At 44.6% G+C, this 72,089-nt stretch overlaps 2 protein-coding genes across 2 annotated transcripts in view; both read right to left on the bottom strand.

Moving 5' to 3' along the window:
* whrna (whirlin a) overlaps positions 1-26,874 on the bottom strand; it is a gene marked incomplete at both ends in the record, with an annotated part of 163,313 nt that extends 136,439 nt beyond the window's left edge. The window contains one exon of the mRNA XM_080017523.1: positions 26,074-26,874. Coding sequence (XP_079873649.1) covers positions 26,074-26,874 — 801 coding nt within the window. The remainder of the gene's footprint in view (positions 1-26,073) is intronic.
* Positions 26,875-44,168: 17,294 nt separating this feature from the next.
* man1b1a (mannosidase, alpha, class 1B, member 1a) lies at positions 44,169-63,388 on the bottom strand. Its single transcript, XM_080017713.1, has 14 exons — positions 63,375-63,388; positions 62,137-62,280; positions 58,908-59,016; positions 57,767-58,026; positions 56,510-56,646; positions 55,503-55,606; positions 53,457-53,648; positions 52,603-52,751; positions 51,433-51,621; positions 50,212-50,402; positions 48,739-48,859; positions 47,083-47,277; positions 45,295-45,426; positions 44,169-44,528 (listed from the first exon to the last, which is right to left on the bottom strand). Exons 2-14 carry the CDS (start codon positions 62,236-62,238, stop codon positions 44,319-44,321), a joined length of 2,091 nt encoding a protein of 696 aa, XP_079873839.1. The 5' UTR covers positions 62,239-62,280; positions 63,375-63,388; the 3' UTR covers positions 44,169-44,318.
* Positions 63,389-72,089: the final 8,701 nt, after the last annotated feature.

The following is a 72,089-nucleotide window of genomic DNA, read 5'->3' as shown; positions in this document are numbered from 1 at the left end:
GTCACCCAGCCCCAGTCACGTCTTTCTCAAAACCTGCCGCGAAGAGAAAGGCTGGCTGCGAGCACAGACAATTTCAGGAAACGTGGGAGACAGAATGTTTTTTTGTTGGGCACAGGGGCACCCAGACATGTCTAATATGCACAGAGAAAGTTGCGGTTCACAGGGAATACAGCATCAGACGTCATTGCTCGGCTCGACGTGCTGAGGAGCACGCAAAGTACTGGGGAGATGAGAGAGAGGGCAGGGTCGCCAATCTGAAAACATGTCTACCGAGGCGACAAGATTTAGCTGCGTGCTGAGCGAGATGATTGCTAAGGCGGGAAAGCCACTCAAAGACGGCGAGTTCATCAAAAAGTGCATGTTACAGGCTGCAAGTATGGTCTGTCCGGAAAAGAAGGGTCAGTTTGATGCCATCGGCCTTTCAGCCACCGCCAGCGGCAGAGTGCATTTCTGACTTGTTAGGTAACGTGTACGATCAACGGCGCGAGAAAGCCAAACATTTCCGTGCATGCTCAGTCGCTCTTGATGAGAGCGCAGACACGGCTGACGCCGCGCGGCTCGCAATGTATGGTCCCGCGGTGTTGCCGGCAACTTTGAAGGGACGGAGGAGTTGCTCGCAGTGATTGCGATGCATGGCCAGACCACCGCTCAGGAGACATTCCGCCAGCTGTGTGATGCCATTGTGGATGCCGGGTTACAATGGAAGAGGTTTGCTGGAATAACAACCGACGGGGCGCCATCAATGACAGGGAGGAGAAATGGACTGGTGGCACTTCTTCAAAGAAAACTGGAAGAGGAGGGTGTGGAGGGGGCCATTGCTCTGCACTGCATTATCCATCAGCAGGCCCTTTGCAGCAAATGCCTGAAGTTTGACAATGTGACGTCTGCCGTTGTGAAATGCATCAACCATATCAGATCCAGGGCCTTAAAGCACCGGCAGTTCCAGCGTTTTTTGGAGGAAATAGAGTCAGCACGAGGATGCGCTCTACTTCACCTAGGTACGTTGCCTCAGCGGGGGAAACGTCTTGAAGAGGTCTTTTGAGTTGAGAGCAGAAGTGAAAGCCTTCATGGAGAAGGATGGGATGGTTGTTTCTGTGCAAAGTGATCCCAAATGGCTCATAGACTTAGCTTTTCTTGTTCTTCTTTCTTTCTCACGCAGGAGCTGAACGTACTTGACAAGAATTTACAAGGTCAGGGGCAGCTTGTCAGTGCTGCCTATGACAACCTCAGAGCATTCTCCACAAAACTTGTGTTATGGAAAGCCCAGCTCTCTCAGACAAACCTCTGCCATTTCCCAGCATGCAAGGCCCTCATGGATGCGGGCACGCCATTCAGTGGTGAGAAGTACGCTGATGCCACTGTAAAGCTACCGGAGGAATTTGATCACAGGTTTGCAGACTTCAAGACACATGGAGCCACTTTTTTTAATTTTTTCTGAGCCCTTCTCCTTCGATGTGCAAGATGCCCCCTCCTGTGCTTCAAATGGAGCTAATTGACCTGCAGTGCAATACTGAACCCAAAGCCAAGCTCAGGGAGGTGAGTGGAAAAGCAGACAAGCTTGGACAATTCTTGAGAGAAGTGCACTTCACCTTCCCCGAGCTTTCCAGGATGTTCAAGCGGACCATGTGCCTTTTTGGGAGCACATATCTGTGTGAAAAGCTCTTCTCCACCATGAACTTTAATAAGTCAAAGTACAGGTCCAAACTTAGTGATGAGCATCTTCAAGCCGTACTGAGGGTCTCAATTGCTTCCTTCCTCAAGCCAAAGGTGGCTCAGCTGTGTAAGAGGAAGCGCTGCCAGGTCTCTGGCAGCAAGGAGTGGGTAAGAGAAGCCTGTGTTCTGAAGAACCCTTCTTGTTCTGAACTGTCATTAATAACGATTGAGAAGATCGGATCAGTTGTACTTTTTTTTGGAATACTTGAAACCCTTTTTTTCTGAAATACTTGATGCGGCCCAGCCTCACCCAGACTCTACCTCCAGCAGCCCCCAGGTAAGTTGAGTTTGAGACCCCTGCTATAGATAAAGGCCTGGTCGAGTTGTGAACATGCTATATTGCTATATTATACTGAATTACATTATGTTATATCACTATATTCTTACATATTACTTTATTATATATCGTCATACATTATATTATTATATATTATATTATTGTGTTTATTTATTATATATCATATATGTATTATATCATAGTATATTAATGTCACATTATATTATGATGAATCATGTTTTATTAGTGTGATATTATGAAGAAAGGACAAATCACCCGTCCCTATAGTATGCATGTGATTTTCTAATTTATATATGATGAATATTTAAAACTTCCCGCCCATACGTGAGGTTTTCAAATATTTAACGCGGCCCTGCAGATGGAGGGACAGGGTGATGCCCAGTCGATTGCCAGCGCGCACCTCCCAGCCAACCCCCATCCCTCCGTCCACCCATCCTCCTCTCATCTCTCAGCCCCCTCGCTTTCTTTTATCAGCACTGTCACTCATGCTTCCTTCTCCCCCTCTCTTTCTCCCTCCCTCCCTCCCTCCCTCCCTCCCTACCTCTCTATCTCTCTACCTCTCACACACCTCTTCACTAGACGTGTCAGTGGCAGCTCTCCATCTCAATTTCACCTTTTTTCATCCAACCTTCCCCCCTTTTCTTCTTACCCTTCCTTTACCTTCTTTGGTGCTTATCTAACCCTACCTGAGCCACTGTTGTGTGTGTGTGTGTGTGTGTGTGTGTGTGTGTGTGTGTGTGTGTGTGTGTGTGTGTGTGTGTGTGTGTGTGTGTGTGTGTGTGTGTGTGTGTGTGTGTGTGTGTGTGTGTGTGTGTGTGTGAAAAGAGAGAAGGGAAGACAGGTACATGTAAAAAGAGAGTGATAATGAGAAAGATGTGATGTGAAAAAGAGAAATTGGCTGGAGTAAAGAGGAGACAGACAGATCGAGAGACAGAAAGATAGAGAGAGAGACACACAGAGAGACACAGAATAAGCTACGGACGGACAGACAGACAGACAGAAAGAAAGAGATGGATAGACAGACAGTCTATCCATCCATCCAGGAGAATCGGTGTCTCCTCTCTCCCTCCCTCCTTCATCTCCTCCAAGACCCTCCCTCTCCTTCCCGCCTTCATTCCTCCGTCCTTCTCTCCTTCATGTCCTCCCTCCTCCCTCTCTTCTCTCCTCCATCTCCTCTATCCTCCTCCTTCATCCCTCCCTCCATCCCTCCTGGCACAGATGGCTTCATTTGGGATTGGAAAGGCGTGGTCCAGCACTAATAGCAGCTTCACCGACACCTTCGATCAGCTCACTGTTTATTTTGTACACAACCGTGGGGTCCTAGCGTCTGTGTGTGTAGTATGTGTGTACTATGTCCAGTCGAGCATACTTCTATTATAGGCTTGTGTGTAGCTCTGTTTGTGAATCCAGTGTACGTCTGTGTCTAGCAACAGGCATCAGTGTGTGTGCAGGTGTATCATCGTGTAATTAGCGGGTAAACGGTGAAATTGCTCCATTGGGAGCGCCACCGATCTGAGGCCCCAATCAAGCCGCTATCCGAGCCCCGGTACGAGCGATTACTCCCCTGGAGCCGGCTCTGCTGCCTCAGGCACAGAATGAGAAGAAACAGAGTGTTCCGGCCCCGCAGTGGGTTCCGGCTCGGCGGAGGGTTCCAGCCTCGCAGAAGGTTCCAGCCACGCATGAGGCGGGTTCCACCCTCGCAGAGGGTTCTGGCCCCACAGAGGGCTCCAGCCTCACAGACGGTTCCAGCCTCGTAGAAGGTTCCGGCCCCGCAGAGTGTTCCGGCCCCGCAGAGGGTTCCAGCCCCACAGAGGGTTCCAGCCTCACAGAGGGTTCCCGCCCCGAAGAGGGTTTCAGCCTCGCAGAATTTTCCGGCCCCGCAGAGGGTTCCAGCCTTGCAGAGGGTTCCAGCCCTGCATGAGGCGGGTTCCAGCATCACAGAGAGGCAGACGCTCAAGGCGGACAACAACAATAGGGAGGCCCAAAGCTAAGATAGGTCAACGCTAATCAGCAGGTCCTAATGTGCTGAAGCCACAGGACCATGGAAACACCCAGGGACATCTTGAGGGATTGCACGGGATAAAAACTAAAGAAAACAACTGATCAAGTTAAAGACAAAATGAGCAAAAATGGCAAATGCTGAAGTTATTGCAGGAGAATTATTTTAGATTAGTATAGTCTTTGGGGATTTTTTGCTAGATCCCCTCAGGGAGGGTTCTGAGACTGTTGACAGGTACCCCTATGTTTACAGGTACCCCCCTACTGGTACAGCTACCCCCCTAGAGTTTACAGGTACCGCTCTAGAGGTCCAGGTACTCCCCAAGAGTTTACAGGTATCCCCTTGAGGTACAGGTAGCTCTGAGAGAAACAGGTACCCCCAAGAGGTACAGGTACTCCCTAGAGTTTACAAGTACACCCCTACAGGTATAGCTACCCCCCTAGAGTTTACAGGTACCCCCTAGAGTCACAGGTACCACTCTAGAGGTCCAGATACTCCCCAAGAGTTTACAGGTACCCCTGAGAGAAACAGGTACCCTCGAGAGGTACAAGTACCCCACTAGAGTTTACAGGTACCCCCCTCGAGGTACAGGTACCGCCTAGAGTTTCAAGTTATCCCCCATACAGTTTACAGTTATCCCCCCTAGTGTTTACTGGTAGCCCCCTAGAGGTGCAGGTACCCCCCAAGAGTTGACAGGTACCCCCTAGATGTACAGGTACCATCTAGAGTTTACAGATACCCCCTAGTGGTCCAGGTAGCCCCCAAGAGTTTACAGGTACCCCCTAGAGGTACAGGTACCTGTAACTTAGGGGGAACAAGAAGGTAGAACACAGGGAACCCAGGGATGTTGCAGTTAATGCAGAGTTCAGACCACATGATTCTGGCCTGATTTTCCACTCCCTGACAGATTGCAAAGCACCAGATCGGAGGAAAATCACAGTGTACTCCAGTGAGCAACAAGCGTGTGGTGGCACTGCTCACGACGCGATGCGCCTGCTCGCCGATCATTCAGCGAGATACAAGCAGGTTTAATATCTGGTCGAGTCGGGATCGAGATATCAAGCAGGTTTAATATCTGGTCGAGTCGAGTCGAGAAGGAGAGATGGGGAGACGGGAGTGCACGGAGCAGCAGCCAAAAACACACAACATACCTATATTACTTTTCTTCTCTAGGCTTTTAATATAGTTCTTATTAAAATTCAGCTTTTATTAGTTGCTTTTTTTTAACCCGAGGTGCAGCATGGTATCGCGGGCATCACTTGTCGCGTGTGTTTTCGTGACGAAACGTCGTTTGGTCCCGAAGGACCCGTCGGGGATTCCTCCTGGTGAAAGACGTTGTAACGTGAGACGCCCAGTCTCCGATCAGTCATGAAGTGTGAAACCACGACAACGTCAAGATTCCCCATCACGAGACAGAAACATGTGCAGTGTGAACAGCGCAGCGATCCGAGCCCTTTGAAAGTCGCGTGGCGTGTCCATGGCATAACCGGTGTCACCATTAACCATGATTAAAAACATGAGAATTTCCAAATCATAAACACATTAGAAGGCGTGGCATCTGTCTTTCCCTCTCTCTTCCTCCATCTTTCCCTCTATCATTCCCTCTCTCTCTATTTCCCTCCATTTGAACGTCTCTCTCCCTCCGTCTCTAGCTCTCTCTTTCCCTCCCTCTATCTCCCGCCCTCTCCCTCTCCCTGTCACTTGTTCCTTTGGATTCTCTCGCCCCTATTTGACCATCCCTCAGATCAGGCCACCTGGGACCTCTCAGAGGACACTGATATAACTGCAACTAAGTCATGCTTGTGTGTCCCTCCCTCACCCCTCCCTCAGCCCCCGGCCTTTCACTTGTTTTTTTTTTCTCATCCTACTTTCCCACCTCTCTCCCCCGTCACTCTAACAACTCTCTAACTGGAACAATCTGCTTCCCAACACACACACACACACACACACACACACACGGACACATACATGTAAAAATATAAAAATAAAATTAAATACAAAAACCAACAATGACTAACAATCCACACGCAATCAATTATCCGTCCGTGGTTTAGGGTTTAAGGTTTAAGTTTTAAGTCCCCCAACATGGCACCGTAATCCCGGCCATATTGGAGCAGCTTAGACCGACCTTGGGAATATATCATGTGGGAATTCATTCATTTCTTTTTATTTTTCCACGCGGCTTTCCCTTGTTTGTTTGGTGCTCAGCTGATGTTGGAAATATCGAGTGCATCCAACCTCTTGCATGGTGTAACCGTAGAGGAAGGCAAATGATGTAACCACACCCTTTGTTGTCCTTCAGGTTCCAATCCGAACTCCACTCCACTCCACATTCCACTGATCCTCTGCTCAGGGAAATTACCCTGAGATAACTCCCATGTTAGCATTTTTATTTATATATATATATATATATATGTATGTACTTACTTATAAGTTAACTTTAAAAATATACTTTTACTATGAATTTCTTTAAAAAATTATATTTGAATTTATGAATGAATTTCTCAATTTTAATTTTATATTTTATTCTTTTAAAATGTTTATACCTACTCTGGCTTAAATTGTATTCAATTGCATTTTATTTTATGCTACCTGTAGCATATCTGTAAAGCACTTTGAAACAGTATGTCTTAAAAAAATGATTAAATACAGACGTACACACCTTTTTCTTGTAAGGTTAAATAACTGAAGTGTGATGGAAAATCCAGCACTGGTGTCTCACTCAAGATCCTTTTACCGCCTTGTTTTATTCCCATTTCTCCAACCATAATTCTACAACCCTATTGTTTTTGTTATTCTTCTTCAGCCATTATCACCGGTCAAAGTGTCTGGTGCTCAGAAACCGTCGAACCCACGGATGCGAGTGAGTGAGATTTGTATTTGGGGCGGTCCACACACGCTGCGGTCCAAGTTTGATCCACATCCGACTATATCCGTAGGAGTAATTAGTAAATAAAAATGTTGTTTTTTTTCTCAGAGCCGGCGTACCAGAGGTGGTGGAGCAGAGCAACACCATTACCTGATGTGGTACTGCGTGTACTATATGTGCGGGGCACGACTCCGAAGGGGCTTTCGCTTTTCAGGAAGCGGCGCGCGGCGCGCTGGGATCCGGAATCTCTAATTCCTAAACCGTAAACCCTTTTATTCCCCCCATGGGCTCACATCCTTCACGCCGCTCCGTGTTTACGTCCTCGTGGCGGGCGCCGCCGTCTCTGTGGTTGTCCTCCTCGGGGTGAGATCTCGGGGTCGAGGCGAGAGACAGCGGGTAGCATTCTGCGGGAACTCGGAAAAAACGTGATCTGAGTCCCTGGGAAGTGACGCCGCGCTTCACATGAGCGGCCCCCGCGCATTTCTGCCTGCAGCTATATTTATATTAATATTTATACCCAGTCAATACATCCATCCTTACGGCCCCTGCCATCGACAGACACATGAATAAAAACTTTATGTCAAGATGTCGGACCGTGCTTCATATTATGGGTAGTACAGTAGTTATATTGGCCTAATACTGTACTGCAGTAACAGTTAGTGATGCGCGGGAGAAAATGTAGGGAAAACACGGCTCCGTTGTTCTATTTCCCATAAATTAAACCAGAATCACATAATAGCCTGCATCTGCTTAATATTGACCCCCTATTGTTTTACCGTGTGTGTGTGTGTGTGTGTGTGTGTGTGTGTGTGTGTGTGAGTGCGTGCGTGCGCACGTGTAGTGTGTGTGTGCATGCCTGTTGTGTGCAGATGTGTGGGTGTTGCACCAGTTTGCTGGTGCAGCTGATAATTGTCCCTTTTTATTAAGACAATAGCAGCTTTTGTGTTGCCATACGGGCAGCTCACACACTGCATGATGATCAGCGCCATCAAAGAGAGCGGGGGAGAGAGAAAACCAGAGAGAGGCAGAGAGAGCGAGCGAGCGAGCGAGCGAGATAGAGGATATTTCAGAGGATTTTGGCACACCATCAGAGGAACCATCAGTTATTAATGTGGATATTAACGAACAACCAGAACAGTCTGCGACGTTCCAAATATCACATTATCTTAATGGAACGCTCCTTTAAGACAATATTTAACTTTGTATGTATATATAAAGCTATGTTCTGTCACAAGATTACCAAATCCAAAATTCCAGGTGATATCTCGTCTCATATCAGGATATCAAGATGAGTCTTCACACACACACACACACACATACACACACACACACACACACACAAACACACACAAACACACACACACACACACCTAGATAGATAGATAAAGTCCATTTTGACCGATTAATCAACCGACTGATCGATCAATTTACATTTTGATAAATCGACAGGTTGACATTCAGATCCCAACAAAGACAGACAGACAGACAGATAAAGACAGACAGACAGACAGACAAACAGGCAGACAGCTCAACCCAGGATGGAGTTTAATGATAGGTTTTATTGAGTTTATTAGGTTTATTTAATTTTTATTGTATTCACTTCATTGCTGCTTTGCATTGGGGCCCATTGTGCGCTTATTAGTCGTCAGCCTGACGCACCGAAACAGTCGACAGACGGTGTGAGAGGATCAAAGTGCGTGCGTGTGTGTGTGTGTGTGTGTGTGTGTGTGTGTGTGTGTGTGTGTGTGTGTGTGTGTGTGTGTGTGTGTGTGTGTGTGTGTGTGTGTGTGTGTGTGTGTGTGTGTCAGACAGGTGAGACGGCTCCCCGGTATCAGGTTTCTCCCCTGGTGGCTCCAGGAATAAAAAGGACATCTGGAGCAACTCCCATAAGCAGCACAACACTAACCTGAGACACTGCATGGAAACAAGTCAAAAATAAATACACACACTACCTATCCTCCTACCTACAGTATCTCCAATCTATTGATACAATTTGAAAACCGATTTCACTCCCCGATTTATTTTACTGGCTCTTTTTATTCTTCCAGTTGTCACTTTATCCATTTCTGGAGACAAATCGAGTTGAATCCAATCCCCCCCCGTGCAATATTTCCCATTTTCCTCTGTGCATTCTGGATAATGGAGGGCGTGTCTAAAACGTCCAGGCAGCGTCCAACTCGCAAACAAATCAATGGATAAAAATAATAATAACTGTGGGCTCCACAGCTCGGTCCGTCTCAAAGAAAAACAAAACAGTCAGTACAGACACAAACACTCGTCACTTTCTGACGTGACCAGTGATTAACGGGAAGTTTAAAGTGGTAATCCGGAAGATTATTTTTGGGGTGAAAAAGAAAAATAAATAAATAAAATAAAATAATCCCACATTTGATATTCATCCCATATTTATTGAGCTAGTGCTGTATGAGAAGCAGCCATTCAATGTGAGCTCTGAGGTGCTTGGTCTTATAGCCGGAATAACCGGCCAGGTAGCTTTCTTAAGGCCAACCCACACTACAAGAAGAAGAATCTTTATTCGTCACGCGACACGCCACACTGCAACACACACACACGGGCTTTGGATGGTGGCCGGTGAAATGTGGCCTCTGCATTTGACCCATCCTGGCTTGATCTTCCTCCGGCGGTGCAGCCAGGAGCAGTGGGCAGCATTCAACGACGCGCCCGGGGACCTGGTTCCATCTGTCCCTCGCTGGTCAGACGATGAAGTGTGCATGTTTTTGGTCCTGTGCATGTGTCCTTGCTGATGTTAGATGGAGGAAACCCCGTGTGAGCACGGGGAGAACATGCAAACTCCACACAGAAAGGCCCACAATTGGGAGATAACCCGGAGCATGGTGCCAACGGCGCCCCAGGACCTTCTTGCTGTGAGGCAGCAGTGCAATGCACTGCGCCACCGTCCCACCGAGAAACCAGAGAGACAGAGAGACCCCACATGTAAAGAAACAAAATCAACTTCATTTTTCATCTTGTAACGGATTCCACAAACCACGTGAGATTTAACGCGGAGGTGTGGCTGCGCGAGATTACCCCAGAGTCCCGACTCTCAAAACAGGAAATCTCGCAAATCCCGCGTGATCAAACGTGACTTTTGAGTCAACAAACTGAAGAAGATCTAGACGGGCAAGAAGAAGCAGCTTTGCTCGTTTTTTGGCACTATTTTTCCAAAAGCGAAGACCCAAAAGCGAAATCGTGCGAGACGGCGTGAACATGGACTGCACACGCTGCGGCGCGGACGTCCGGAGCAGGTCGAGGGCGGAGAAGAAACACCTCGCACCGCGGGAAAAATCTGGCGCAATCGTCCTGAGAATCACCAAAAAAAAAAAATGATTAAAAAGACTTTGATCAGAATCTTCACAGGGAGGCGGGGGAGGGGGGTCGGGCCCAAAAGCGGCTTGATCGTCTTGTAGCGCCAGCCAATTACCCCCCGACGGACCGCGAGAAGGAAAACAGTCAGCTGAGCAATAAAGAAAATTAGACCAATACGATACAGATACAAACGGCCGGGGCCCGACCAAATTCACGGAGCGTGAAATCGGCCTCCTCCCGCGTAATTGGTCATTTAAAAAAAAAAAAGAAAAATACATTAAAAAAAAACAGATGCGAGGTGCCGCCGCGCCACGCCGACATTACGCCTTGCGTTTCCACGGCGATGCAACGGCGGCTCTCATTCCCGTCGATGTTGGGCGGTCTTGCCCGCCCACAGCTCTGGCATCCTTTTGGGGCAATTGTATATGGAATGATTTCAGCGCTGCAGAGTGCGCGTTAAGCTTGTCGGACGTAAACATTAAAGCACTTAAGCGTCGCGGTGAGACGTCGCCTTTTTTCATTTTAAAATCGGTGAAATCTGTTATTGTTCGGCGTTTAGCTCGGTGAAATTGCGCAAAATTCACCGTGAATTTGGTCGTAGCGCCTCAGAAAGAACTGACGGGCTTGTGTAAGGGGTCGAAGAAATGCTGCTCTGTCGACAACCCAAATTAAAATTGGTGTCACCCCTCACCATTCGGGGCCCGGTCCAGTGATTGCCCAGGCCAAGCGTCTGCAGGTCCCAAAATAAGGACCAATTGTGTCCATGATGTCAGTGCTGACAAATTCTAATTCAAACGTGATATGCAAATGAAACGCTCCGCTTATCCGTAAAATATGGAATTGTGCCCAAGGTTTTTCATTCTAACTTTGGTTTTCCCACACCAAAAATAAAGCGTCTCAAACCCAAAACACAGAGCCAACACTGAGACGCTGTAATTGCAAATGACAAGAACAAATCTTGCAAATGACTCTGGAGTTTGGAGTTTCCCCGCTGCCAAAAGGCTCTTCTTATTACTCTTGTGACACCAACTCAATAAAACAAATTAAACCACCAGTCGGAAAAAGAGACAGAATTTGCTCGTAAAAGAGCCCAGTCTCAAAAGATAGCCAACTTTTCATCACCGCAACACTAATCAATGATTGTTGTGAGGATTCCATTCAGAACTCAGAGCCAAACCAACTGAATCAAACTAAAGGAAAAGTCGGCGTCAAATTGAACGACTCGTTTGTACAATTGTTTCATCGCTACTTGGCTGGGAGTCGCTATACCAGAACGATACGAGTATAACATTTTTTTTAACTCAATGCCTCTTTCGATAGCTAGGCAAAAAGAAAATAAAAATCCTAGGCACACAAAATGGGATTATTTTCTATTTTTTATTATTATTAACAACCTGCACACAATGCTGGTACAGAAAATAAAAAAATCACTGAACACATAGCAACACATTTGTAATAATGTTTATAATAATGGTAATAACAGTAATTAACATTATTATTACTATTCTTAAATGTTTTCCCTACCTTGTACAGAAGGTCTATCATTTTTAAGTCATTATTATTGCTTTCATTGTTGCATTATTTCTTTTTTTCCTCTAATGTTGCTTCACTTGTAAACACGGCACAGTGGTCCCAGTGGGTTTCCCCTGCAATGAAGGATAAATAAAATAAAACAAGAACACCATTGTGAACAAAAATGTAAATGATTGTACAAAACTCCGGTTGTTCAGGCGTGCATGAAGTATCCAAGGTTTTTGCTTCAGTTGGACGACTTTAGCTTTTTTTTTTTTTTGGCGATGCTGGGGTTCTTTGACAAGGAACCCCAGCATGTCAAGGTTGTCCTGGGTCAGTCTTGACCGTCTTGGGCTGCGGATGAAGCCAGAGGCACTGAAGACCCGCTGAGATGTACAGCTTGAAGCAGAAATGCACAAATATCTTCTGGCAAACTCTGAAAGGCAAAGGAGCGTCTCTTCATGCGCTTTCCACCAATTAAGTGGATCCTCCTCTGCACCGAGTTCTGGCATTTTGCCGTATACCAGTAACTCACTGGAAAGTTTCTCTTTCGGGCCGTGCTCTGCACTGGCAGATGGGTCCTCTCCTTGCTCATCCTTTTTCTCCTCTTGAATATTTGACAGCAGGCTCTTCAAAATCAGTCCTGGTTTTCTTGGCCCCTTGCTCAGGAGCTTCCCATAACTGTGTTGGCTGAGGCTGCTGGGGTCCTCCTTCCTCCTGGGCAATGTCTCTCTGAGTCTGATCCAGAGGACCTTGCCTGAGCTCTTTTTCCCGCTTGACAAAACTGTCCTTGAAACTGGGATGGAGGAAGGTGGCAGTGTTAAGAACATTACAACGTTTGTGGTGTGGAGGGTGGTGTGGTTTAAGCAGCCACACCTGTCCTGGGTCTAGGTAATTGGGCCCGTGATAAGGGCGGCTGTGCGCCTGTTGCTCGTCAGAGCACTCAACGAGCAACCGGTAAACCACACACACAAGATAGCCTCTGTCATGGCAAAGTTCCATCTGCTCCCGGCTTGTTCCATCTGTCCACCCTCTACAATGAACTGGTGTGTTTGCAACATCTCTGCCTGTGCCTGAGGTACAGAGGTTACTGCAAGTGGCTCCAGAGGGACAGTCAAGAAGGGCCTGGACAGTCGAGTGGGAGTGGGAGCCTTCGCGACTCCACTGCCACATCTGGGACCCAGGTGGAGGAGTCAAGGGTGAAAAGCTGCCACGCCGACAATGGACAACACTCAACCGGCTGCGAACAGGTGTGGGTCGCTTCAAGTCCTCCGTGGAAAAATGGGGTCTCTCTGACAGTGCTGCCTGCGAATGTGGGGAGCCTGAGCAAACAGCGGACCACATTATCAAAGGATGCAACTACCACAGTCTACCGTCTGAAGCTTGCCTCTTCGAAGGGGACCTGGCGACGATGAAGCGGCTACTCGATAGTGTACTGGACGTATGATGTCATACGAAAGAAAGAAAGGAGGGCCCTGAAAACACCACTCGGGTGGGGTGTGGCAGGCGGATCTGCCACAATGCTGTAAATGCAGGTGCTCATACCGCTGCCTGAAAGCACTTTGTATCTTGTCCTTCATCACCTTTGCCAGGACGCTATCACTCTCATGTTTCAGACATGAAAAAAATCTTCCACATCAGGGGCAAAACAGAGGAGAGTGTGTGGTGTGTTTTTCCCCACTGAGCGCATCGGTGAAAGTGCTCAGTGGGGCAAGAACATCTCGTGTTTCGAGAATGGTGATATCTCGTTCTTTTGGCATGAGGTGCCATTTATTTCTGTCCTTTGCCAGGAAAGCGCCAGAACAGCTTGCTGCTTTTTGAGGAAGCGCTCCATCATGTCATAAATGAATTCCAGCGTGTGGGTTCAAAGTGGATCAGTTTATGATCTGGTAGAGTAAGGTCTCTCTGGACACCGTCTTGCGTAGCCTAGATAGTGCTGCAGACACCGGGTTAATACCTATGTCCAAAACATGGGATCCCATGTGTAGTCCTCCTGAAACGCCTTCATATTGTTCGAGGCATTGTCTGCTGTTATAGCTGCCATTTTGGGCATGTCCACCTCCCATCTATCTTCAATCATCTCCTCCAGAGCCCCCGCAGACTCTCTGCCCTGTTGTCAGTGTTTAGGCCACAACAGCCTAAGCAACTGGGCTGCATGTCCCATGTACAGCCCGACCGATCCCAGATTTTAGGCTCTGATAACAATTACCAATGTTTTGCCGATATTTTGTCCGAAAGTGCAAAATTTTAAAATCGAATTGAAAAACATATATTTTATTAAAGTTTCTATGTTTGAAAACATTTTACTCTTAAGAGAACAAATAAATAAGGATAAACATACAAATAATTTTTTGATAGCTTCAAAAAAGGTAAATGGTATTATTATTATTATTATTTTTTTTTTTTTTCGCGCTCAATCATCACTTCCAGAACAAATTTGTTTTCTGAGTTTCCCATGAACGCAGCATCGCTTCCTGTTTGGAAAATCGTGTCCGTGTCTTAACGTGAGTGTAAACAAACATGGATGGATTTATAATGCCTAGTTAGACTCTCCTAACTCCTAAGTTAGACTCCTAACCCTAACCCCAACCCTTATTTTGGTGAGTTACTTAAAAGTAGTGCAAAACAGACAAGTACAGGATAAACAAACATTATGTTACGTGAATGATGTTTTTTTGTTTATTATACTAATTAAAAAATCTGGACACATCGACTGCATAACTACCAATCCCGACGTGGTCAAAAAAGTCAAATAATTGCTGATGTATCGGCCAAACCGATAGATCGCTCGGGTTCTAGACCCCTGACTCTGTTATGGACTTCAGTGTCATGATACATGAGAGAAAATCCATAATAAGGTTTGATGGTATAATTAAGAAATATTATAATTATTATGAAAAACTAATTTTTCAGTGCATATACAAGTGGGTCTCTGATGGAACTAACAACACACAAACTGTGAAATAAGACAACCAGGTCAGTTTTTTGTGAGCTGTCTAATCCAGAATACATGTGGTGAAACAAGCTGTTCAGATATGCAGCCCTGATCAATGTCATGTCAGGCCTCAGTAGAATTAGAACCACCCCCACCATCTGAGTTACTCCACCCACGGCTGAAGAAATAACACTGATCATAACAAGCACTGCCGGTCACTGCTCTGTTGGCTGCACAGAGCAGCACAAATCTTTTGAAAGAAGGAGGAATTAATAAGCAATTGTGCGTGAATAAACTGAAGATGATGGAAATGTAAGTATTTAAAAAATAATTCTGCTGTGTGTTTCTTTCAAAAAAAAAAAAAAAAGGATGCCGGAAGACTGCGGCACTGTGCGTTTTTTCCAAACATAACCAATAAAAATACTGTGTTTTTACTGTAGATGTATTCATTTTCTACGTTTACGTGACACAAAAAATTTCCCGTGTGCAGTGCCAGTGTCTCCCACAAGCTTGAAGAACGTCAACGAAAGTTGGAACAAACTTTTGAATGAGGCCTTGTAGATCTAATATGAGTATAGATTCAGCAACTGGATTGATTATTTCTCGCTTCGAATTTGTTCAGAAACTGATTTTGGTGCTCTGACGAGGTCAAATCGGTGAAGGTTGACTGAGTAAATACAACGGAACCCGGAAGTAAAGCTCAAACCCCATTGGCTCAGAGAACTAGGGGCCTCAGCAGGGAGGATCCACCCACCCAGAACGTCCTGGGACAGGATGGATTTAGAGGCATGTCACTATGGCTAGAATGCATAATCTGAGTGTTATTTTCAACAAATCAATTTCAAAAACATGTTTTGGGGACCTCAGAAACCATAAAATCGCTTACTGAAAAGGAGCATAATAATCCCATAAACGTTTAAAGTTTGTAGCATGGTAACAGAAAAATAGGCTATACAATCTATTTCTTAAATACAGCTCATGGGGGCAACGCGTGCCGTAAAACAGCCAGTTTAGAGTGCCACCAATTTTTTACAAAAACATCCATATTTTGCGCCAGCGTATTGATATCGTATCGCAAGAGTAAGTATCGCGATATATTCCGATATGGATAATTTGTCACTCCCACTATTTTCTTTAGAGGACTGCCACAGATTGAGGACCAGTTGGTTTCCTCACTTGTCGTTTCATCTGTGCTGCCTTGGCATGAACATCTGATCATGGATGTTTGGTTTTTTTTATAGCGTTGGTGCTGGTGGGTATCGTTTTAAACACATGCTATTGAAAAGGTGTCTAAGTATCCATACTTTGGACGACCTCATCAGCTCTTATATTGTACACTTCTGTCTGTCTGTTCTCTCCATCGTAGCCATGGAGGATGTGATGTACGTGTGCATCACTGAATCGTCCGTAGAGCCTTGAAAAGCGACTCCAGTGATTACCGTTCCGTTGGATTAGCGTCCCATTTCTGTCATCTGTCACTCAGCGCCCGCTTTGAAGCGACTATCTCATGAACGACTCTTCACGCTCACTCGAAGCCGGCTGTGTGTGTGTGTGTGTGTGTGTGTGTGTGTGTGTGTGTGTGTGTCTGTCAGATTGATTACATACGTCAGTATTGGCAGCATGGATTTGTGTGTACTGTAGTATATGTGTGTGTATATATGGGGTGATTTAGGTGACTGCGTCTTTCACTTTTTTCCATGCGCGCACGTGTGCGTGTGTGTGTGTGTATGTGTGTGTGTGTTCTCGTTTTTAGTTCGAGTTCATAGGTCAGTATTGGCAGCATGGATTTGTGTGTACTGTAGTATATGTCTGTGTGTATGTATAAAGGGTGATTTAGGTGATTGCATCTTGTGTGTGCGTGCGTGCATGCATGCGTGCGTGTGTGTGTGTGTGTGTGTGTGTGTGTGTGTTTGTCTTTCAGTTTGAGTACATAGGTCAGTGTTGGCAGTATGGATTTGCATGTACTGTAGTATATGTGTGTGTGTGTGTATATCGGGTGACTTAGGGGATTGTATCTTTAACTTTTTTTGTGTGTGAGAGAGAGAGAGAGAGAGAGAGATTTGTGTGTTATGTGTGCGTGTGTGTGTGTGTGTGTGGGGGGGGCATGGGCGTGTGTGTGGGCGTGCACGCTCGCGGCGGCCCACTCAGGATCCCTGGTACCTGTCATGGTGAGACAGGTGAATCCACAGATAACAGCGGAGCTTTGCAAATGCTTCGTTGCTATTCCGGGGGCGGACGCCTCTGTCGCACCGTCGTGCCGATTTCTGTTCAACCGTGAATTCCTCCACGAGAGGTCGGAGCGCACGTGATCTGATCAAAGATCCCGAATCAACCACTGCTGGAACATTTGGGGTTTTCTATTTTTTTAAGTGTTGAGGGCGATGGCTATGGTGACGAGGCTCTCAATCGCTTGTATTTTTCTGTCTCAATGCTTCTCGTGAGGATTCCATTCAGGATTCAGAGCCGAAACAAACTAACTAAACGTCTGAGTCAAAAAAGGAATCGGTCGTAAAGAGCCGAAATCTCCAAAAAGAGCCGAACTTCTTTTATTTATATTGTACATACTGTTCGGCCTCAACATTAAAACCACTGACAGGTCAAGCGAATAACCTTCCTCATCTTCGAGTTGTTCCAGTGGCACCTGTCAAGGGGTGGGATATATTAGGCAGCAAGTGAACAGTCAGTTCTTGAAGTTGATGTGTTGGAAGCAGGAAAAATGGTCAAGCATAAGGATCTGAGCCACTTTGACAAGGACCACATTGTGATGCTAGATGACTGGGTGAGAGCATCTCCAAGACGACAGGTCCTGTGGGTCTTTCCAGGTATGCAGTGGTTAGTAGCTACCAAAAGTGGTCCAAGGAAGGACAACCGGTGAACCGGCGACAGAGTCATGGACGCCCGAGGCTCATTGATGCACGTGGGGAGCGAAGTCCAACCCGTCTGGTCTGATCCCACAGAAGAGCTACTGCAGCACAAATTGGTGAAAAAGTGAAAGCTGCCGTGACAGAAGGTGTCAGGACACACAGTGCATCACAGCTCGCAGTCTGGGTCAAATTGAACAACTATTTTTTTAACACCAAGTTACTTTTAAAGAGCTGAATCCCCAAAAAAAAGCCAAACTTCTAAATGTATTTATATTGTTCATATAGCCCGTATATTTTTCTGTCTCAATGCTTCTCCTGAGGATTCATTAATTCGGAATTCTGGGCCGAACCAATTGAATCAAATGAGCGAAGAGACAAATTGAACAACTCCTTGTTTACTGAATCACTCGTAAGGAGCCGACTCCCCGGAAAAAATGATAAACTTTTCCTCACTACTTCAACCCTATCCTAATCTGGCCCATGATAATAATAATAATAATAATAATAATAATAATAATAATAATAACAATAATAAAATGTTATTGTTACTGTTATCATAATTACTAAGAATACAAATAATAACAGGTAGTGGTAGACCGATTAATCGGTCAGCCTATTAATTGGGCAGGTGGCAGCTGTGTCCTCACTCGGTCTAGTCTCTGACGGCGAGCCCCACACACACACACACACACACACACACACACACACACACACACACACACACACACACACACACACACACACACACACACACACACACACACACACACACACACACACACACACCGCTGCAGTGCCCACACAGCCCGGCCTCCTCTCACTTCCTGCTTTCACTCGTCTCAGGCGCTTCGGTTTGTTAGGGTGTTACTCATTGAAGATGGCCACTGCAGAGCGTCCGTGACCGGTTTGGAAAGAAAACAGCAGGAGTGGCGCTCGCATCTGAGGCGAAAGGTAAACCTAACTCAGAGATTTGGAGTTTGTTTTTTTTCCTCCTACAGATAGCACCGCTGCACCTTGCGGAGACTTTCTTCCTCCCCACCAGACTTTAATATGACGTCCTTTATTATTATTTTTCTTATCGTTTATAATGATTTATTTTTCATTCATAAGGGTTTTTTTTTTGGCATAACTGTGGACATTTATTTAGTTCCTGAATTTTTTATTTAAATGCAGACAATAACATGAGTGTTAAATGTTAATTTTAGTTCAGCAACTTTGTGTCTCATTTGATAACATGAAACATGATATTTGCATAATATATATCGGCAAACCCCACTCTCTAAATATCGGCACCGGCAATGGAAAAACCTATATCGGTCGACCACTAATACCGGGGCATTGAATGCAGTGTTTGGTTCGAAACAACACCATTTTAAAGCTCCCACACTTTATGCAATGCAAATGGCATAAACTGGAACCGCACCTCCTTTGCATTCTTGCAGATTGATTTTGCACCTCAGCGACCGAGAGCAAGACAAATGGGACATAAAGTCATGGTGACATTTCAATTCAGAGCGGGCTCAAATTAAATTATCCACAAATCTAGAGCGTTAGAAAACCCAATCAGCGTAAATCATATCAGCGATATGTGATTGTGTGGTGCTCTGACGGACTAAATGTTGCCCCAGAGTTACAACCAGTTCATGGGCTTTTTGATCATAGTCTGAAATCCATAATATCGCCTTTTCAGATCTTCTTCCGGTCGATTTGGGTTTGGTTTTTTTTTCTTGAACAAGTGAGGTGGTCGGGATATTTTATCCATTTACTGTATTTCTGTGCCTTCCTGACCTTTGCATTCTTGCCGGAGAAAGGCGGCGGACCCCGCCGCCAACAGCGGACGACGGCAGAGGAGGACGTGCATGACTCAAACGCACTGAATGGCTGTCTCCTAAACAAACTAAATATGAGGTTTTTTTGACAAGAAAACCTTACAGATTACCACCTAAAGGTCAGCCCCGGTGAACCCACTCTGCCGCCTCATTTCCTTCCCGCGCATGGACGACTTGGACCGGAAGCGTCGCGGTACATGCCGATAGCCTGTTTTCTGAAAACCCTGACCCCGTGTCGGGGGTCGGGGATGAAGGAGATTAATTTTAAAATTTTTTTATTCTTTCTTTTGGAGACCTTTCGTCCATTCCTGAACCTTTGAAAAACATGGGGGCGGGGGGGGGGGCCCACCGCGGTAAGTTTTTGGATCTTTGCGAAATATTGTTGAAGCCTCCAAATCCCTCACTGGCTCGTTAGAGGCCGCTCCGACCAAAGGATGGATCCCTAACCTTTCCCCGGCACGCCGCCACACATCTCTTGTTATTGTGGAAATGCAAATGGAGACTCCCCGTCCCCAAACCGTCGGCACATGAAACGGATTCCCACGCGTCATGCGCTGGTTTTCATCGTTTCCCATCCGGTGCCATGACATGTCTGAATGAGCAGATTCCTCTTCCTCTTTTACTGAGGCCACGGCATTTCCCCTTCTTCCTTCCTCCCCCGCTTCCTCTCATTCCTTCCTCCCTCCCCTTCCCGCCTGTTCCTCATCACTTCCTCCATTTTTTTTTTTCCTTCCTTCCTCCCTCCCTCTCATGCTCCCTTCCCCTCCGTCAGCACTCCTCCCTTTCTATCATTCTACCTTTCCTCTCCTCCCTCTTCCATACCATCATTCCTCCTTTCCTCCCTCCCTATCTCCATCCCTCCCTCCTCCCTCCCCATATAAGGATGGGGGTAAAAACTCCCCGCTCCATCACTCACGTGTACGCTCCACAGTCAGACTGATCCTCCCTCTTAATTAAAGCACTTTAATATTTCACCTGGTAATTAACTGCGTGTGTGTGTGTGTGTGTGTGTGTGTGTGTGTGTGTGTGTGTGTGTGTGTGTGTGTGTGTGTGTGTCAAAGACACTGCAACACACACACACACACACACACACACACACACACACACACACACACACACACACACACACACACACACACACACACACACACACACACACACACACACACACACACACACACACACACACACACACCCACGGGGGGGATCCCTGCCAGGATGGAACCTTGAATCATTCATCACCCCCCTGCCCCCCACCTTCCCGCCCCCAGGGTTCCTCCCCCACTCCGTCCACGGCTCCGCGCCGCCGACCTCCGCCCCGCGTGGGCCTCCACCTCTGAGCTGCCTCCAGGCTGCACACCACCTTCGTGTTGCTGCCTGCCATTCTGTGTCTGGATATCACCCGAGGGACCCACGCTATGATGCTTTGGGATAATTGCTGAGACGCACCAGTCGTACGCGCGCGCGCACACACACTTACAGACACACACACACACACACACACACAGACACACACACACACACACACAGAAACACACAGAAACACACACACACAGAAACACACAGAAACACACACACACCCCACAAAAGGAAAACCCTACGGCCTTGTCCCTTTCTGGTTACACGCCGGTCGTGGGAAGGCTAAAGTGACCTCGTGGGCAAAGTTCAGATGTTTGGGTTTGGATCTCCAGAGAGCTTAGGAGTGAACCTGAAACACACACACACACACACACACACACACACACCGGGAAAATCCCCAATAGGTAAACCCTACGGTTCGGTCGCTTTCTGATTACACACTAATCATGGTGAGGGCTGAAGGGCCCTGGCGGCTGAAGTTCAAACAGTTCGGGATTGGGTCTCCAGAGACTGCTTAGGGTGAATGAAACACACACACACACACACACACACACACACACACACACACACACACACACACACACACACACACACACACACACACACACACACACACACACACACACACACACACACACACACACACACACACACACACACACACACAGAGATTAAGTGGATGCCAAACTCCTAATTGCAGTTGCTCTCCCTTAGAGTTGACAACAACTCACCTGTCTCTCATCATGTCCTCATCTCCTATTCCACATCTCCTAGCTCCTAGGTTCCATCACAGTATCCTATTCCATTCCTCCTACCTCCTAGGTTCCATCTCAGTATCCTATTCCATATCTCCTACCTCCTAGGTCCCATCTCAGTATCCTATTCCATATCTCCTAGCTCCTATTAATCCTTCCACTGTTTGGTTTCCTCCTTCCTTCCTTCCTTCCTTCTTATCTTTCTCCCTTCTTCCTTCCTATCTTTCTTCCTTCTATCTTCCTATCTTCCTTCCTATCTTTCTCCCTTCTTGCTTCCTTCCTTCCTTCCTTCCTATCTTCCTTCCTTCATATCTTTCTCCCTTCTTCCTTCCTTCCTTCCTTCCTTCCTATCTTACCCCTTTCTTCCTTCCTATCTTTCTCCGTTCTTCCTTCCTTCCTTCCTTCGTTCCTTCCTATCTTTCTCCCTTCTTTCTTCCTTCCTATCTTTCTCCCTTCTTTTCTTCCTATCTTTCTCCCTTCCTTCCTTCCTATCTTTCTCCCTTCTTCCTTCCTATCCTACTCCCTTCTTTCTTCCTATCCTACTCCCTTCTTTCTTCGTTCCTTCGTTCCTTCCTTCCTATCATTCTCCCTTCTTCCTTCCTTCATATCTTTCTTCCCATCTTTCTCCCTTCTTCCTTCCTTCCTTTCCTCCCTGCTTCCCTTCCCTCCTCCCTACTCTCTATGACAAACCCATCAGATTAAAGGGCTCAACAGACGGGGTTTTACCCACAACGCACTCCGTGTCTCATCGCCGGTGTGGCCGCGTCTCCGCAAATGGGATGATTTATGTCTCTATTTCTCATCCCATCACATCTCCTGCTCCTCAGGCCCCGAAAAACATCATCTCAAAAAAAAAACAACAAAAAAAAAAAAGATGAAAACGAACGAGAGAGAGAGAGAGAGAGAGAGAATGGAAGAAGAAAAAAGGCTTGAATGCTGACTGGGTGGCTTCACCTTGGCACGGACTGAGGCCAAGTCCAGATCCAAGGATGAGATGGGAGAGAGAGCGAGCGAGAGAGAGAGAGAGAGAGAGAGAGAGAGAGAGAGAGAGAGAGGAGGACACAGAGACAGACAGGAAGAAAGAAAGAAGGAAAGGGAGGAAGGAAAGGAAGGAAGGAAGCAAATAAAAAAAAGCTCTCCTTACTTCAAATATTGTGAAAGAAGTTCAAAAAATTTGGATGATTGAACAAGTATGTAAACATATTTTTGTGTATTTCACCTGTACACATTTAGTGTAAAAACGTATTTATCTTTTCTAAATAACTTCATTTCAAATAACCCTTTTCTGTTCATTCAAGGATACAGCACATCAATATGGGCATTTGCATATACATACAGTATATATTCATATATACACATATATATATATATATATATATATATATATATATATATATATATATATATATATATATATATACACACACACACACACACATATATAGTGATTTCTGTTAGATAAGATCACAAAAAATATTTCGGTATTTTCTAAATCTCAAAATATTAATCCCAAGGCTCCACGTGCAACATGCAAATGATGGAGACATGATTTAAAAAAATGTACATGTAATAATAATAATAATAATAAATATCATTCATCAGCCATTTGGAACAATGGAAAACAATGCTTTTTATTGCTTGGACCTGTCATTTTTTGTTGTTTTCTCAACTTAAGGAGAATGGAAGGGGCACGTTGTTGTTTTTTGTTTTTTTTAATAGAGAAGCCCCGTAGTGAATACACGAGCAGCAATTTGAAGCAGATCCAAGTTGCTCCAATAAATTTGTATTCCCTAGCAAACGCGTGTTTATCAACATAAAGCCACGTGAAGGGTGGGCCGGCGTGTGGGCGCGTGCCCGCGTGCGAGCGTGCGTGAAATTCCAAGATGAATTTCTTCCGCGGACAGTTCGTGCGGCCTCATAAAACCAAGGTCCCCACAAGGTTCCTCTAATGAATGTGTACTGTCCACAAATCAACTGTCCTCGTTTTGCCGCCTCATTTGCTAATAGGCTCCAGACTCCATAACGGGACTTAAACTATCGACCGGGAGGGGGGCGTCTAGGTTTCGGGGGTCTGCAGCCGGAGGGCCGTCCTCCTCCCACCGTATGGCTACCACCTGCCCCCCAAGGTGTCCCATTACCAGAACAGGTTTCCAGGTAGTGCTCGGAGTGTAGGTTACACCACCAGGGAGGGTTCCCAAACTGTGGTCCAAGGGCCCCCGTCGGGGACCCTCAAAAGAATAACACGGGGTCGACAGCGAGAGAGAGTTTTTTTTTCATTTATCATATTTGTTTATAGTATTTTAACATTTTACCTTCATATTTTGATATTTATATATATTATTTATATTCAATGTGAGATTTTTTTGCTTTTTTTGTCAGCAAGATTTAGGTTAATATTAACCCACGGGGGTTCGCGGCCTCCTAGGGGGCCCTCAAAGGAATTGCATGGGGTCCACAGGGGAAAAAAAAAAGTTTTATATTTTCTATACATTTTTCTCTACAAAATATCTCTGCCCAACCTCGCCAAAGAAAATATTACACCAAATGACTAATATTATAGGCTGATTATAGGCTGATAAAATGTGTACAACTGTTTTCTGTTTTTGGAAGGGGGGGGGGGGGGGGTCCCCAGCACGAGCCAAGTCTTGCCGAGGGATCCCTGAGGGAAATAGAATTGGGAACCGCCAGGTTACACGATGGTGCTACAACTCATTGCTCGTAGCTATAAGCCTACAAATCATCCATCAAAGCCAACGCCGTGAACAACAAAAGTAATTCCTCCGGGGTTTGTTATCGTGGTTGGGGTGAGTTTCAGACACCAAGGCCAAGTACATAATTAATTTCTACAAGCAGCTGATTATACAACGGAGATTTAAGGGTCGGGGTGGACGGGGATCCACACAGGGCTTGAACTCATCATCACAAATAACAATTAGGTGAAATTGGGTCTGCTCAAGGGCGTCGATCGTGTGTGTGTGTGTGTGTGTGTGTGTGTGTGTGTGTGTGTGTGTGTGTGTGTGTGTGCGTGCGCGACATCTGTGATAAACGAAACCGGCCATTTCAACCCTGTCCAACTATCATATTATGATGAATGAAAAATATATGAACTGTATCTACATAATATGATGAGGTCAAAACAAGAAAATAAGCAACTTACCACTCGAAAAACTGGGCGTAAAAAGGGCGTAACTTTGGGTTGAACATTAGGGCGGCTTGAGGTCTCCACCCTCCTCAGGGAGTATTTATTTTCCAAAAATGGCTGTTAAATGATGATTTCTCCTGACTGTTAAGAGTAAAAGGACATCCCAAAGTAGTGCAGCTACAAAGCTTTAAAGGAGCAATAGACAACCGTGCTGTGGTTCAAGCAGCCACACCTGTCTCGGGTCTAGGCAATCGGGCCCGGGACCAGGGCGGCTGTACACCTGTTGCCCGTCAGAGCAATCAACGGGCGGCGGGTAAAACACCCATCCCCACACCCACACACGGGGAGGAGACGCTGTCAGGACATGTGTCTACCTGCCCCCAGCTTGTTCCATCTGTCACCCCTCTGCAGTAAACGGGTGTGTTTTCAACATCTCTGCCTGTGTCTCTGCGTCTGACGGCCCTGGAAACACCACTCGGATGGCGTGTGAAGGAAGCGGCTCCGTCACCACAACGTTTTAGCTTTTACTTCCCATTATGGAGTTGACGTTGACTGCACAGTGTAATGGCTATAGAATAATGACACCATCTGTAAGCCTCCGTATCACCATGCAGTACGGGCTGCGTCCGGCTTCGAATCCCCGGGAAAATTATCGATTTGCGGCAGTGCGTCACAGGAAGTGCGTCGGCCATTAGTGAGAATGGGGGACGGTGGAGCACTAAGGGAGCATAAACACTTGAATAAAAAAAGACTCCGTGAAATCGGTGGAGAAATGGAAATGTTGTCGTGCTCTTTATCCAGAAAAACCGCAGCTCCCCACGTTGGCTTGCACTTGTTTGCGGGGGCCGGCTCGGCCCGCTCCAAGGCGATGGCGGCGGCGCTGATGCCTCGCAGCGACCGGCCGAAGGACTCAGGACTGCAGCCTCCGTGTATATACTGTATGTCTATGATCGTGCGACCGCAAGATAAATAAGATGAAATAAAAATTGGGAGCATTTCAATTGACTCCTTCAGTGAACGTGCTTCTTTCTTCTCCCTGATTTCCAAAAGAGTTGCCCTTTGAATCTAGTTGTTTTGTTCTAGTATTTGTGTTTTAAAATGTTGCGTGCCCAAGTAAAGTTGACGTTTCCCATTCCCTGGACATATCTTAAGAAGCATTATGCTTTAACCCCTATTGCCCTGTGAAAATAACTCATGTTGCAGTGTTAATGGCCGTCAGTCATCTGGAAGTTCACACGCCGACGCCTCATTTGCACCGTTTTGTGCATCCATGTAAAAACTAGTCTCCAGCCTTTAAAGACACAAATTGGTCCCGACACCAAAATCCAAACCAACAACTTCCTCGTGCTTCACGACGTGGTACAAACACCCCCCACCCCCCAACCCACGGCCACACAACACCCCACCGCCCTCAAAAAACAAGCCCCCCCCCCCAAAAGAAAACTTCCTCCCAACTGCAACAGCAACTCACCTTGACCGCGTCGGCGTGGGTCACCTTCTCGAACACCTTGTCGTTGACCTTCATGATCTGGTCGCCGATGCGGAGGCCTTCCTTCTCGGCCAGCGACCCGGGCTCCACCAGCGACACGTAAATCCCCACGCCGTGCTCCGACCCGCCGCGGATGCTGAACCCCAGGCCCTCGTTGCTCTTGTGCCGCTTCATGGAGACCCGGCGCAGCTCCCCGGGGGGCTCGTGCACGAAGTTCCTGCCCAGCAGCGGCACCAGGGGCAGGGGCGTCGCCGTCCCCTCGCTGCTGGTGCTGAAGCTGTCCGGCGACCCGTGCAGGGCCAGGGCGCCCGCCCGGGGCTGGGCGGCCTCCGGCGGGCGGTTCGGGGAGAGGCCACCCGGCGACGGGGTCAGACCGCCGAGTGAGTCCGCCGGCGGCGGGAGCAGCGGCGGCGGCGGCGGCGGGGGCGGGTCAGGCGTGCCGTTGGCCCACCCGTCCGCCTTGAGGTAGAGTCCCTCCGAGGTGTACTGGTCGAACAGCAGCTGGTCGGAGCGCGGGATGACCAGCCGCAGCATGGGCAGCAGCTGCCGCTTGCTGGGCGCGTCCAGGATGACGTGGAGCGTCTGCACCAGGTCGTACACGTTGCGCTTGGCGTGGTACACGTTGAGGCAGTGCACGAAGCGCTCGCGCTCCGGCTCGCTGAGCAGCAGCGTGAGCGCGTGGTGCAGCTTCTTGACGTTGGCGGAGAGCGCGCGGGCGCTGCTCGAGGCCACCGAGTTGGCGGACGAGCTGAGCGACGCGCGCTCCAGGTCCGCGCCGCTCATCGCGCGGGCGGCGGCGGGCGGGCGGGGGTGTGACGCGGGCGGCTTCACTCAGCACGCGGCGCGCGGTTGGAGCGCTACGACATGTTGTGGGAGCCAATACGTCAATGAGCCATGACACGGAGCGGCATCAAATCTAATGGAATCGGAAAATGAGTTGTGACGTCCTACTCGTTTTAACTTCGTTGCGTTTTGCCAGTGTCTTTAAATTCTTGGTTCCATGCGACGATATGGTTTCGATGGGAGCTGCCGGGACGCCGCGATCTCCCTCTGACCACGAATAAACGATCAACCTTTATATCTGTCTGATAATAATAATAATAATAATAATAATCATAATAATAATGTCAGATATAGAAAGATAAAACTGAATAAACCACCACGGCGCAGGGTGCTCAACTTCCGAAAAGGCGCAACCTCAAATACACGCAAATTAATCCCGCAGGGGACACGCGCGCCCCTTATAATTCACATTATTATTATTATTATTATTATGGGATTTTATTGGCCAACTCGCTCCCTTCCCGCGGCGCGCACCGTGGGTCACTCACTCGGAGCCGAGCCTGCCCCGCGCTGGGCCGGCGCTGCCCGCACCGTCTCCCTCCCTCCGTCGCCGTGTGGGGCCGCGGAGCTCTCCGCGCCGCGGCTCCCGCGCGTAAAGAGGTCAGGCGGCGGCGCGCCGAGCGCTCGGCCGCGGGGGCTACTCCGGTGTCGCGCCGGACCGCGGGTATACCGGGGGATAAAGTTCCGGAGGCGGGTCTCACACCGCGGCGCTGCGCGGGGTTCGCCTCCCGGCGCCGTCCCGCACAAAGTTATGTTAGTTTGCGCCCCTGGTGTCGCCGTCCCGAGTGGAAATCCTCGCGTCGCCGCCTCCAGACGTGTGCGCGTTCGGCTGGCATTGGGCATCCAGTCGGTGCGTGGAACGGGTGTTAGAAACGCATCCGCGCGCAGGGGGACCGGGGCTTGTCGGGTCTGCGGGAGCCCTCTCCCTGCCGGGCTGCTCTGCGCTGCGGCGTGGGCCGGTCCTCCGGTGGCTCCGGTGGCTCCGGTGGCTCCGCTGCCGGGAAACAGCGACTGTCCGCGGACTCCGGCGCTCCACGGCTCAACGCCGCCCGACGGGAAGTGACGCAGGAGGCTCCGGCCAATAGGTTGCCTAGCAACCGACAACAAGCCTAATGAGCCTGGAGTTGAACGTTTTACGCATTAAGCCAACGCGCACACACACACACACACACACACACACACACACACACACGTATATCTATATCTATGAATCATAAACGTTTTATTCAAAATCATATGGAAGAAAATGTCAAGGGACATCGAACAGAAGACAGATGTATGCATTTGTTTGTATGTATAAGAATGCATAAAAAGTTTTAAAAGTTGTTTAATAATAAACCATAATCATAATAAAAATAATGACAAATGTAAATGTTACACACAATAGATATTACTTAATGCACATACAGAATTAAAACACATTGAGTACAGTTTCAAACAACATACACACTTCATTGGGAGGATTTAAACATTACAAAAGTATTCTATGTAATGCTATGTTTTTGTTTTTTTTACATATAATATTTTATTTGCAATAAATTCATTTGCTGTTTCTTCACATACCATGTATCTGCTGAAAAGGGACCAGAACACCACATCTGCACTGATTAAACACTGAACTGAAAGAGGAGTGGAAGAAACCATTCAGTGGCACATCATGGGCGGGGGGCATTTTTTATTTTGCATTTATTTGAAGCAAGTGGTACTCAATTTGTTTTTATTCCACTGTTATGTAATATTAAGTTTGACGTAATTTGATTTATTGTTTGTCTCGCAGCCCTCTCGTATTCAAGTTTGGCCTGTCCCCTGAGTGATTTGGGTCGGTCTGTTTGGTTTTATTCAGTTGTCTTTAGATTTAGCTCTGTTGACCTGATTTGGGGTATTTCCGTCCAATGTTACTTCTTTTGAAAATGTTCCCCAGCACTTTCATTTTGCCACTCATCCTAAGTTGTATATACATTTTGGGGGGTATATAAATCCTTAATTGTCCCACTTTCTACCTGCAACTCCTATGTCATTTGTATATGTCATACCACAAAGAAGTGAGTGCAAATAAGATATGGACAATTTTATAGTGGGAAGTTCCAATAGCACTCCATATTTTAAGGCAAATATTCAAAATTTTCCCTCCACTAAAATAATCCCGAATAACTCCCGAAGGACCTATATGGTTTAAATTAACTTTTCTTTTAAATGCAAGATTCAATGTAGATCTTTATCTTAGGATGAAATATGTGTATATGTGTGTAGTTTTACTTGGGATACTAGAGTACATTCAGGATATCAGGTAGATTCCGTTCATACCGCATGCATGCATGTCTGTTGGAGTAACTAAACCCAAACATTTACGAATATTGTATGAATGACGGAGAAGGCGGCGGAACACAGTTTTTGTTATCGGAATATAATTGTAATATAATTTTGAATGCCAAGGTATCGACAGAACTGTTGAAATATAATTATGAACTCATATTTGTTCATTCACACGGGCGGCATTATACTGATCACAGCTTAACATGCGAAATCCAAATCAGTGTAAATAAAAGGTTGTGGCTCTGGCGCGCCGCGGCTACAGCCAATTAGCGAGCGCATGTGAACACAACACGGGTTTATAAATATTCCAAGAATAATAATAATAATAATGAAGGTGAGCCCGCTCTCTCCGGGGCCGTTTCCCCGCGGTGGCCCCTCAGCTTCCCCTCAACACAACCTGCGTTTTGGGGAAATAACATCAGGCTTTTTTTGAACCAACATGTGACGGCCACACAACGCTGTCGGACTTAGGCAAAGAAAAGTCACGTATATATAAAACAACGACGTTATTAACGTTGGATTTCACCATATTCACGATCAATAAACATATTTTTATGTAAGTGAATTGTGTGTTACTTAATTAAATACTGTATAGGTATACAAAGGATTCTTAAACTCTCATTCATGGAAAATGGTAAATGTCCAGCTGAGCAAAGTACTGGCTGTTGTAGTCTTTTCGCCAACATAGTTTTTGATGCAAAACCCAGATGCAGTTCATCTGTGTCCTATGTCAGATGCAGAATGCCGTATGTACAATGTAGTCTGCAGTATGTAGTATCTAGTATGCAGTATGTAATATCTAGGATGTAGTAGGTAGTTTTTAGTGTGTAGAATCTGGTAAGCAGTATCTAGTATGTAGTCTTTAGTATGCAGTATCTAGTATCTAGTATCTAGTATGTAGTATGGAGTATGTAGTATGTGATTTGTAGTATGTAGTATGCAGTATCTAGTATTTGGTATGTAGTATATAGTATGTAGTATGTAGTGTCTAGTATTTAGTATCTAGTATTTAGAATGTAGTATATAGTATCTAGTATAAAGTATCTAGTACTGTATGTTGTACTATGTAGTAAGTAGTATGTAGTATCTAGTATGTAGTGTCTAGTATATAGTATGTAGTATGTAGTGTGTAGTATGTAGTATGCAGTATATAGTATGTAGTATATAGTATGTAATATATAGTATGTAGTATATAGTATGTAGTATGTAGAATGTTGAGTGTAGTATGTAGTATGTACTATATAGTATGTAGTATGTACTATGTGGTACTGTATGTAGTTTGTAGTATGCAGTATTTAGTATGTAGTACTCTATGTAGTTTGTAGTATGTAGTATGTAGTACTGTATGTGGTTTGTAGTATGTAGTTTGCAGTATGTAGTGTGTAGTACTGTATGTGGTTTGTAGTATGTAGTGTGTAGTACTGTATGTGGTTTGTAGTATGTAGTGTGTAGTACTGTATGTGGTTTGTAGTATGTAGTATGTAGTACTGTATGTGGTTTGTAGTATGTAGTGTGTAGTACTGTATGTGGTTTGTAGTATGTAGTATGTAGTACTGTATGTGGTTTGTAGTATGTAGTGTGTAGTACTGTATGTGGTTTGTAGTATGTAGTATGTAGTACTCCATGGCAAGCAGCCCTCGTGTGGCTCACTTGAGGCTCCGTTGAGAAGCAGTGAAGCTGATCAGTCAAAGTGACTCATCGTCATCATTGAGGAACGTTGGCTGATCCCGGATGGAACGTGTGCTTTTGGAAGAGGTTCAGCTCCAGATCCAGGCTTTGGCTGGTGCCAGAACACGCTCAAACCCAATGAACACCAGCAGACAAGTGATAAGTGTGAATACAGGAAGGAGCGTATCCACGTCCTGTTGACTGAAATGAATGGCCACAAATGTGCCGGCTGACAAATTTCAAACCATGCGATTTATTGGTCTACCGTAGTTGGAAATAGTCCAGTGGGAAAGTGGGAAATTAATCAACCGGATGGAAGTGACACAGCGGCAACTCAGTGAAGGTTTATCGATGTTTATCAAAATGACATTTTAAAAAATTGAAAAATAAAAAAACGGACGAAACAGCAAAACACGACGGTGACAGTTGAAACCTCTTTTTTTTACCTTGATTGATCCGCGATGATTTGAGTTTGTCTTCATTTATTCACAATTCTGGCTCCGGCAAATGGAGATTTTGAGCCAATTTTGCTCTCAAATTCGGAGGACCAACGGCGCTCGCAATGTCCCACCGCCGCTTTTCTGTCATCAGACAAGCCACGGCTAAAAAGAAAAGGAATCGTAAAAATGACATCAACAAAAATAATTTGATATGAATGAATTTCATCTCAAGTCATGTATTTGTGTATCGCATTCGATATGGTGTCTTTTTTTGTCAATTACCACTACTATGAAATGATTATAAGTTATGTTGATCTAGGAGATGTTTCAATAAAGATACAGTGACTATGAACAAATGAAAACTGTGGACGGATGGATGGATGGATGGATGGATGGATGGATGGATGGATGGATGGATGGATGGATGGATGGATGGATGGATGGATGGATGGATGGATGGAGTCTCCATATCTGATCTACTGTATCAGGCTATTGATCCTCACGTCACAGTCCCTCCTCATTGAAAACCACATTCAATGAAAATGTAAATCCTCCAATTCTCATCAGGCTGATTCAGCGAAGGAAGCCTGTGGTCATCTGGCTACTGTTGTACATATTATGTATAAAGTATATACTGTATATATTTATATATACTCTGTCAACTGAGCTTTATGATCACACAGCATCTTGTTTTTAAAGTGTTTCCTTTACCCTTGTCGGGCTTTTTCGGAGCACGACAAGGGTAAAGGAGAGTAACTTGTGTTCCGAAAAAAAAACTGTATTTTTTCCACTCATATTCCATATCTTTCATATGATTTCCTACAGGAAACCTGTCTTGTTCTACATAGTCATGGAAACAAGGAACTGAAGGGAAATGTAAAAGAAAAAGTAAAAAAAGGAAGAGGAATGCACTTCAAAACGGGTCAATTGACTATGAAATTAAACTTAATATTTTTATATATTTTATTCAGTCAACCAACTCATATTAAATAAACAAAACAATTATAAAAAGTATGACTATTGAGGAAACCTTGGAGCTCATTTTAGTGTAATAATATCACATAGAAATGACAAATCATAAAATCGTTGACAATATTTAAGCAGCTGAGCACCTTTCGGAAGTCATCACAGTGCGCCAAATTAAATAGATGTATAAACAAACAACATAAATATATGCACAAAAACGCATACAAATCCCTAAAGTTGAGTAGATTCGACTCTAACAGGCACTTTTCTTGACACTGGAGGACAGGGAAGTGGCGGTGGTATTTTCTTCCCCTCTCTCCATCCCTCGCTTTGCAACGTTCCACCGCTTCTAAAAATAGACAAAATGTGTTTGCCGCTAATTGATTTTTTGATCTGACAAACAACCCGGACAGTAATGGAGGTTAAGATGAGGGATGACACGAAGGAGGGCACTTCGGTAGATAGCTAGATGGATAGACAGATAGATAGAGCAGTCCATCACCAGTTGATCACTAGTCCATCACCAGACCCTCACCAGACCATCACAAGACCCTCACCAGCCCCTTACCAGACCATCGCCAGTAAACCACTAGTCCATCACCAGACCATCACTAGTCCATCACCAGTCTATCGCTGGTCCATCACCAGACCATCACCAGTAAATCACTAGTCCATCACCAAAGCATCACCAGTCCATCACCAGTAAATCACTAGTCCATCACCAAAGCATCACCAGTCCATCACCAGTAAATCACTAGTCCATCACCAAAGCATCACCAGTCCATCACCAAACCATCACCAGTCCATCACCAGTAAATCACTAGTGCAACACCAGACCATCACCAGTAAATCACTAGCCCATCACCAGACCACCGCCAGACTGCCACCAGTTAATCACTAGTCGTTCACCATTTAATCACTAGTCCTTCACCAGTATATCAGTAGTCCATCACCAGTTAATCACTAGTCCATCACGTGTTCATCACTAGTCCATCATCGGACCATCACCAGATGGCAGTTGCTCCTACCACGCACCACCCAAGTGGCGTTTCAGGGCCCTCCGGAAGGCAGAAGATGGGGGGTTGTAAACACCAGTTTATTGTAGAGTGTTGGCCAGTTGGAATTAACCAGAGTAGATAGACATGTGTCATGACAGGGCTCCTATCCTGAGTGTGTGTGGGGATGGGAGTTTTAACCTGTTGCTCGTTAAGCCAACCATCGAGCAACAGGCATGCAGCCACACTGACCCAGTCACCTAGATCCAGGTCAGGTGTGGCTGCTCAAACCACACCAACACCACACCACACAGACCATCACCAGTTAATCCATAGCCCATCACTAGTCCATCACCAGTTAATCACTAGCCCATCACAGGGTGTCACACTCTAATCCACCATTAGTAAATTATCTGAACACAAATCATAAGAACGTGGCATTTGGGGATTTAGAGACGATCGAGATTGACCAATCAATGACCTGCAGCATCGTTTGGTTCAGCCCACACTTGGTACAAGGACTTGACCAGGAGCAGGAGCTAAAATCAGCATGGGTACTTGGCACGGGTACAGACCCATCTACTCCATCCATCCATTCATCCATCTATCTATCAAGACGCTTCTAGTGAAACCAGGAGGCAGGCTCCTCTCTCCTTTCTCTCTTCCATCCATCCATCCATCCATCCATCCATCCATCCATCCATCCATCCATGCCGACCTGACTGACCCTCATTCTCCACGTTTCTCATCTGAGAGACCACGGGGTCACAGGCGACGCCTCCCTGAGTGATCCTGGCGTCGGGGCTCAGCGCACTGAGCTCTCCGGCTGAGAGCTTTCATGGTACCGATCAGGGAGGATGGTGTTCGACCTCCTTCACCCGGGGCCGCTCCACCTTGAACGACGCCATCCTTATCCAATCAATCACGTTTGCGTTTGTTCAGGGCGCCAAACGTCCTTCCAGTGGAAATGATTGGAGCTCATGGGTTAGGTTGTGTTTTCCTAGCGAGCCTGAAATGGAAAAAAAAAACAAAAAAGGCCGCCGGCGATAATAACTCCCCTTTCAGCATTTGAGCTCCTCGGGCCCTGCTGCAATCTCGGACGCCCTATAGGAGGCGGTAGCACCCCTGTTGAGAAACCCAATCCTACGATGAGAAATAAAAAATTAAACCATAGCATCTCTTTAAAAATGCAGCAAACTGGGAATGTAGCTGCGCCACCTTGGCTCTTTTTGGCCAGGGAAAGGCGGCGGACCCCGCCACCAAACAATGGCAACAGCATACAGAAGAGTGCATGCATGACGCAAATCATGTACATTGAATGGCTGTTTCTTAACAAAGTGGCAGGTAAATAAAATATAAATTATGGGATTTTGTCAGCAACATAACGTTATGGACTAGGACCTTAAGGTAACGTTAACCTATCAAAACTCCATATGAAACAGGAAGACATCCCTTTTTTTTTTTTTTTTTTTTTTTTTTTTAAATAGAGAACTGATGAATTTAGGCCCCGTTGTCCATTGTCATCGTCAAAAGACCAGATCATACATCAAAAAGAAAATATCATGAGAAAATGGGGCAACTCACAGAACGTACGACTTTTGAGGATACGTTTGCAATCCCGGCATTTCTCATCACTTGTTAAACCCAATTTATAACCCAGGAGCTCTGACAGCCACTAAATCCCCCGGAATTTCCCTCAAGGCAACAATTAGAAGTTTCCAAATGCTCACATTTATGTCTCCACGTACGACAGAGAGAGAGAGAGAGAGAGAAAAGAGAGGAAGAAAGATGTATTACAACTGACAGCCCGAGGCGAACTTCCTCAGCTGCGCCCACCAGCTTTTCTCTCATCATTCCCGGCGTCAACGGCGACGGAGATTTGGGAGGAAAAACTCCCAAGATCTAGTCATCCATCGGGGACCAAAAGATGGGCCCTCGAAAAACCTGGGGACGGGGAACGAATCCTACACGGAAGCTCAAATTGGACCATTATTGTGTTGATAATTAACTGGGCGACAAGCAGGATGCCAGTTTAACCAAAATACGCAACACACTGCCCCTAGTGGTGGAAGGTAGCAGTTACTTTTATCAATCTTATCCTAAGTCGATAATGGAAAATCTTTCCTGCATTTTGCCTTTCTTTCCCGCTGTGCTCCCATTTTTATTTATTTTTTTCCCCCCCGGACTTCTAACCTTTCAAAAAAACAAAACAAAAAACACTGGCTGTGCCGGCGATCTCCGCCCCACTGCGCCATCGGCAGTGCGTCCTCGCTCCCATTCCCCCCGCTCCTCTAAACAAAACCAATAACAACAGTGTGTTTTTATTGTAGATGTATTTATTACAACAAAATAAATAAATAAAATCCCTGCGCATAAACCTGCGCGGGGGACACTTTCTCAGCCACTCTCTCGATCCTTCATTGTCCCGGGAGATGGTACCCGGTGGCGGTCCGTATTGCATAGTGATATGGAGGCTTATAGTGATATAAATCTAATTGAAACGCCAATGGTGTCATTACTCCACAGCCATTACACAGTGCAATCAACATTCACCTCATAATGATCAGTAAAAGCAAAAATGTTCCCTATTGCCCCCTTTAACTTATGTATTCCATTTTCAGAGATGTTTGGCTTTTCATTCCACAACATTCCAAAGCACATATCTTTACTTATTTTTACTCCGCTACACCGTCTCAAGTACCGGCTCTGAGTACTTCTTATTCTACCTCAGGCAGCTCCAGGAAAAACACAACATGGAGTTAGGCTCAAACCGGCCCCATTGCTTCAGACAGGAGAGCGCGTTTAAATTAGTAATTTTAACTGCAGCTCCAACTCTCGCTCTGTACGTTGCATTCCACTCCACATAATACATCCCATAATACTTATTTATGACATCTCAAACATCTCATTGAGCTCGGAATGTAACAATCAGAGGAGGACGTAATGGGCTTTTCCTCTTTATGACGCATTTAATGAACTGTGATAAAAACTCCACGGTTCTCCATGTGGGTGGCCGGATAATAATAATAATGATAATAATAAATATAGCTGCAGGCAACAATACACAGGGTCCAGTTTAGTCGTGCTGGGTGCGTTTTACAGGTTCTCTGAAACGCAGCGCGATTTTCCGAGTTTACTTGAACGCAGCATGGGCTGCTCCCCCCCCCCCCCCCTGTTTTCCCGACGCCTCGCCGGATCTTGAACACATCACACCGTCACACATTTCGGTGGCTTCGAGTGGACGTGCCGACGACTTTTTGAGGATTGATCTCCACTGATTTTTTTCCCCCCATTCATTGGGCAGAGTAATGTGGACCACAGATTTAAAACATCAATCAAACTCAGAATCAATAGTTTGGTAACGTCGAAACACTGCAGTGACCGAGTCCACGCCGCACACTGGACACGGTCCAACTGGACACTCTCAACCGGAACCTGTACATTTATAGTAAATAATATGACGATATGAATATAACATGACCGCGCGCCGAACTTCCAGGTGGCTCCGGTGGTCATGGAGGGGCCACATATCTGGCTGCCTACGGGCGTTGGTGGCGCGCCTTTCCCCCCTCAGGTGGGTTGATGTTGGGGTGCCCCGCGGCAGGGGCGCTCGGCTACATGGGTGAGAGCTCTGGGCTTGTGGCCAGGTGCGGCATCACGCCAGGTGCGGTATGCTGGGCCTCGCCTTTGCGCGGGATCAATTTGGATGAAACTTCAACCACAAGGTGTTGGTGTCAACACGGTTCAGACAAGACGTAAACCGTGTTTGTGTGTTATGCCAAAGTGGGTGTTCCAGATAGTTTTAGAATGAAAAATTCAGAGAATCTTCCCCCTAACAATAGGGGCTGGACACCTAATAATAATAATATGAATAACAATAAAAAAAGTATAATAATATTGAAAAAATGTAGTAATAATAATTATTATTTATATACTAATAATAATAATAATAATAATAATACAAACTCACTCCACTGAGTGAACCACGAGCATCGCCCTTTGAATTCTAATAAGAAGAGGACAACTTCTCTAAGTCTAATTACAGAAAGCTCTACAGTACTACACAGCACACACCGTGAAGTACACACCAAGAAGACATGGGCTTTAAATCCAATGGTTTCTCATCCAATGGTTGAAATGGTTTCTGCTGCCCCCTGGTGTACCACAATGTACTAATTTAGTTAATACTGTAGTTTATCAAATTACTTGAATTGAAATAACCAAGCTTGCTGAGTATTAATTAAGAATGTGAAATCAAACATATTTTGATTGTATTCTTCTATATGTGTTCATAATGATGAGATGCATCTTGACACCTGTTTTATGTATTATTGTGTTTTAGTGTCCTTTATAGTACGCTTGATGTCCTTGTTATCAGTGGTGGAAAGTAACTAAAGTAGAAGTACTTTGTTACAGTACTTAAGTACATTTTTCAACTATCTGTGCTTATTTATGTATATTCACTGTCTGAGACTTTTTTTTCCTTACAATTTACAATTGAATATATACAGTATATTTTAAACAAAGTTAGACATTTTGAATTGTAAAAGATACAAAAAGTACAGATATTTGCTTTGAAATATAGTGGAGGAAAAAGTTTCAGAAAATGAATACAGTTGATATTCCAAAATATATTTTGTATAATTACAAAATACAGATACAAAATCTGCTCTATGCTACGTCCTAGCCCCGCAAGGGTCCCCGCTTGTTTTCATTGGGACTTGTGCAAAGCGGGGTCCTGCCAAAATTGCACCCGTGGTTGGCAAAGTGCTCCTCTAACTAAAATAGTCAAAAGAATACGACGCACTTTTTACGACATTTACAACTCAAACTACCTTGACCGACTCTCAGAGTCAGACATGTCCCCAAGTACCTCTAGGATGATTTTCAAGTTATTTCACTGCAGCATTTTTTAATAATTAGATGTTAAAGCAAAATGGAATCTGCATGCACTCGGCTATGTAGGTGAGAGCTCTGGGCTGGTGTCCAGGTTGGGCATCTCACCAGTTGTTGTATGGTGAGCCTCGCCTTTGTGCGGGACGTTGGTAGGCGCGGGGGCCCCACCGGTTCGCACGCGGGGTGGGAAGTCTTGCCGGGGTGTTGATCTGTTCGCCACGGGGCCCAGCTCCGGATATGTGGTACGTGCCTGGCATCCGCAGCCCGGGTTCCGCGCTTGCATGTATGTGTGCGCCTCAGGGGTGCAGGGCCACTTCGTGCTCTGTGGGACTGGTTTGTGCACCTGAGGGTCATGGGTGGGTGTTGCTTCAGGGGCCCCCTGCTTCTCTGTGTTTGGGGGTCTTCTGTGGCTGCTATGTTTTGTGCTCGGAGCTTTCTTGAGGTTGTGGGCTATATGCGTAACCCGTGGGCTGTGCTTCAATATAGCTCTGATCCCATACACCAGAACTAATTGGGACAACTCCTGTGCATTCACGGGTGGAGAAATCCCACACACCCACCCACCCCCACACACACACAACCAGCATCTGCCTGGAACATGCCCCTAAACAGCCTCCTGATTACATCCTTCTCCCATTCTTCTCCTTTACTGCCATAGCTATGACAGGAAGAGGCCACGTGCCATAATTGCTGTTCCAACTTTACTTAACTAATCATGTTTTGTTGTCTGATGTTTCTTTGTTTATGTTTTGTCAAGTACATGTTTTTTAATCTCTATGTTAATCCGTCTCACTTGTGGTGGTTCTCACCCTCTTGGAGTAGTCATGATAATCAGTTGTTTAAAGACCAAAACATGGTGAGATGGTTCTCCAAAGAAGGGGGTTGGTGGTGGTTCTGTGGAACAAAAAGCTGTGCTCTTGTCATCCCACAGGTCGTCCACAGGACAGAGTTACTGCAGCAGTTCTTGATGATTAAAGATACACAACTCACAAAAAGTTACCCACACTGTAACACCACCACCACCACCACCACCACCAAAGGCTCGTCTGGTGACAGCAGTGGCTGATGCATAGCGCTCCCCTTGACGTCTCCAACAGCGTTGGCGGCCATCATTTCTGCTCAACGTGAATCGACTTTCATCAGAGAACAGCACTGAGGCTACTGGTCCCTCGTCCAGCCTAAATGCTCCCTGGCCCATGCAAGACGATGATGCCTGTGCCTGGTGGTGTGGTCAGGTATCCTTGCAGGTCGTCTAGCACGCAGACCACGCTGATGTCAACGGTTTTGAATGGTCTGACGTGACACTTGGGTGCCTCTCACCTCCCTTAAATGTGCCTGGAGTTGCGTGGCATCATCATCCGGTTCCGCAGGGCACTGTTCACAATGAAGCGCTCATCAGTGTGGGATGTGGCCAAAGGACGTCCACTTCTATGCCTTTCTGTGACTCTTCCAGTCTCTATCTCTGTTGCAACCTGCTGATGACTCTCTGTGACGCTCTAAGCTCAGTGGCCACTTCCATCTGAGAACATCCTGTTTGAAGCCTCACAATGGCGAGGTACTGTTGATCAGATGTTAGGTGTCGTCTTGGTCTCATGATGTCAAAATGTGAACAGCATGATGAAGAGGACTGTTTGAATACCAATTCTAATTGAACCCGGAAATGTATTGGTCGATTCATGGATCAAACACCTGTTGTGAATTTTGCCGTTCAGCTCCTTGTTAGAGAACGGCAGGTTGTGCAAAAAGTACTGAAACATTGAACAGTTGGACATGTGCATTCAAAAGTTTAGAGAAGGTCAAATTAAGTTCACCTGTAAAGTTTATAGTGCATTTTAGGTTCATCCTGAAATTTCACCCGAAAGTCGAATAACCCAAACTTTTTGTGAGTAGTGTATTTGTTCTTTAATCATCAAGTGGCATCGCAGGTTGAGAATTTGGGCTCCACCTGCAGATTAACTCTTTCTTGGATGCAATGGCACACACATTCTCTGTGTTGTATGCCAAGCATGCTGAGAGCGCAGGTATAAAAAAGAGAATCATCACAGAGGTTTTTGGGGACATTTTCAAGAAATTTTCAGGTTGCTCCAGCACAAAGACACAGACAATGGGGTTGAAAACCACCAGTTTTATTGTAGCCATTGGGCTCGGTGTTACAAGTCTGGAGCAGATATACAACATGTCATAAGGGCTCCTCTCCTGGGTGTGTGTGGGGATGGGGGTTTTACCTGTTGCTCATTGATTAATGTAACGAGCAACAGGAGTTCAGCCACACTGATCCTCTGCCCAGTTACATCGACCCAAGGCAGGTGTGGCTGCTCAAACCACACCACCCCCACACCAGATATTTTTAAGGAATTTTTTTAATCTGCCTATATAACAATGCATGTGTATTGCGTAGAACTTGGACATATAAATATTTAAAAATGCTGTAGGGAAAGAACAAAAAAATAAAGATAGATGTATGTATTTCAACAAAGGAAAATAAGAAAAAAAAGAAAAACTTTCCAGTTTCAACCAACCTTCATGGCCCTAAAAGCGATGGTAATGGATTTTGAAGTGTAGCTGGCGTGACGGCGGTCGTCAACGAGACGTGGTGGAACATAACATGACCGGAGGAAAGCAGCTCAGCCATCGTAGACTTCATTTCACTCTGTACATTAGTGTGGACGTCGTCTCAAAGGATATATAATTTAATCACAGTAAACTCACAAATATATGAAATAAAATAAGCAAAATAAGCATATTCACCCTAATATGAGGCTACGATGAAGTGATTTACCTAATCTGACAAGGCAAAGAAGGAATTTCCCTCATGCTCACATTTACTACATTTGAGAGAAAATCGAGAATAAGAAAACTATCTAAAAATCCTTATCACCTGACGTTCATTCTGGCATTACAAAATTAAATGCAAGGGCTCTCAAGTACTTTTTTTAAAACATAATTTCTTCATTTTCACGGACTTCACGCAAAACAAATAGAATACATTTTCAATGCGATCTCAATTCATTGAAATATAATCTTAGTCTCACTGTGTATCTATCTGTCTGTCTACATATAAAAAGTCTGGAAACCACTGGAAAGAGGGATGCAAGGAAGATAAACAGAGAACAACAGACAGACATGGAGCCGCAAAGCTAGAGCCCTCTGAAGCGTATCCTGCCATAAAGAGCCTCGAACGAGCACGCACACACACACACACACACACACACACGATGGCTTCCGAGCTAATAGCGCACTCAGTGTGTCAGGGTGGGAGTCGGCCATTTGCTGCCATTTCATGTCGCAATTAAGTGTTATTATCTATTGAAACTCCAGTGTGGAGTCATTCAGTGCACATTGCACGGCAAGATAAAAAAAAGACACAAAAAGGGGGTTGGAGACACTTTGAGAAGTATGAAACTGATGTGCGATTTTGGAAAAATTGGTTTCCCCGACGACCGGATCGACCCGGTTTGACTCCTCAGACGGACGCGACGGGCCTGGAGGTTTCATTTCAAGTGCAGAGCGGTCCTACCAAAACCTTTTTCACGGCACACTCTGTGCGGTGACATAATACCACGGCACAAAACCACGCACCTGTTAACCACAAAAACATCAGCAACACGTACAGCATAACTGTCTGTAAGTATTGGGATTTAAGACTAACAAACGATTCATTCGGAGTGAACAAATCTTTCTGGAGTCACTCCGGCAAAAAAAGTTAATGTTCGATTCTCAAACTGAAAAATAATCAGGACTAAATTAAAGTCCAATGGAGAAAAAAAAGGCCAAGGAGTTCGGTACAATTCATATTGAATGTGACTGAAAATAAATGAATCTCCCAAGAATTTAAGGAGACCATAGGAATTAAAGGAGACCATAGGAATTAAAGGAGACCATAGGACACATATCCCTGTGTCCTACAGTCCCTGATGGCAGTGGCTTCTTTCAGCAGGCTAATGCGCCCTGCCACATTGCAAAAATTGTTCAGGAATGTTTTAAGGAACATGAGAAACAGTTCAAGGTATAAATTTGGCCTCCAAATTCCCCTGATCTCAATCCGGTGGAGCATCGGTGGGATGTGCTGGAACAACAAGCCCGATCATGGCGTGCACGCATGCACACACACTAAATGTGCATATCTAAACATGTTAGAATTGTTAGGACCTTGATCAACTCATGGACAACAGTTCTCTTGTGTTTTATGAGTTAAATATAATTTACAGAGATATTTTACACGGCTTGCCCAAATTTATTACAAGATTCATTCGCTTATATTAATAAAAAAAAACACAACAACACAAATTCAACAATCCACTTCCCATTCATCAGATTAAACTATTTCAACTTCCATCTGTGTCACCATGGCACCCAATGTGAAAATGTTAAATCTGTACAGATACTAAAATCATCTTTATTCCTTCATATGTGTTTCTGGCAGGAAGGTTTTCAATACATTTTTAATAACTATTCAATATGTAACAAATTGATCATTATCATGTAATAACACCCACCCTTTGTAATTACTTGCAGCATTTTGTAATAAGTCATTAGATGACGGGTGGTTAATATTTTTTGTGACGATTAAATCAGTGTGAAATGTTCTAAATGTGACCCCTTAGGACAGAAATTGTAGCGTGTTTTTAATTGAATTATTCATCCTTTGAAATAATTTTTGACAGAACTGACATTCTTATATTTATCATAAAGAAGTTGTAAGTATTTACAATTTCTCACAAAGACCATGTCTTATTACCACATGAGGGTCGGATGAATTTAATTTGGCAAATTATTACAAAATGTGGCGTTATTAGGTAATGCGTTGTGATTGGTTATTATAAATTTTTAAATCAATGCAACGATGACGACGGCTACATCCATGACCGCGTGCAAACCACGGCGTCTGATCACAGTGTAAATCCTTCCACCGGGCCGGAGTCCGCTCAGGCCTCGAGGTTTCACATTCATTTATCACGCCGGCGAACAGTCAGTAAATCCAGCCGGAAGCAGGAGAATTCAGGACCCCAAATTCACTTTAATCCAACCGGGAGGAGAGCAGATCAAACGGTTCCTACGCGCTCGTATTTTGTAGAGGCAATGGCACAGCTGGCGGAATGGCCGCTCTTTGTTTTGAAGGAAAACTTCCCACCCAAAATTATTTTTCAATCTTTCGGAATAAAGCCGAGTGATTGGGCTCAGAATCTTATTTATGGTTATTTAGGATTATTCTGTGTTTATGAGTGAGAATAATTGGGTGAAACTATTTCTTCCATTTTGCAGTTTCCGAAGAATGAGGAGGGAATGTCTGGAAACATAATGTTATTTAAATTCTGTATGCGTGTTATTCATGAGGAGCCGATATCAGCGCCCAACTGAGAGATGGCGACATGGAATTAATAACAAAAAAAATAAATTAATCAGATTTTACAATATCCTTCACCTATATATAATTTCCTCTGATCTACTGTACATTTAGTGCCAAAGGGTCAAATTTAGCTGTGCTTCAATTTTCATTTTGTAGATAAAAGCAAATAATAATAATAAAAATAAGAATCATCAAAACATCATTTTTACCATTGACTCGCTCATGTGATCAAAGCAGTCAGAACCAATAATTCACCTCAGATTCCAACTCATTGTCTGAAAAGTCTGAAATAAAGTGACAGAAAATTACCTTTATCCACCCAAAAAATAGTTAAAAAAAAAAAAAAAAAAGTATCTTCATTCTCCAGTATCGGTAAAACCAGTAGTAAAAACAACAACAAAAAACAACAAAAAAAAGTAGGCATGCTTTCCAGGTCCCAGTATCATTATCATTTTTTTTTTAGCAGCAATGAGTTTCAAAGAGCTATCCAAAAATGGTGCAATGAAAAAAAAAAAAAGAAAAAAAAAAAAAAAAAGAAAAGCCCCCCCACAAAAAAGACAAAAAAAGTCTATTTACATTTAAATTAGAGACCAGCTCCGTCTTTTTAATCCCGATCCCGTAGAAAACATCCACAACAAAAGTCCTTATTTTTGACTTTTTTTTTTTTTAACAACCTGGATCCAGTCTAAATCCACCACAAGGAGACTTCAAACGCCTCATACGACCTTGTGTGTTTTTCTTTCCCATAATGCCATGGTGTCATTTGGGGGGGCGGGGCCAGATTGGCAGGGGGTGGGCCTCGGTGTTGAACACGTACTTGTCGAGGCTGAGCAGCTCGGCGTCGTCGCTGAACAGCAGGAACAGGTACTTGAGCGTCTCGCCCAGGAAGAAGCTCTCCATCTTGTCCCGTGGAGCCGGGTTCACGGGGTCACGCACGTTGTTGATGGAGGTGTAGCCCCCGCTGGACACCTGTAGCAATGACAATAACAATTAATTTTTTATTTCATATATATTTTTTTTTATACCCTTATCACTCCCACAACGGGGAAATTCGCAATTTCTCTGCATTTTACCCATCCTAGTATCTGACATATCTAGGAGCAGTGGGCTGCTATATAGAGGCATATGATAATATAATAATAATAAATGACAATAAAAATAACAATAACAATAATAGTGATGATGATAATAATAATAATAACAATAATAATGATAAATTCAAGAGATTATTTGTCACATGCATATACATACGGTCATACATATATGCAGTGAAATGTCATGACACATGGTGATTACGCACAATAAGTTCTATAAGCTCTACAAATACTACGAATACTAAAATGTGCGTAATTGACACAAGGTGCTAATGACAATATTAATAATAGTAATGATGATGATGATGATGATGATGATGATCATCATCATCATCATCATCATCATCATCATCATCATCATCATCATCGTCATAACAATATAACAATAATCAAAATGATGATAATAACATCAACAATAAGAATAAAATAACAACAAAAATACAAATAAAAAAATGTGATTGATAGATAGGCGGAGGGAAGGAGGGACGACAGAGAGACAGACAGACAGATTTATTTGTCGCGGCATAACAGCAGCACGCATCCCAACAACCAGCAATAGAAAAACAAGGGCAATATGCTATAAACCTGAAATTGAGGTAAAAAAACTGGAGAAGTGCTGGCGCCGTGCCGTGCAGCGGTACCTTGGTGTACTTGTTGAAGCTCTGCAGGATGTCCCAGCCCCAGTCCCTGTACTTGTCGTCCTTGGTGAACCTGTACATGTAGAACAGACTCTCCACCGTCTCAGGACGCAGCAGGTTGTGTCTGTCCGAAGGCTGGGAGAGAGGAAGAGTTAAAAAAAAACAAATAAATAAATTTAAAGTGGAAATCCATAACATCGTCTGTGTCGGGTGGTTTACTGTACACTACACGACCCTGAATCCATCTGAAACTACAACAGTTTTAACCGCCCCAAACTCCCGCTTGGCCCAAATGTTCATCCATATTCGCAGTGACCACAACAGGCTACGCTGTTAAATTAAATTCCTCGCAGTCTCCTTTCACTTTTTGCATGTGGCGGACTCCGCCACCAACGATGGACACAGCATGTAGAGAAAGCACGCGCATTGCGCCATAACCCTAACGGCCATTGAATGGCCGTTTCTTATAAAGTGCCAGCTCAAAAAAAGTATAAAATATAGGATTTATTTATTTGGAAAATTTTTTTATGGATTACCACTTTAACATCTGATCAGACTGGACCTGGATGTCCTTAATATCGTGGGGCTGCAGGTTGAAGTGTGCGATCGGACTGACAGAAAGTCTCCATTCATTGTCTCTCTCTCTTTTTAAGCTCGTATGACCACATTCTGGTCCTGGCTCATGTCAGGCTTCATTGTGTACTTTCAGCTTGCCAAAGCTTCCGCTGTTCCCACAGAAACATTTAGTTGCCAGGTGCGTTAAGTTTGGAGACATCCAGGAATACTCCTTTTCCTGCCCAGCTACTGCTTATCTGTTGCAGAAACGACTCCCTTATCCCTCTGAAACAAAGAGAGTCACAGTGGCCAGAAAACTCTTTGCCTTTGCACGTCTCTTATCTTGCACCGGAACCCGAACTGTACTGCTCATTACTTTTTCCCCATGGCAGATCTTTGGGTTGGATGCCGATCCCTGATTGTGGAGGGTCCTAGCCCACCGTTTATCGATGTTTTGACCCATATTTAGAGATTTTTTTTTAATCCATTTGAGAACATTTAACTTGTAACCAAACATAGAAATAAAAACACACAAAGAACTTTTTCGATAGATAAAAAATTGTAAAAGATGAATTTATTGTTTTTATTATTATTGTTTTATTTTGCGAGTTCCAGTGAATGAGTCATCACTTCCGAAATAAATTAGTTTTCCGAGTTTCCCATGAACGCAGCATTGTTTCCTGCTTAAAGAGCAGTGTCTGAATGCGAGTGTAAACAAACACAGATGGATTTATAATGCCTAGTCGGACATTTGTGCTTATTTTGGTGAGTAACTTAAAAGTGGTGTAAGACAGACAAGTACAGGATAAATTATCAATGTTTTGTTTGTTTATTAAAATCGGGACACATCGGCTGCATAGCTGCCGATCCCGACGTGGTCGAAAAAGTAAAATTGCGACCGATTTACCGGCCAAACTGACATAAAATCGGTCGGGCTCTAGTATTGTATGAAACTAGAGGCTGGTCACAGGGACGTCAAATGTTTGTGTGCTTCTGAGGCCCGTATACACGTATAACCACAACAATATTGTTTTTATCGCTTTCAGAATGTAACTGAATTGTTCTCATTTATTTTGCAAAAAATAACAATAATTCCATTAATGCAACCTCAGTTTGTTCCTGATAGCCAAGCAGGGTTACCTCACCGACCACCCAGCGAAATATCTCAGACAAGACAAAGCCAGACCGGACCAGACCGGACCAGACCCGACAGGACTGGACCGGAGTGGACCTCACCTTGACCTCGATGTCCCTGCCGTCTTTGGCCTGAAGGTTGAAGAGTGCGATCTCGGGGCTGAGGCCGGTCTCCATCTGCTGGTACATCTGGTGGCAGGTCTCCATCAGCTGCAGGGCCAGGTCCATGTGGTCCCCCGCCAGGCCGTGGTGGACCCCCAGAGCCAGGGTCCCCGGCAGGAAGCACACCAGGTGGTCCTGGGAGGGGGTTGGAGAGGAGATTCAGAGCTTTCCCTTCAGTGAAAAGTACAAATACCCTGCCACAAAAGTCAAACTCGAAGCAGTACATTGACATTTTGACTTCCTTAAGTACTTGCTGTTAAATTAACTTTAAAGCTTTTATTTATTTATTTATTTATTTATTTATTCTTTATTGTTGAAGTTGAACTGTACTTGTCATATACAGTTAGACATAACAGAGCCTAGAATACAGGATTTTATGCAGATAAGTCCTCATGCATATACTGATTATAATTTATTATAATAATAATAATAATAATAATAATAATAATAAAAATAATAGTATAATTTTAATTTACAAAGATATAAAGCCCTAAAAGCAATTATTATTATTTATTTTTTTAAGTAATACGACTGTGAAAAATTGCTGAAATTTCAGCAGAAAGCAAAGAGAATAGAGAAAGCAACAAAAGGTCATGTCAGGCAATAGAGAATGGGTAAAAGTGGTCGAGGGTTGCCGAGGGCAACGCAACCTCACACCACCACTTTCTGGAAACCAGAGAATGACAGTTAAACGACTGAAGGAGGTAAGTGATAGGCTCGGACAGGGTTACGATTGAGTCGTCAATCACCGATCGACTCCATAGAAAATAAAATGCATGAATAAATAAAATAAAATCGTCCGTCATCTGTGGATTGACACTGATGCCGTAGGATTTTTGTTTATTATTGTTATTTTTATTTTATTTTTTTAAATCCACCAGGAAAAATCTGAGCACTGAAACGATGTAAGTGCAGTTCACCGTGTTCTGACACTGGAGGGGGGGGGGGGGGGGGGGGCGAGGGAGAGGGGGAGAGGGGGGTGGAGAGAGGGAGAGAGGGGGGACTCGCCCTCTCCGCTCCGCGCTGTGGAGTAACCCCTTGTGATCGGGTCTCACTTCCCCACTCTATATGCTAATCTTGCGCTTATAATAATACAATATATAAAATCATCTCATAGAGAAGGATTCAGGTTCATTTTATTCCCTTAGTTTCCTACTTGCACGGAAAATGAAAAAAGGCAAACAACTCAGAGAACTGGCGGCCAGTTGTTTTTTTATGTATTTTTTTTCAATGTCTCCTCCAGACGGCGGTGCACCGTGCTCCGCCGTCTGGAGGACACGCCCCTGTTCCTGTGCTTTCATCATACATCTATTTATTTTCGTTTGTTTCCCACTTGCATGAAACAAAATGTTTTTTAACGCAACCGAGTGAAGGGACCGTCCCGTTCCAAAGATACCTGCCCTGCAGCAGGGACGCACGTCCCCCTGTTGCTTCCCGTCACTATGGGATGTTTTGGTTTAAATACTTGACTTATAAATCATAAATCCTGCACTTCTGTAACAAGGAGACTGCGTTTGCCGCGTTGCATTACATTATGTTCTGGGGGCGCACACGCCACCCCAGTTAAATGGTGAATCGGCGGTCAGTGGGCCATACCATTTTGGGGTTGAAGCGGTTGTGGGACAGTTCTCCAACGAAGGTGAGTTTGCCGGGTCCGCTCTGCCGCAGAAGATGCTTCTTAACGCCCTCCAGGGCCTGGAGGTAGTCGCTCAGGAGGCTGCACGACACAAACACAGCAGCAAACAACTCATCTTTCAGCTCATCCCAATTCATCACATTAACCGAGAGAGATGTACATGTTTGTCAATTCAAGGGAGGAGCAATTATACGATTTTTTGAATCTATTTATTTCAATCGGAGCTGTCAAAGTTAAGCGTGTGAGTGATTTAAAAAAGGAAATGTCTAACTTTTTAACCCTAATAAATGTGCGGTACTGCCTTGCTCCGCATCCCTCCGGCCATTGGCTGCTCTTTGTGGGATTACCCAGTTCAGAATGACTATACTAATATAATACTTTTGGATTAAAAACGCCGTACGGACAAAAGTACCACAGTGTACAAACCGTGAGCTGGTGAATTCAAAAGGAGCAGAGAAATACATTGGATCTGATGAACAGAATGTTTTTGCACTTTTCTTTAAAACATTTGATTTAAAAAAAAAAAAAAAATGTTGAACTCAGATACACATCGTTTCACAGCTCTAAATGATATACATGCTGCTCTACTGTCTGGGCTGTTTTGATATATGATATGATATTAATGTAGTTTTTAGCATATTTGTATTTTAACTACATATTTTTAACTATATATATTATTACTGTATATAATATCTTTAATATTAATAACTACATCCCCTCAATATTATTCTCGAAATAGCATCAGATATATTAATATAATTAACAGATGTTATTATTCAAATGTGTTCTGTTGTACATTCTCAATATTATTCTAATATATTCCGCTGAATGTATATAAAATCATTCTAAAATGTTCTGCTCCATGGTATGCCCTCCGTGGTATGTCCTTCATATTAATCTTAATATAATCATAATATGTTCTTAATATTATTCTAAAACATTTGATGATGATAACAGCAGTTCACACAAATCCACTGTGCGGTGTGAGAGGTCTCACTCTGGTTGCTGGTGAATTGTGGATTATAAGCAAGTGTCTACTCCTGTGTGATAGTTGTATTAAAACGGAGACAAAAACTTCCTCTCAAAACTCTCACACCGAGCCCAGAGCAACAGCAACAAACATTAAAACATGGGGTGTTTTTGCGGACACAGATTAGGCCAAATCACTCTTTTAATCCGGACGAACCGAAATCGCCGTTCTCAGTCATGGTTCTTAGAACAGTCTCAGACTTTGCCGTAGTTATTGGTTTAAAAAGAAAGAAAGAAAGAAAAAATTAAATAAATCTGATTTCCGGGAGGAAGATAAGAGCTGATCTAGGCCTACCTCAACTCATCCATTTAAAATTAATCAACCTCTCAGAGGGGCCTTTTTTCATTCTGAATTACATTGAGCGTGATTAGCCCAGTCCCCATTCAAATCAAACCCCGCTCACTTGTCCTCCGTCTTCCCTCCCTGGATCCACTGCTTGAGCAGGTACTCGTAGTAGCTGTCCGTCCGGGCCCCCAGCGTGAACACGCCCTTGTGGGTGAACTGGCCGCTGTTGGTGTTGATGAACATGGGCACCAGGCCGTCGTTCTTCCCCGGGAGCTCGTGCACCAGCCTCGTCACCTCGTTCACCACCTCCTGGTCGAGAGAGAGGGAGGGAGCGGGAGAGAGAGAAAGAGGGGAGGGAGAGCGAGAGAGAGAGGGAGCGGAAGAGAGAGAGGAGAGGGAGAGAGAGAGAGAGAGAGAGAGAGATTGCTATCAGGGATTTCGATACAACATGAAATGCATGGTACCAGATTGAATACAAAAACCCTAAAAACACCTTTAATATTATAATTGTCTATCTATCCATCCATCCATCCATCTATCCATCTGCCTGTCTGTCTATCAATCCATCTGTCCATATATCCGTCCGTCCATCTGTCTGTCCGTCCGTCCAAAACAGCATTTTCTATCTAATGTTGGCCGGGAATAAAAGCTTCCAGTCCTGGGTTCTGTATCCAGAGGCTCACTTCCTGGTGCCGTCCCCTGGGGAAAATCTCAATTTTGCCATCATAATAATTAATGCAAAACGCATTAAATCAACACAATACTTGAGCGGGCAATTTAGCAAAACACTGTTGTGACTTTTCTACATCCACAGACCTCAAAAACTTGCCTCCCCATTCACTGGGAAGACGGGAGTGGACTTATTCGGTGCTTACTGTAGGATGAAATCAAGTTTATTTAACTTAGTACGGGAGCCCAAGAAAATCAAAAAACAAGATGAACAGAACCCAAGATTAAAAATAGATGAGAAGTAAAAATATTTATAGCTGTTTCTGTAGTTATATAAAAAAAATGTTTTTAAAAAGCCTTGTAATTATGTTGATCCCCACAATTTTACTGAAAAACAAAAACTAAAAAAAGCTTAAAATAAAATCACAGAAAAACTCCCGCTGGGACTGCTTGTACGCACTCTGGTTACCAGATGTACTTCTCTATGTGGCTGAATCCTGTCCTTTTTGGCAGATTACATTTTCTAAAACACGGGAATAAACGTGAACCGCTCCCAGCCACAATGGTTACATTTACATCACAAAGCCAAATTGTTCCACCGCGTTCAAACCGTCGTATTGTTTCCGCGGCTCGGGCAGCAGTTATACACAGGTGCCCCCCGTGGCCCGACCTGGTACTGCGGGTCCTGGGTGAGCCGGCTCAGCTCCCTGAACTCCAGCTGGATGCTGGTGACCTCGGCCACGGTGCTGTCGGTGGTCCAGCGAGGCGGGTGGGCCGTCCCCTTCCCGATGTTCACGTCCGAGAACGGGATCTTGGAGGGCGTCTTGAAGGCCGGCATCAGTCTAGACCCGATGTCGATCTGTTTGAGCAGACGCTGATGTGTTATGGGCTCAAATATGCTTAAAAAGGACGGTTCTTATATCTCCCTGAAGGGGGTTGTTTTGCAATAATGACTGACTGTCTGTCCATTATGCCGCTTGTTACACAGCTATATTACACTGCTACTTACTAAATAAAAGAATACATTGAGACAGAACATTAATTTTAAATTATTTTAAACTAGCTAAACTAGGCTCCATTGAGAAAATGAGCCCACAACAACGTAGCAAGCTAGTCACCCTACAAAAAACTTTTAACCTACATACAAATTACATATCTACTGTTATTAATGTGAAATGTCCGCATTCTTCTCTTCAACTCTTTCCAATGTAGTTTCTATGTAGCGTCACAAGATGTCGCCGATAGCTAGTGCTAGCATTAGCATGTAGGCGTAGGGATACGAGAGACGTGAATCCAGGTGCAAATCAGCGGTTATTTCTGATGACCGTGGTTATAAAGCGGTTATTATAAATAAATGACCACTGATTCCCGCTATTGACCAATTGACCAGAGTCGAGTATTCCACAGAGTAAGTTGTACAAATTAATATCGAATACCATCATTGCTTATAGCTTGCGGAGCTAGTTCTGTCAGACAACTCGACCGCGCCGCAAGCTTCCACGCCCTTATTTGGTCGGCCTTTTAAGGAGCCAGTGCCCCCTGCTCTACCTGCTTTGCTGCCTGCTTGCTTGCTTGCTTGCTTGCTACATCCTGTCATCCACCTCCACCTGCATCCACCCGTTGGGCTCTACTCTTCTATCCAATGGGCGGGGGAGCTCATCACTCCTATATTTCCAGCTCACTCACGACGCCTGTGTTTGCTGTACACCTCGCCGGGAGGGATGAGCGGCAGAGCCCAGACGCCCAAACTCAAACCACGCCAAATAAATAAGGATCATTTCAAAGTAAGTCCAAGGGTCGTCCGTCACAAATTATGCTCAAACCACATGAGTGGACCTACGGCTTTCTCCAGGAAGAGCTCGTCCCCGCTCAGGTGGTAGGTGCTCAGCAGGCCGCCCAGGATGCGGATGGTGCTCTCAAACAGGTTCACGTCCACATTCTTGGCGAAGGAAAGCTCCTTCTCCACCCAGGACCGGGCCTCCCCAAACTCTGCACCCAGGGAGAGGAGAGGTGGGAGGAAGGAAGTAAGGAAGAAAGGGAAGGAAGAAGGAAAGGAAGTAAGGAAGAAAGAAAGTAAGAACGTATGGGAGGAAGAAAGAAAGAAGGGAAGGAAGAAGGAAAGAAAGAAAGGAAGGAAGGAAGTAAGAAACGGAGGAATTAAGAAATGGAGGAAGAAAGAAAGAAAGAAAGAAGGGAAGGAAGTAAGGAAGAAAGAAAGAAAGGAAGTAAGGAAGAAAGAAAGAAAAGGAAGAAGGAAAGGAAGTAAGGAAGAAAGGAAGGAAGGAGGAACAAAAGGGAGGAAGAAAGAAAGTAAGGAAGAACGAAAGGGAGGAAGGAAGGAAGAGAAAAAAATGAAGTAAAAAGAAAAAGGAAAGAAGGAAGGCAGAACAACAATAACAAAGTTAGAGATTAAATTAGAGATTAAATGAAGACAGAAAAAAAGTTAAAGATGAAGTGATTACAGAGAGAAAGACAGAAAGACGATAAGGCAGTCAAGAGATTAGATTTGGAGATGGAGAGATACATTTGGAGAGAAGAAAAAGAAAGAAAGAAAGAGATCGAGGAAATTTAGAAAAAAAAAAAAAAAAAAAAAGAAAATTTGAGAATTAAGAACGTCCTCCACAAGGCGGAGAACGAGGTGTAGTTCCTCTGGTGTCCAGCCGGTGATACGGTGACGGGGCACCAGGGACCCACCTTCCCTCAGTCCCAGGATCCACATGGTGTCCAGGGCGTCCACCAGGGTGAGGCCCAGACCGAACCACTCCCCGAAGGACCTGGAGACGGGCTTCAGCTCGTCGTGGCCCCAGGCAAATTCCTTGTATCCCTTCCAGGCGTGGCGGAAAGCATCCCGAACGGCTTCCTGTCTGTCTGGAGGAGCCGCCACACCTAGAGCAAGGAATACACAGAGAGAGGGAAGTCATGGAAAAATATTATTATTAATAATAATCATAATAATTTATTATTATGATTATGATTATGATTATTATTATTATTATTATATTAATAACAATAATAATAATTCGATAAAAAAAACAAATTAAAGATAAATAAATAATAATACTAATAATAACCTGAAATAAACAAACAAATAAATACAATTCCTACTACTAATAATAATATTAACACATAGATAAATTAATTAATTAAACGATTCTTGTAGGAATTCTATTCCGACTGTCATTGACCGTCGTTCACCGTAAGTTCACCGAATCAAAAAAAAAAAAAAAAAAAAAAAAAGAGCCGAACGAGCGACAGCATCAGCATCGGGCGTGACCAGACATGACCTGTGTGTGGTAAGCGCTAATGGCTGAAACAAAATGGCACTGGACCAAACAAAAACAAGCCCCTGCGTTCAGACGGTCTCCGCGATCGGCGTCGACTTTAAAAAGGCTCGTCATATAGGTTTTGAAATCATGTTTGGATATACACACCGCGCCGGTACATCTGTAAGAGCGGCGCGTGCGGCGCCGGTGACAGGGGCTGACTTTTTCCCTCCCGTCCTTGGAGACCGGCATCCAGACGCGGCTGCGTTTTGCGATAAGACCCCCCCCCCCCTCGGGTGATACATCACCTGAAATGTGTTTGCGATCAGACGGCGGCATCTGCGCTGCGCAGCCATTAATAAACCCCAAACGCCTCCTCACATGCGTACAGCATGTGCGGGTTGGAACCTCAGACGGCGGCACGGGTTGCACCTCGGCAAACGACCTTTGTCTTCAGAGGAGTCCCCGGCAACCCACGGGATTCGTTTATTTCTTCCAGTCTGCTGGGTTGATTTTAGGGAACGCAAGCCGCTGATGCACTGATTCAGAGAGCGACATCGGGGGACGGTGAGCGTCGACCAGCTCTGTTCATCTCCAGGAACGATGTAGACTTAAAAGCATCCGAACGTCACTATTCATACATAAAACCCTTTTCTCAACAGGTTTCTACCTGTCGCTTCCAAAAGCAAAAGATTGTGCTTCTGACCAACGGTGGGATGTTTTCATTCAGGGTATCCCGCGTCGGTGGGACGTTTTTAAACCCGGGCGTGCTTTGGCCTCGACTCCAATAATACTGCCGCGGCCGAAATCCCCGTTTGGAGACGGTGATTGACGTAGCGATCCACCGATCTGCGCTGGGCAAAATGTTGCTATTGACAACAGGGAGACGGCTGGAAGGGGCGTGGTTGCGGGGGGGACACATGGTTATCCCAGCGTTATCCGGTGGGATTCCACTGTGATAAACGGAGGCGGGACTTGCAGTCATTTTACGAGCGGCCAATTGAAGAGCCTCTCAAGTTAGCCCCGCCTCCTCTTTGCCTTCCTTCTTGGAAATGCTCAGCGAGCGGACGGGGTTCTGTTGGACAAGCCCCACTGCGGCTGAACCCGCCGTCACTACTGAAATAGGCGCTACCTTCCGTTTTGCGAACGCGACTCCACAAACCCCACATAGTGCATCGCCGTGATTCGCATAGTGGAGCGGGCGTGGCTCTGAGCTGTAACGGCGGGGCCCAAGAAACCCAGCCAATCGGGATTTTTTTAATGATGAATCTTCAAAGATCAATTCCAGGTCATGTTGCTCTCTCCCTAGATATTTGCTAGATGATATTTCTGTAGTATTTTAGGAGTTTTAATACCGTCTTCATTTTGTTTGATAATATTGTGAAAGAAACGAGGACAATCAACCATGAATTGCTGTCACAAGGTGATTTTCAGTAAGATTACTCCTTCAAGTAACGAAAGTAAGTGAAGCACAGACCTGGAGAAGGAGAAGCATCACCAGCGACGGCCACCACAGCGGCCTCTTTATCAGAAGGAAGAACCTCCGTTCCCTGGTCGGCTTCGATCATCGCTCCTCGCCAGCTGTGTGCCCAAATACAGCATATAATAATAATAATAATAATAATAATAATAATAATAACAACAACATGTAGTATTTTGGGGGACCAAGGGGGGCGTAGTCACACCGCCGTTGCAGACAGGCGGTGCAGGCTCCCAGCCCAGGGGCCGCCTAGCTGCTGGGGATCGGGCGTATCAGGGGGCTGAGCTCCCCTGATTGGTCTGATCCCAGGCCGGGAAGTGATTTCGCCGCTGTTTTTCGGAGGATGGGGGGCGTGGCGTGGTGGAGACGGCGCGCTGAACCCCCCGCCGACAGGACTAAAAAGCATTTTCTTTTTGGCCCATGGGCCACAGTTTGTCGGACGTTTGAATAAAATACACACCAGACGGCGGCGTTTCTGCCGCCGCCCGCCTCTCCCTCGCGTTTCCTGGCCCTGGGCCGAAACACGCCCCCACAAATATTAAAATATCAGAAAATGGATGTCATACGCCTTCACCGTGGCATAGCGATTGAGTCTCTTTACTCAGCGACTCAATCATGCTAAACATAGACGTTAAAGGACAAAGTTCCATATAATATAGCTTAGTTAGCAATGATGCTTTTTTTTCCCCAAATTAAAGTGGTAATCCATCCAATTCTTTTTTTCATATTTGATACCTTTTAAAAAAATAAAATAAAAAATTGCGGTCGGTAAACTGTCGACATAGATGAACATTCACAAAAAAAAAAATTATATCCATCAGCCCCTCGTGCGACCAAGAAAAACAACAACACATCGATGGATCAGAAGAAGGAAAAGTCTGGAGAAAACAAAGCGACCGCCTCAGAGAGGAGATGAGACGCTAAAATGAGCCTGGCGTCATTTTGCCCAAAAAAATCTTATTGAATTGCTGTTGGTTTAAGAGCACAACACGCGCACACGTTACCTCACGATCTTCTTCTCTACGTCCTCTTCTCCTTCCACTTCAACCTTGGCAGCGACCTGCTTTTCCTTCCCCGTCCAGTCGGACATGTTTCCTTTCTGCAGGCTGGGAGGACCACGTTTGTTTGGGAAAGGCCTTTTCTGTGGAAGGAGGGCGAACGTGTTTCTTTACTGACAGCATTGATCAAGCTCTGCGTGGATGGAGTATCTTGGCACGCGTGGATATTATGGTATGGCGCACGTAAGAAGCATGGGAGGTAAAGAAGCCGTAAAGGGTAGGCCCACTCATTTTCAACCCAGGTTGTATTAAAGTGCCGGTTTTTGATCATTTGTAGGTGTTCGCTATTGAGAAACGTACTATTCGGCTGCAACTTCTTACTTTTCTTAAATGCAGTCCAATGGGGCAAAAGTTTAAGCCTTAAAAATAAAAATAAAATGAAAATAACAAAGTATATTCACCTTTTCCTAAATGAGAAACTCACATTACAGTCACAGGCTTTTTAGAAGTTGATGCGCTCCATCCAGAGCCTAACTGTGGCTGCAGCAGGTTGTCACTAGGAAGCTACGCAACTTCCCCGTTTCTAGTCTCTTATGTTGGTGCAGATGTAGGCAAAAGATTCAAGAAAACCCTGGAAAAACCTGATAAAATACATGGTTTTGTGACATATCAAGTCTGAATATATTATGGGCGTGCCGTTTTCAAAAAGAAAACCTTTGCCCATTGGACTGCATTGAAGCACAGCGAGAAGCTGCAGCAGAGTGGTAAGTTTCTCAATGGTAACAGTTATAAATGAAGGAACCATTCAATGAAGCCTGGGTTGAAAAATAGGAAACCCCCTACTTTAAATAAAATACCAGCGAGCGACTGAGAAAATCTCCCCGTTACGCACGGGGCTCTTCTCGTCTCATTCCATTATGAAACGGAGTAAATCAAATACATCTACAATAAAAACGCAACACTTTTATTTGCTTCGTTTGGAGAAAAAGATCGCTCTGACCGCGCTGTGGAGCTGAGATCGCTTCTGAAAAGAAAAGAAAAATTCCCGCTGCCCTTCTCCCGGCCCGGTGGCTGGGAACCTCTTTTGTAGGTACGGCAACATTAAAATTGACGTGAGAAATAATTGTGTCCAACAAATCGGTATTTTATTGTCGTTTAAGTCGAGTGATGTACGTTAATTTAGTTTACTGAACCGCCTTGTACTTCAATTGTAAAAGCTTTTAACATAGCATTTTCTACGCCAGGTAATGTGTTCATCCCGACCTTGAGAGACGGTTTTGGCGGGACAGGGCCTCTTGGTTGTGCCTGATGGGGCTCTGGAATGACCTCTGGAAGGAGCGCCGGTTCAGGGTCCGGCCCCGCGGGGAGGTACGAGGCCTTGCCCACGGCCGGTCCCACCACGGGCTTCACCCCCGGGGGGACGTCCTTCATCTCCTTCGGCTCGCCCTCCTCCTCCCTCACCTCGTTCATCAGCTTCAGCTCCCTGTCGTCCAGATCCAGCCAGCTCTCCCTGGCTGACAGCCCTGCGCGGCGGAACAACATCATGATGCTGGAGTGCTTCCTTGGAACTTGAGGCTCCGCACGCACACACAAAATTAAAAATCTAAAATTTTACTTTATTTATTTTTTAAATTCACTTGCCACTGCGTCTGGTGGATTCTTAACCTCGAGGGGCCACTGACCATTTTTACTAGCCACTTTACAAAAATCAATATTAAAGGCATAACATGATACAAATGTAACATAAGACAGGAAAATAACAAAAATAAATAGATCTAAAATAAAGACGGGAAGTCTCTCCCTCTTCCCGTCTCTCCCTCTTCCCGTCTCTCCCTCTTCCCGTCTCTCCCTCTTCCCGTCTCTCCCTCTTCCCGTCTCTCCCTCTTCGCTCCAGTTGCACTTACACTGTTTAAATTTTTGGATTTTTCCTGGCGGATAAAAAAAAAAATAGTCGTCTGTCATCAGTGTCAATCAGCGATCGATGGAGTCGATTGCTGATTGATCTGCCCAAGCCTAATAATAATAATAATAATATATATATATATATTTTTTTAATGTCATAAATTTAGACCTTGAACCATCTCATTCCTTACCACGCATGAATAATTGGTCTCAAACTGTTAGTCATACCTAAAGTCTTCATTTTATTGTTATAAATGCTCAATAATCTTGGAATAAATTCCAGGATCAAAATCGGTTTTCTGGACCATAGACGTAACTGAACATTTCCGTATCTTTTCTTAATAATTCTAAACAGCCCGAAAAGAGGCGCCATCGGTGGCATCCCAAGTCAAATCCCCTCCATAACAACAGTGGGTACTGGGTAGATTTGGCCCGTTTGACCTGATCATTCCCTCACAGGTTCGTACGCTTGTTGGTTCGTTCGTGAACCGGTGCAAGCTACCTTTCCATTGCACGGTGAATCTGGTATAGGACAGCAGACCCAACACCAGCATCAGGGCTAGCAGCAGCAGAATGAGACTCCGCTGCAGCCGGGACAGTTGCTTCCATTTCTGCAAAAAAAACAAAAAACGTAATTCCAAACTGTATCTGATGCAAACAACAACAACAACAAACTGGAGGGTATGTCTGTGCTTGTTGTCAAACTGTAAAAACAAATTAAAATATGTACAACCTCATCACAACAAAACAAAAACACCCATTTTCCTTGTTAAAATGCTTCTGAAATATCATGGTGATGGAAAATAAATGGTAAAACAAAAGAGCTTCTTTCATAAAGCGGTAAGATAAGGTCAGAGATAAAATAAGTTAGTAGTTTTTTTTTTTATTATTATAAATTTTTAAATCACCCAAGGGGGAAATTTGGATGCAACTCAGTGGAGGATGTAAAGTACAGAATTAGTACATAGACTATACTCGAAATTCACAAATATAGAAAAAAAAAAAAGGAAAAAAGGTAATAAACCGCTCAACAATATACAGTGTGTGGTAACTCTCATAATGAAACTAATGAAAATTCAGATTCCTATCTACATACAAATTGCAAAATGTATAATACATAGTACACATCCAGTCCTGAATATGCATACAGATAAATGACACAAAAACAGGCAAGAAAAAAAAAACAAGAAAACATAAACAACAGTATATTTGTCATTGCTCGCCAGATAAGGTGGTACTTGGCTTACCCTGCAGGCTCTGAACATGGCTGCAGGTGCTCTCAACTCACATCGCAATAAAAGAATCTGAGTAGCAGGGAGCGAGGGAGGGAAGGAGGTAGGGACCACGGAGGAGGAAGAGGAGGTCTCAGGAGGGGAAATTAAATGGTGAGCTGGGATAGGCTGCAGGTAGTGAGCTCACCTGGGATAGTCAACAACTGCAACGCCACAAAACAACTGACAGCGCAGGCATCGGTGAGAAATAAGGGAAAATAAAAGACAAATTTTAAGGGAAAAAAAAAAAGGGGGAAGAAAAAGGAAAAATGATCTCAGGACACCGTTTCTCTTGACCTTGAAAATGTTGTTTTGTAAATATAAAAACATATATAAGAATATAAAAATATATTTATTCTGATTTATAATAACCATAAAATAAAATATATAAAAAAATAATTTAATACAAAAAAAAAAATTCTCTTGCATTTATTGAAATAATTATGCTGTACATTCTTATAAGACATTTGACACGAACCGTCGAAGCCACGGACACGAATGAATGGTCATTGTATTAGGGGCAGCCCAGACATGATCTTGTCCAAGTTTGATTCACATTGGGTATATATGGAGAAGTAGTGAAAAAACGCAGCTCGGCAGCTCCGATCAGAGCGATATAGAGGATGTTCCACTTGGTTTTAGCCCAGTTCCAATAACTCTAGCTGGCTATACTCTGCAACAGCGGCTAGTGGCTTTGAGCAGCCAAAGTTATCCAACCTGTTGTTTGCCAGATTCAGTGTAAATGCTTCAAAGCGCGACTGCTCTTTGCTACAAGAACTACACCAACGTTGCTCCTCCTCCACGGGGCTTCTTAGCCCTTGTAGGAGAGGTCTTGCAACGCTTGCAGGTTTTGAGCTGAATGTTAGAGAAAAAGGAAACTAAAATCAAGCCAGTTTTGGGGATATAAGCAGCGTAGTTCAGGGGGATTGAGTGGCGACTGACATGTCTGGGGGCAGAGGGCATTTTGGGCTTGTTTGGAGAGATTGAAGCAGCTAGCAAGGTAACAGGAGACTGACCAGTTCAGATCCCTCAGCACTACATCATAGTCAATTTGGGCAACAAGAAAACAAAATATTACTGGCTGTACCTTTAAAAAAGATAGTTCAGACATTTGATGGTCACTTAGCTGTAATGCTCTCTTTTTCATATTAGTCCAAGCATCAGAGGCTCATGGCTGGCACGCCGCGGGCACCGGCGGTCCTGTCAGAGCGTGGGCGCACCGCCGTGTCGTGGGCACCGTCGAAAAGGGAGACAATTTGCTCTCTGATTGCGCCCCCCCCCCGGTGCCTATGACGCCTATAGGAAGAGGCGGCCCTGAATACGCCTGAGCTGAATATATAGATAAAAAACCACACCAAACCGAAACAAGGACGGAAAGAATACCTCAGCAGATCAATCTGAACTTAGTTAGGCTGCACTGAAATACAATTTCTTTAAAAAAATCTTTGAACTTAAGTTCTTTGAACTGAAGAAATAAAAAACGCTTGGATTTGCTGGACTCTCCTGGCATTATGCATGGGAAGACTCAACTCCAGAGAAACACTCGTACCTGATGGTAGTTGAATTAACATGAAAATCACATGTATCGATCAACATCAGACGTAAAAAAAAAAAAGTCCAACTACGACTTTACAGGTTGTACGTTCGACCACTATATGATGTATTAATAGCAATGTTTCCTGTCCAGAGTGATAGGGTGAAGTAGAATTACACAAACACAGAACGCATCACAGAGCCAACTGATACTTTGATCATCCGAATGCACTCTAGGAAGTGGCCCGGGAGGCATCACGTCGCATCAGTTATTAATATGATGTGGATTATATCTGTATACAAACTGAAGTACTGTAAATGGGAATAAGGCTTTGCACTTTGTGCCAGGCACAGATCCATGTTAGCTTGAGGCTACTCGTGTGAAATTCCTTTGAAATTGTGCACTGTTCATTTAAAAAATAAACAAGACATGAGAAAATACAAATTAAATAAATAATCCAGCCCTTCCTCAAATGTTGGATGTAATGTCTCAGGATTGGTCTATACAAGGCCGCCATTGTGCTATATACTGTATATATAGATGCAATTTCTCTCGTCTGACCCTTCTCCAGATTATTTCCCGCAAAAAAATAACCACTAAGTAAACATCACTTTTAAAATAAACAAACAAATAAATAAATATAAAATAATATAAATGAAACAATTGTTTTTTTAATGATTACAAAATAAATCTTTTAAAGAGACTAATATAATTTTAAAGACTTTTTATTTAAATTACTTTTTGAAGAAACACTATTTTCAAACTGACCAATATAATAAAACAGACCCATACAGTATCCCTCTGTTGTACAATAAATGCAAACCTTGAGAGCCAGCGCAGCTCCAATAGGAACCATACCCCTGTAGCCCACCAGTAATACAGATGCAGTCCACTGTTATTGAGCTGTGCTGTGCATGAGCACTCACCCTCCAACACGACTGTCTGCGGTGTTTCCCATTGTTGTACGAACGGCTGTGCTGGTCATTAAGTGTCAGAGAGATGAAGTCCTTTCTGGAAGGGGGGTACATCTCTCCAATAGAGTGGGGCAGGCATAGGTCATAGAAGCTGACCTGGGAGAGGTTGAAAAAACATTGGATTTCCCCCCAGTTATGATATTGATATTTTCTTAGTGGATGTCAACCCAGACCTCACCCTAACCCAGTCTAAAAAAGAATGGCCACCAGAGTTTCTGCAAGAACCAGAGACATAAATTTGAGGTCAGGTGGCAGGTAGGAGTCTAGGAGTCTATACATAAACATACAGGAGTCTAGGAGCCTATGGAAGTCATATACAAGTCTAGGGGCCTATGCATTAACATATAAGAGTCTAGGAGTTTATGGAAAAGATATAGGAGTATAGCAGCCTATTTATATACATACAGTATAAGAGTCTGGGAGCCTACATACAAACATACAGGAGTCTGGGAGCCTACACACAAACATACAGGAGTCTGGGAGCCTACACACAAACATACAGGAGTCTGGGAGCCTACACACAAACATACAGGAGTCTGGGAGCCTACACACAAACAGAGGAGTCTGGGAGCCTACACACAAACATACAGGAGTCTGGGAGCCTACACACAAACATACAGGAGTCTGGGAGCCTACACACAAACAGAGGAGTCTGGGAGCCTACACACAAACATACAGGAGTCTGGGAGCCTACACACAAACAGAGGAGTCTGGGAGCCTACACACAAACATACAGGAGTCTGGGAGCCTACACACAAACATACAGGAGTCTGGGAGCCTACACACAAACAGAGGAGTCTGGGAGCCTACACACAAACAGAGGAGTCTGGGAGCCTACACACAAACATACAGGAGTCTGGGAGCCTACACACAAACAGAGGAGTCTGGGAGCCTACACACAAACATACAGGAGTCTGGGAGCCTACACACAAACATACAGGAGTCTGGGAGCCTACACACAAACAGAGGAGTCTGGGAGCCTACACACAAACATACAGGAGTCTGGGAGCCTACACACAAACATACAGGAGTCTGGGAGCCTACAGAGAGGAGTTTAGGAGCCTGTACATCAACAAAACAACAAACATAACAGGGGTAGTTGTATGAATAGTGACATTAACGCTGCTGGTGGTGATCGACTATGGAGAGAATCGTTGAATGATCCGTATAATACTGGTATTGGCCCTCACCTTGTAGCCTGGTCTGCTTAGCAACACCCCGCCAGCATGCTCTCGGTATTTGAATACACCAACCACGGACGACTAAGGCCGGGGACGCGGAGGGGGACGCGGAGGGGGACGCCGTTCCGCGTACTTCCCAGCCGCTCTTCCGCGTCTTCTCCCCGGGACTCGGCGGTCCAGCGGCGCACGGTGAGCTACGGTGGCCGCGGAGCCTCAAACGAGGGCGCAGCGACGCCGGTCACGTGACTGGGCGCCGCGAGCCGGCGCGTTCAAGTCGCGTGGGAAACGCGGAAGCTCAGCGCTCCGGGGTCAACACCCCCGAGACGCTGCGTCGCGCTGCGTCGCATCTCGTCGCTCGGCGGAGGCTGTCGCCCGTGCATTTGTCACAGTATCAAACCGCCTGCATGTCGCGGTCAAACATAGCTTAACATTCGCTAGAAACAAGCAGTACTCGTCGAGTTAGAGGTTTTTATTGGGATTGGAAGTATGTCGTGAACTGTGCAGAGTCGGCCCTAGCCTTTTTGTAGCCCAAGGTAGATCTGTAGAAGGTGCCCCCCCCTTAGACACCCTCGCTGTGTGTTTCTTTTCTCAATTTTATTTTCCTCTTATTGATAGCCCTGGAACTCTGAAAACCAGTTAATAACCAATAAGTAATTTCCCCCTGGGATTATTAAAGTATTTCTGATTCTGATTCTGAATAACTTAAACCATTAACCAATAACTTAAATATCCAAACACATAAAATAAACTCATTCATCTATTAATATAATATGGTGCAATAACATGTCATGATTTATACTTTTTATTTTAATAATACTGTAATAAGTTAAACTTACCCATCCGCCGTTAGCCGTGCCCATACTGTTATTAATCACGATTTAAGCAGCCATACCTGTCTTGTGTCTAGTTAATTGGGCCCGAGGTCAGGAGTGGCTGTGCACCTGTTGCTCATCGGCGCAATTGAGTAGTAGGTTAAATCACCCATCTCCACACACACGGAAGGGGAGCCTTTGTCATGACAATGTTCCATCTACTCCCGGCTTGTTACATCTTGCCACTCTCTTCTATAAAATGTTTTATCTTCAACATCGTCGCCCGTGTCTCTGTGTCGGGGAGTCTGGGAAAAGCCACTGGGTGGCGTGTGGCAGGGAAACTGCCGCATATCTGAAATATCCACTATATTCACATCTATATTCATACCAGTCAATACTTGCATCCTTGCTGCCACTTAGCCCCTGTCAGTCTTTTTCGTAACTTATCTTTATCTGGTGCATAGAGCGCATTTTCTGTTTAACTAATTTAAGATTAAGATAATTTGCCTCACTTGCGTCTGCTGTTTATGATGTATTTCAGTAGAATATCAATAGTTGTAACAGACAGAAAAGTGGCACTAGTTAATGATAGCACAGGCAAAAGTTTACAGCAATTCTTTATCTTAGTGGAAAACGCGTTCGGATTCATGTGCCTTGAACGCAGCATCACAGCCTGCAAGTAAATATTTATCAAGTGAGACCACGACAAAATAATGAATATGAGGCCACTCATCATTTATATGTTGTTTTTTTTATTCAGCTGTTACATACTGTGAATGAGCTGATAGATGGGTCACACACCAGACAGATGACCAGCATATCATTTCAAACTTGAAAAAAAAAAAAATGATGATTTGTACAAAAACAATTTAAAAACACAAAGTACCGATGATCAGTCTCAGCCAGCTAAGGCAATCATATTGAATGCTGATATGAGAAATCTAAATACAAATATGAAGCATAAAAAAAAAAAAAATTAAATCAGGAAAAAAAAAAAAAAAATCTCATCTTCCCAATCTGAACCACGGTGAGGCTGAAATTCCTGTAAGTGATCTAACCACAGCATACGTCGGCTTGGAATGTTCAAAAAGGGACGTCTGAAGAGCCAAACTTTTCATCACTACTCTGACCCTTTCATAGGGGTTGAGGGATCTAACATTTTGGCTTCATGCAGCGAGCTGTGTTTGTTGAGATGACATCATTACTCCAATTATCCTCCGCCTTGAACTCCCCGAACCCCATCTCTCCTGCTCCGTTTCCCCTGGACAGAGGCACTTTTTAGATTGAATGGAGCAGAGAACCTCAGTGCAGAGCGATTTTAGGGGGGCTGGCGAAGGCTGCTTTCCCCCCCATTACGTGTAGAGGAATGGGAGTCCCAGGCCTATAATAGTAATAATAAAAGTGATAATGTCATTTCTGGACTGGTAACCAACTATTTCTATACTGAAAATGCATACAATTTATTCCACAATTTTCTTTTTCCGAGAAAGAAAAAGGAAAACATGAGTTGTTTGCACCACAACTACCACAGCAAAATAAGTTTGTTTCCATGGTCTACTGCTGAAGCCTGCTTCACACCGAATCCGACAAACGACAAAAACAAACCACGCGAGAGGCTGTGAGGCGCTACGGAATTTATGCGTCCAATCGGGGCTACAGGACGCGTTCAAAACTACGACCGGAAGTGACGTCAGGCAAGTTTTTTTCTTTGTTTGAACTGGGCTTAAAACTAAGTAAATAAGTCACTTATATAAAATGATGACGTTGTAAGTGTTCATTATTAACGTTGGATGGCGCGAGATTCAACTATCAATAAATCTGAGCTGAAATGGGTGTATTTTTTTTTCACACTAAGCAAACACTTTATAAAGGGAGTTTTAATCTCTAATTTACTTCCTGCCGTTGTTCTGAAAAAGAAAAACAAAAAAAAACCCCGACATTGTGTGACGCGAAACTCAGACGCGGTTCACCCGGGGGAGAGGATCTGACCGTCCGATGCGACTAGGGATTTGGTGTGAAGCGCACGTTAGGGGTGAACGGGCCTCGCCGACAGCAGCTTCAGTGCCCATGCGTGTGCAGGATTACCAGATCATACCTGAGACATGAAGGATATGGCGTACAAAGAAAAAACACTTACCCATAAATTGCATTTAACAATATTTAGTTACAAAAAGAAATACAATGTTAAACAAGATGATGCGGTAGCCAGGAAACACCAAATACAGGGTGTTTTCCACGGGAAATGCTGATAAACTTCAAGTATGAGTCGGACCAAATGACTTGAAAAGTCATTGAGTGTTTACCACCGAAGGAAATAAAAGAGCGACTTTATAGCACCTTGGAATAAACCAGCTCACAGTGAAGAACTGGGACAGGACATTACCACGGCAGTAGCTGTGAACGTCAGCGGAACACATTGTTGAGGAAGGAAGGAAGGACGGAAGGCAGGGGGGAGGGAAGGGAGGAGGGAAGGAAGGATGGAAGGAGGAGGAAAGGGAGGAAGGAGGAAGAAAGGCGGTAAGGCTGGAAGGAAGGAAGGGCGGATGGAAGGAAGGAAGGATGGATGGAAGGAAGGAAGAAAAAGGAACGGGAGGAAGGAAGGAAAACAGAAGGAAGGACGGAAGGATAGAAGGATGGATGGAAGGAGGAAGATAACAAGGAAGGAAGGAGGGATGGAAGGAGGAAGGATGGATAGAAGGCTGGAAGGAGGAAGAAAGGACGGAAGGACGGAAGGAAGCAAGGAAGGAAGAAGAAAGAACGGGAGGAAGAAAGGGAAAAAAGAAGCAAGGATGGAAAGACGAAGAAAGGGAGCAAGGAAGGAGGGATGGAAGGAAGGAAGGATGGATGGAAGGATGGAAGGGGGAAGAAAGGAAGGAATGAACCCTGTGGATCTGGTCTGTGCAGAGGGGGAACTCACAGGATCAGGAGGTTTAAAAAGTCCTGTCGGGGCTTGTTTTATCAACCATCTGGATTTCCAGACGAGCACCAGGCGACTCGAGACGTACGACTATAGATATAGAAACGGAGACGCATCGTTTCCCGTTTAAAACGCCTCCCATCCAGATACATCATTAGTGGTGCTACCTTGTGTATGACTGCAGTACTGCGATGAGACAAGGTCATAAACGGCACTGTTTAATACCAGATAATGCATAATAATTCATAATATTATTTCTATTCATATAAAACTGTATATATATATATATATATATATATATATATATATATATATATATATGCTTATATTTTAAATTTTGCCGTTTTTATCCCTCACTCCCCATAACTTTTTGGACTTTTGGTTTGTGAACCTGGAACCGGCGACCTCTGGACACATGGCAGTCACACAAGACAGCATACACTAAAAGCTAAAATGAAAAAAAACAAAACAAAAAAAAAAACACACGATATAAGAATGAAAAGATAAGAGATGAAAATACACAATTAAATTACTCAATACAAGGTAGACACCTCTGTAAACAACGTTGGATCCTCGATGAAAACGCCCCGGACGCCTCCTCACAGTCATTTGATTCAACACGGAAGTCACCCGACCTGGAGTCAAAGAGATGAGACGATCCCTCCCCCGAAACCCGAGGGGGGTGGAGGGCGAGAGAGAGTGAGAGAGAGAGAGAGAGAGAGAGAGAGAGAGGGAGGGAGGGAGAGAGAGACCCCGCCCCCTCCCCGTCCCCCTCCTCCTCCCCCCGGGTCTCCTCCGGGGGTTCTTTCCCCCGCCTCCTGGACAGTTCCACGCCCTAGCCGAAGCAGACGGGTCCCACGGTGAACCCGAACAGGTGGGAGAACCCTCCTCCGCCCATCACGGCCACGTCCCTCAGGGGAAGCAGCGCCATGTCCTCGAACTCGAAAACCGACTCCCGGGGGCCGGACGGTGACTCCTCTCCGGGCTGACGCACGGGACACGGAAAAAGTCGGTTTTAATGTTGATTAAAACACCCGATACCGGATTTCATTGAATCCGAAACGATGTAAAAGTGATAATTCCTTTTCGACACATGTTCAGCACCTATATACTGTATATGTTCAGAGCACTACGTCACAAACATGCGTAACTGTGCTCATTATTATGGCCGACTAATGGTTAGTGATGTATATTCGACACGCAAACCATGAAATGACATGGGAGTCACTCCGGCTCACAAACTGGAAATAACCGTGGAGGATTAAATTCACGTCCAAGGCAAACAAAAAGGTCGTGTTTTGGCATAATTCATGTTGCGTGTGACTGGTTAGCTCTGTGCATTCCACCAAAATACAATTATTTTGACATAATATAATGATCCTTGTAGGAACTCCATTCACTACTCGGAGCCGAACCGACTCTTCTGAATCTGGGTCTTCATTCGTGAAGTTGTCCTGCGCTCACCGCGCGTAACACCGACTGAGCCAAACGGACAAACAAGTCGGAAAATAAAACGACTTCTCACTGAGTGACTTGCTAAAGCAGCGCTAGGTAACTTTCGGTATTTGGCGCCCCTACAGTTTATGAGTGCAACTGCACTTTTGCGCCGCCGTCGTAAAACTCGGTCCAGTGTCGGAAAATAATGTATTTCACCGGACATATTTGAACGCCATCGGTCACGTTTCAATAAGGGTCTACAGCTGCTTTCACACACGCACTCTGGACAATCTCCAGATAATGTAATAGTTACTCTTTCGCACATGTCGCAAAAAAACTGGATATTGTCCCTGTCAGACGCGTTTACACCACCTGGAAATAATACGGTTGGTTTAGACGAGGGGCGGAGCCTGGGGGGAGCGTGCAGGAGGTGGGACGTGACGCAATGATGCCGCGGGGTTTTGCAGCACGCCCAAGATGGCGGACGAGGCTATTGACTTTTCAGTCGTGGGGCTTTTTTTTCTTTGCGTTGACACTTGTCCGCAATATAAAGGAGGGAGTGAAAAGGAATAACACAGAAAGCAGGAAGGAATACGCAGCAGCTGCTCTCCGTGCACCAAGATCCGTACAAAGCTAAAAAACTGGCGCATGATAGAGACGTCGTCAACATGCGAAACGCCCACTCGCTTGCTGTGAATGATCTGGACAATAACCTGCTCCGTTCACGTACCACTCAATCGGACATTACACAAACTTTGTTCTCGGGTGCTGGCTGGGTAAAGTCCGGGTCATTCACACATACAGCTCCTCCGGGTAATGTCCGGATAATTTCAGGTTCACAGTGCATGTGCGAAAGCAGCTCATGTTACAAACGCAGATATAATGTAAACCTCGGTCACAGCCCCCCTTATATGGACCTCGCCTCTTCAGCGAGCACTCAGTCCACGGCTCCCCTGGAGCTGCTGTCCCTGAGGCACTCCGGCTACCGCCGTAGCTACCAGATGTGCTCGGCCTGGCAGATCTTGCGTCGGCTGTGCGGAGGTGCTGGGCTCACCCCTGGCCTCGGCTCACCCGCGCCGTCGGGGAAGTGGAGCATTATTACCGGACATTTTGACCGACAAGTTTATAAATTATAACTTTTTTTGTTTTTTAAAAATTTTTAACAGGCAAAGAAGGTTAAAAAAAAAAAAAAAGCTAATTAGCGGAGCCAAAAATCAAGGAAGTGAGGTCGTGCCGTAAAGCGTGACGTGCTTTTCCCGCGGTTTTGTACCCGAACCCAGAAGTTACATAGTGCAAGAACAGCTGGGGGGTGGTGAAAGAGGTGCCATTCTTATTATTCAAAGTCAGTGTCGGATCAGAATGATTTGTTTGTTTGTTTTGTTTTCTATTATTTTAAGGTTAAAAAAAGATACATAGTGTTGCATCAAGAACCGAATCTCAAAAAACAGTCAAATCTTGCATCCCTACAAATAATCGTCAGCGAAACTTGACGGCAGAGCTGCCGTTCCGCTGGAACTCTGGGGATTATTACAGCCTCGCAAATTTGATCTTGCAACACAAGAGTTAAATTTCCCTTATTTGTCTTAAGTAAAATTTGACCTTTTTTTCCATCAATATAATCCCCAAACCCGCCTCACCACGCAGTCCTTCAGCGCTCCCATGTAGCTCTGGGTCCAGGTGTCGGCCAGGAACTTGACGTCCCGGTCAGTTTGGCCCAGCCTGTGTCCGGGGTGGCAGGAGTACGCCACCTTCTGGACGGCCGTGGTACTGTGCAGCCGCAGGAAGCGCATCTGGACGAGGCTGGCGCCTACGTAATAAAACTAAAAAAAATACATATATATACTGTACATGAGTTACAGGCATAGGAAAGAATGGGTTTTACAATGAAGTCATGAATGGAGAGGAGAGTGAAGACTAAAGATCATAACAAAAACAATAATGACAACAGAAATAGCACCTTGTAATAATAATAATAATACTAATCATAAAACATTCCTTAATTAATATATTTTCCTGATGTCTTTCAAAAGTAATATCTTATAACTCTTTTTTATATTTAGGATAGAGCTGCTATTCCCAAACAAATAGCCCACTTGAAAACAAGTTTCACCATGTATCTGTCAACTTAATCATAATAATAATAATAATTAACAATAATAATAATAATAATAAGTATATTTATATTTATTATTATTATTATTATTATTATTATTATTATTATTATTATTATTATTATCATTAATATTAACAATATTATAATTTATTATAATAACAACAACAATTGACAAACAAGTATTATTATTATAAAAAATAATAGTATAATAATTACAATAACAATAATAGTAATATTTATTATTATTGTTGATAATAATAATAATAATATATTTTATTATTAATATTATATTTACTTGTTTGATTATCTGTTATTATAAAATTATATATTGATTATTTTGTGGCCCACCTGCAATACCCTTGGTACCTGCACTGAGAATCATTGGAATGCAACATAACTCTATTCTCAATATGTAAGTGAATCTAAATGCATTGAAAAATATACGATATTACAAATGGTACGTGAAAAAAATAAAATGCAAATTCACCCAATAAGTAAACGTTGACCAAGGTGACCTTTCTGCTCCCTTTGCTCTTTAAAAGCTGTTCTGTCAACACGCAGTCAAAGTCAAAGCATCATGTCTGGGTATAATCAGCCAGAGGGTCCACGCAGCGCTCGCTGGAGACCACCACGCCTCTGCTCTTATCCTCAAATAATGAAAAGATGATTCACCATGTCGGAAGGAAGGGAGGAGGAAGGAAGGGAGGAAGGAAATAGGAGGAAGGAAGGGAGGAGGAAGGAAGGGAGGAGGAAGGAAGGGAGGAAGGAAATAGGAGGAAGGAAGGGAGGAGGAAGGAAGGAAGGAGGAAGGAAGGAGGAGGAAGGATGGGAGGAGGAAGGAAGGAGGAGGAAGGAAGGAGGAGGAAGGAAGGGAGGAGGAAGGAAGGAGGAGGAAGGAAGGGAGGAGGAAGGAAATAGGAGGAAGGAAGGAAGACAGAGGAAGGGAGGAGGAGAAGGAAGGAAGGACGAGGAAGAAAGGGAGGAGGAAGGAAGGACGAGGAAGGAAGGACGGAAAGAGGAGGAAGGAAGGAGGAGGAGGAAGGAAGGAAGGAGGAGGAAAGAAGGAAGGAGGAGGAAAGAAGGAGGAGGAAGGAAGGAGGAGGAAGGAAGGAGGATGAAGGACGGAAAGAGGAGGAAGGAAGGAGGAGGAAGGAAGGAGGAGAAAGGAAGGAAGGAGGAGGCAGGAAGGGAGGAGGAAGGAAGGAAGGAGGAAGGAAGGAGGAGGAAGGAAGGAGGAGGGAGGACAGAAAGAGGAGGGAGGAAGGAAGAGGAAGAAAGGGAGGAAGGAAGAAAGGTTATCTGTGATTTACCCAGCAGAGAGTGAGCTACCAACGCTCGTTAAATTAAAAACAATTGCTGAGTTGAAGGCGTCAAGGTAATTGGTGGAAAATTCTATAATTATCATTATTATTTTGACAATTATAACAAATAAAGCAGAATTTTAA

Source organism: Zeus faber (genome assembly GCF_960531495.2).
Source record: "Zeus faber genome assembly, chromosome: 17".
Lineage (NCBI taxonomy): Eukaryota > Metazoa > Chordata > Actinopteri > Zeiformes > Zeidae > Zeus > Zeus faber.
Note: the sequence above shows the minus strand (reverse complement) of the source record. Positions and strands in the feature narration are given on the sequence as shown.

Bases quoted from the DNA above. Each gene is read 5' to 3' on its own strand.
- man1b1a (XM_080017713.1), bottom strand. From the start codon at position 62,238: ATGTACCCCCCTTCCAGAAAGGACTTCATCTCTCTGACACTTAATGAC. The intron at 53,649-55,502 runs GTCTGTGCTTCA...TCCTTGCTCTAG, and splicing joins TGATGCTTCTCCTTCTCCAG to GTGTGGCGGCTCCTCCAGAC. The intron at 44,529-45,294 runs GTACCGCTGCAC...TCATTGCTACAG, and splicing joins GCTTCAACAAGTACACCAAG to GTGTCCAGCGGGGGCTACAC.